This window comes from Adelges cooleyi, unplaced genomic scaffold (assembly GCF_023614345.1).
Source record: "Adelges cooleyi isolate 19-005CV unplaced genomic scaffold, UGA_ACOO_1.1 ACOO_flye_CR_arks_rails_tigmint_CR_PRNA_651, whole genome shotgun sequence".
Taxonomy (NCBI): Eukaryota; Metazoa; Arthropoda; class Insecta; order Hemiptera; family Adelgidae; genus Adelges; species Adelges cooleyi.
This window is the reverse complement of record NW_026096352.1, coordinates 1,066,389-1,131,218: the sequence shown is the minus strand read 5'-3', so window position 1 is coordinate 1,131,218 and position 64,830 is coordinate 1,066,389. Positions and strand designations below refer to the sequence as shown.

Here is a 64,830-nt window from a genome sequence, read left to right as displayed (position 1 = left end):
CGTGTGTGCTTATTCTACTGTTATGAAAACAACATAAGTTCTATAAAGGACATATTTTGCGTCGACTTTATGATGGGTTCTTGTGCAATGTGTAGTAAGTTTACAACGTGCAAATAAATGTTACACAACTCTATACATTCGTCCCAACGCTTTTACATTTTCAGTTAATATTTTACAACATTTAAAGTCAAATAAAAATACACAGTTTTTTTCAAACTCGATGTATATTAACTAAAAGTATAATGTATCTATCCAAATAACTAGGCCGAGGGCATTTGGTAATTTTACAAAATTATAAAAAATGAAATTATATTATTGGCTTATTTGTCAAACTTTTACACTTATTGACCATGTAAATACATTTAATACCTAGGCCTAACAAATTGTATATTATCTAAATTTAAAAAAGCGGTAGATTACTCAAAATAAAAGTTCTAAATGATCTAAGAAGTTTATGTAATATATTTACTATTATCCTTATACATATAAAAAATGTTTGTTAGCGATGAACTCCGAAACTACTTAACTGATCTTGATGAAACTTTTTACAATGTGTGTAATTTGGCCCATTTTGAAAAATAGGATAGGTTAGATATGAAAAATTAGAAAAGGTGCCCGGAAAATTGGAGAATTTAAGATTTTAACGAAAGTTTATTCCAATAGATGGCGCTACATGCACAAATATCACGGTTGGCAGCTGTTCATATTTATTCATAGTTTCTGGCCCATAAGACATGGTTTCACATTTTACATTTTATAGTTGCCCATTTTAGTCTTCGATGGGTTACCACCTTGACACCTTGATTTATTAACCCGAGCGAAGCCGAGTACACGGGCAGCTAGTATATATATATATACCAATATTGATAAATTTGTTTGTTTTTTTAAACGCGATGCTAGCTGTATTTTATTCTGTCACCGCTCTTTTATGTTTCATAACGGCAACTGCGTACAATCATTCACAAGGAGAAGATTTCGGGAACAAGCCTGCTTTTAATTATCCCGTTGAAACCGCCGGTGGATTCGAATACATTGTGGGACTCGAATGGTCCAATGGCAGCAAGAGCGTTCTCTGTACGGGGACGCTGGTTTCTGCGACGTTTGTACTGTCTTCAGCGTTCTGTACGTCGAGTTTTGTCATCAGCAAAGTATGGTAACAGCGCAGTTACACTTGACAGCGTTTGGAATAGTAGATAATATTATAACTATATTCCGTGCGATCAGGTGCAAGCGTTCATGAACAAACCCAACAACAAAACCGAGTACCGTCAGGTGTCCACCATTTATGTTCATCCGTCGTATGAAAGTGAAAAACGCTTGGGAGACGTTTCGCTAATCAAGGTAGGTATTTGCGGCATCAACCCCTAACGTCTCACCCGACATTCTATTTCGTTCTCATATTATACTAACAGCTAGTCAAACCCTTCAGTCAGAACAGTAAGTTTGTCAAAATCTACGTGGGATCCACGAAATCGTTCGACAGCGACGCCGAGCTGCAATGCGTCGTCATGGGAATAGGCGATTCCAACGACCAGAATTATAAAGTTCCGGTTCTGGTGAAGTACGGCCGGAGCGCTTGTCAAGTGCCGGAATCAATGTGAGCATAATGTATAGAATCACCGTTATCAATAGATGTACGTTTTTTTCAAATCAATCAAACACCCGCAAACCTGGAGAGCTGGAACACCCCTCCTAAACTGTGCCTTTCGTGGAACATTCTTTCCTTATGGTTGGGTACTTGAGGAGGGAGGGAGAGGTGAAGATGGGACGGTTCTCCAGATTCCCTTCACTCCCACCCATACACCGACTCTGTTAGATTTAGGTTTCCAATTTCGCCCAATTGATTAGGTGTTCTGATCTGAAAAATACATATATCTGCTGACTACCGTTGTCGGCCTGAGCTGTTATAAATTAAATTATTGTTTATGGTGTATAGGTATTATCATTTCGTTTTTCAGGGGCCTATTCAAGTTTTTTATTGCCGACACTTGGAGCAATTACCTTTGCTCCAGGCTCGTCAGTTCGTTGGGTTTTCCTTGTGACCGAGGCGATCCTCTCATATGTCGCGGTCGGCAGTTTGGCATCACCAGTTACGGATACAGCACGAAGACGTTCGCTGGAATCGAAGAAACCAACTGCGGTAATCCCGACATTCAAATCAGACATTTGTTCATCTTGGACTATGTAAAGTGGATAGCCGAGACAACCGCCAATTTCAGCAACGAAGAGTCCATCACGACCACTACTTCCAAGGCCTCTACACAAAATATATCTATTCAAAAAGTTCCGGATAATCCCAACGACTATCCGTACTTGGTGTACTTAAAAGGCAATGTCGGCGAACCCATTTGCGGTGGATCTTTGATTTCACCATTCCATGTATTGACTTCGGCTTATTGCATAACCAAATTAACCAACATAACCGTGAGCCAAGACAAATCTAAATTAGATTTTCGACATTATTCGACACGATTAGATAAAACCAGATAGTGCACTCCCTATTGGAACAATGTAAACAAAGTACCAAAACCGTCCTGGACTCTAAAACAACCACTGCACTGATATAATTGTTTCAAAACTTAATTGATTGATTGTTATTACAGTTATTAGATAAAAACGATTTGGCAGAAACATATAAAATACTTGGTACAATAATTGAATTTCTAGAATGTGGTCACACTGAGTTAAGGAGATTTTCAGTTGTCAGTAAATGGCAAAGTGCACCCTATCTGGTTTTATCTAATTTGTGCCAATACCGTTGCCGGTTTTAACATACCAATTGACAGGTACATCTGGCAATAGATGAAAACCAAACCAGACCGAGTCAAGTGTTCGTCCACCCGGATTACAAGGAAGGCAACACGGACGCGGACATCAGCATTGTATATGTAAAGTATAAATCGTTTTTTTCGAAACGTGAACGACATTATTACAGCGCGTTGTACAAAATAATTGTCCAAATAGATTTCCATGCCATTTAACATAGATAACCACCCGAGACTTGCAGAATTCAATGCTCGGTCGGCTAACAAAAAGATAATGGTCTTTTTTTGTGTGATCGCCGTGAAGAGACCGTCGAAACCGCATTACTTTATTCCGGTTAAGGTGAAGTATGGTCCCAAAGCATGTAGAAGCAAATCTGAAAAGTATACACCGTCGTTAGCTGTTTGTTTAAATAGAAAAAAAAAATCATCGACAGCTGATAATAATTATTGTGTCCTTTTAGTTTGAAAAAAAACCACGAGACGTCATATGTTCATAACTGGGATGAGTTTTTCTGCGGACAACCCGACGACAGTTATCTGCTGAGCGATGTAATAGGAGATCCGTTGATCTGTGACGGAAAGCAATTCGGCATCGTTAGCCACCACCATTCGTCGTCGCCAATCAACAAAGCAGAAAAGAAACAGTTGCATTTTCTTCGGGTGAACAATTATAAAACGTGGATTGACACAGTCGCACAACTCAGTAGCCTATCTGGATCGGCTGTTCGCCATTTCGTTTCGTCCAGCACGGCGTTGTCGATGATAATTTGTTTTATTTCATATTATTATTATTATCCGTCTGTCTAACTGGCGGCAAACGTGCCGCCAAAAGAGGAAATAAAACGTTGTAAAAGTAGCAGCTTTGCAAAATATGTCTGGGTTGTCACTGTTTATCCTTAGACTTTCAGGTTAGAAACAACCTGACGTCGTTCAGTTTATAATATATACATTTTACACATAATTGCCTAAAAAGCATACCTAACATAATGGTCATTTGGTAATTAGTATTAGCTTAGCATATAGTTAAGATGAATGAATAGAACTTATAAGGATTTTTTTTTTTTATCTAAAAGAAATTTCAAACAAAGGGTAAATGACTATTCAGTTTATGTATTTATGTTGTTTTTAGATGTATTTGTATATAATTTATAGCTCATGCTGCAGGATAAAAAATACTACTTTAGTAAGCCTATATTAGGAAGCCATGGGAATTTGGTGGCAACGTCCATTATTGACATTTTTATGTCTTTGCTATGGTACACACACGGGAAATCGACACCGACACCGGTTATCATAATGACACTGCTTATCATAACGAAAAATAACAGCTGATTTATCTGAGAGAAATAGGGGTTGAGAGATAGGGGGTGAGAGTTAGAGATGAAGGATGGGGTGGAAATGGGGTTGGGGTGGGGTGGTTATAAGGATAAGAATGGGGAGGGGATGTTAAATTTTTTTAATTATGTGTTGTTTTTACAACGAACAAACTTAAATTAATGGTTAATGAATTGATTCAAAATAACTAGCCAAGTGAACGTTTTGCCAATAAATCGATTAATGCCAATTATTAAAAAACTACTAAAAAACTTTTGGCCACAACATAAAACGTATCATCACTTACCATTCGAGTACCGTGGTTACCATTGTCACAAACCAAGTGTTTATTTTGAGTTAGCAACGAAAAATATTTCAAATGGTATCAAGGCTTCGGAATCGAGGCGGGACAAAAAGAGCGGACGGCGCTCCGCAGAACGAAGCACTGAAGATCAAACTGACGAAAACAGACCGACGGAAAATAATCAGACCCCTAGAGATAATCAAAACACCTTGCTCGGAGACGTTCAAGAGGTATTAACGAGTATAAACAATGTCCGTAGATCTGTTATCAACCTACAGCGCCGCTACGAAAACCCGGCTATCTACTTTGCCATTCCGACAAGCGTTTTTAGGAGAGTTAGCAAGCATTGAAAACAATATTGCCATATTTTTGTGCTACTAGGGTTATAGTTTACTAGATAATTGAGATGTATAAATTGATTTAATAAACACGAATTAATACTTAAATTAAAAAAAATAAAACTATAATTTAAAAATATTTGAACAACTATATGATAATTTGAAATAATTAAATTTCACAAAACGCCATTGACCGTGCACCACGAACGACGTGGGGAAACTATAGCTATACATATTCTGTAGCTTGTAAAACATAAGTCATATTTCAAAATTGCTCAATACAATATATTTTAATGTACTAAATTTTTGGTTTTTCAAATTGAAACTATTTTAACTATAATTTCAAAGGACTTTTTACATTTATATTTATTATAATGACTGTCTACGCCACCCGTTTCTTTTCCATTATCCATTGTTACTATTATTTTTGTTATCTAATATAAAATTGTATCCCCGACGTTTCGGCGATAATAAAGCGGCGGTTTCCGTCACAGAACACTAGTCCTACCTGACAAAGTTCGGTACAGAACACGAGTCCGTCACTTTATTATCGCCGAAAGGTCGGGTATAAAAGGCTGAGTGACCGATGGTCAATCATCCAGTCGTTTACTTGCCTTGTAGCAAGACCCACCCGCGGCAGACTTGCGCGATTTTACTTTTATGATTCACACCTAGAATGAAAATAAGCCTGTACAGTAGAGACGGAGAGGTCACAGGCATACAGGAATTATAATTAATACAATTCATAAAACCATTTTCAAATAAATACATTGATGCTAATTTGTAAACACTGCTCCTCACTTTAATACTTTCTTACTTTGCTGGTTTAGGTATACTGTGTCATCACTAAGTTTTCAATTTACTCAGCAGAATTTATTGTTAACTCACATGTTTTAAGTATAAAAATAGCTGAAGCTTTAAGGATTAATTGTTGAAAATTAGACCGAAAGTAAATCTAGAGGCACTATTATCTGTTGTTAACTTTTTTTTTTTTTGTTAAAGAATATGAGAAAGAAAAATATGAGAGGGAATGAAAATTGTTCAAGAACCCTGGAGCTACAAGTTTGATGACAGCATTTTATGTTACTTCTGTTAACATTTTTAAACATAATAAAAAATATGATTCAATTTTTTATAAGTTCTATTATATACTTTAAGTATCCGCTTTAGACCTACTCCATGCTGTGAACCACAAGTTGAAAAAGCGATCGGATAAGTGGTTTTGAGTCAACCCGTTACAAAGATTGTATTTTTACAATTTATATATTTACAAAGATTAATTACAGTGCAATATGTTAATATTTTTTATTTTAGTAACTAGAAATTTGGCCCTACTCTGAATCAAAATCCTAGCTACATCAATTATTTTAATTTAAGTGAAAAAAACCCGAGGGGCACTGGGCTTCCATTACACCAGTAAATTGTTTCACATAATCATTATGAATGATGAATCATTTTTTTGGGGGTTTTGAGATTTGTAATACGTTTGATATACTACATACTGTATGTACATTTTTAAATTATCACAAAGTAACCATTTTTTGAAAAATACACTCGTGTAAATTGATTTTTAATATCTATGTGTTATAAAATATTGTGAACAAAATAATATATCTGCACACATAGCTAAATTTACAAACAATACTATACAACATTTTACGGATGTTGTTTATCAAGAACAAGTGTTTTTTTAGCGTATTTTGTTTTGTTGTAAGAGTGGGTATCTATTCAAATGTTTGAACTATGTTCTTTTGTGTCCGTATAATTCTGGTGTTTCAATAATTATAGCGAATAATTATTTTGTACATCATAATACAATATTACTTTTTTCCATACGTAGGTGAAACAAGATTTGTCTAAGTATTATTGTTGGTTTGGTTTTATCATTTTTATTTATAGTAATTCCTGTGGTCCTCTGACCTCTCTGTTTCCTCTAGGCTTTGATTACATTATGCCTATACTCTACTGTAGAAGTCCTCTCGGATAAAATCACTTTCAAATTAACGCTTTGATGCTTATTTGTAAATACAGCACCACAATTTAATACTTTCTAACTTTGCTGGTTTACACTTACAACCCAATCAATTATTGGGGTAGGGGCATCGTAAGGGTAGAGTATAGTGGAGACGAAGAGGTCACGGGTTTTCAAGTGTTATTATATCAGAAATAGATAAAGTAATTTTCAAATAAACACTTCCATGCGAATCTGTGGACAGTAAATTTAAACCAGTACGTTTCAAACCAAGCACAGTATACCTAAACCAGCAAAGTAAGAAAGTATTAAAGTGAGGAGCAGTGTTTACAAATTAGCATCAATGTATTTATTTGAAAATGGTTTTATGAATTGTATTAATTATAATTCCTGTAGGCCTGTGACCTCTCCGTCTCCACTGTACAGGCTTATTTTTATTCTAGGTATGAATCATAAAAACAGATTTGGTTTTTTTTTTCATATTATAGCTTATGGCTTAGTTTAGACGGTATATTATACGTTTTAAAGTAAAATAATAATTTGTTTTTTGTTCATTATTTCTTCTTTTTTATGATACATAGGCTGTAGGTAGTTGCTCAAGAAATTGTTTACGAAACTAATGCAATATGGTCACAACAGATGTTCTTGTAGTATTTATTTTCAGATTTTAGTTCTGTATTTCACACAAAACAACGAAATAAAGATAAAACAAAATAAAAAGAACTCCTTCTAGGGTTATAATAAATAATAGTAATAATAATGAACAATCCATTAATTTAAATATGTATTTTCAGTACTAGGGTCAATACGATCAAGGTGGACCGTCTGTCTGTAATAATGTATTGCTGTAGTTACCCATGCATAGCAAATAAAAATATAATGAAAACATTTTCAAATACATGTTAAATGACTCACACAAGCCACCTAGAAACGGACCTCAGTCAAAGTGTAATATTTACGTTTTTTTAGTTTTTCCTTAGTGCAATTTTTGAGAGTAAAAAGGCCCAAAAATAAACCTTTCGGATCCGATTTTATGCCTTTAAAGGTACTACACTACGAAAACGGTTTAGCGATTTAAAAAAATCGTGTGCCCGAACAAAAAAACAATTTAAAAACACCTAATTGCGATAATAATATCTTCCAGCTCCGCATCGAAGCTAAAAATTAGATAATAATACTACACTCATATAACATAACATTGAGGTGCCCTTATACAAATTAAAAGAGGCGAAAATGCGTGAAAATTTAGAAAGAACATATATAATGGCAGCCAGGACTTTAGAGTTCAAATCCCACCGCCCTCGTGAGCTGTAAGTCGTTTTACTTGTTTTTTTTAAATTCTATTATTTTAATAAACGCTTGAAAACTGCTCCATAATATGCTCTATAAGTTGGAAAACTCAGTATGTCGATCGTATAAGTGGTTCCTGGGCCAACCTGTTACAAACGTTCTGTAATCACACTTATGTAATTATATATTTATATACATATTTTTCAGTTTTATCTGTAAACTTAATTTTATAACAACTAATAATTATTTGTCGTTCCGATTAGTGTTATTTAAACTTTACTTATTTTTTCCACAAATACATACTATGCTCGTATCCACCCACTTAATTATTTAACTACTTACCAAACAGATGATTACCTATCAACGCACTATCCGCGTGGTTTATTATCTTATTTAAATGACGTGGACATGAATCCTCAAAACAAAAAAGCTACTGCTTTTGCTTATTTTATATTTTTTCAGAGACTTAACACTATTATTTTTTAAACGTTTAATGTGTTGTGTCTAACCCTTTAATATCTTAACTTGCTTCTAATTCACTCCCCGGAAATCCACCTCGCAGACTCCGAAGACATTGGTGTCGAGATCTGTTAATACAATAATTCAAATTAATCTAATTAAAAATAATTAGAACAAAAATCACGTTGGGTTCTATTACTGGATAGCCTCCCTCCTCATATCAAATCACCGTTTCTATTTGTTTATTTTTTTTTCCCTCTCTCTGTATATATAACAATGTAACTATTTGCTTATTATGCCTTGCAGCATAGATTGTAAATACTCTTTAATAAATAAAAAAAATTTAAAAAAATGTGTTGTGACGGATAAATAGAGTTTGATATTTTATTAAAATTCTTTATTTTTGAACTGATTATTACAAGGGGGCCATAATTTAATTTTAACAAAAACGCGTGTATTATTGTTTTATTGTTGCTATTTTCTTTAAATTAAAAGAGACTCAGTCACGTCAAAAATAGTCTAAAACGATAATAAATAATAGAATAATATTAATATTTTAATGTGATTATTTTTTGTAGTTTAATTTGTAGTTAGGTTGTCTACCCAAAATTGATTAGGCGTAAAATATTTACTATCGGCTTCTTCGAGTGTTTTTTTTTTGTCGTTTTTGTATACACTTCTACATTTAGTTGTATTACATGCTTATAAAAACATATTAGCCACACTCAACGTACTAAATCTGAGACTCATGAAATAGATAAAGTTATTTATGCCGCATTGGAATTAACGGTTAGGTTAGCATAGACAACACAAAACATTACACTATGTTTTGCATTTGCACATTACAACAATATATTATTTTATAAATACAGAAAAGTAAAATATGAACTAAATACATTAAAAATACACGTCATTGTAAAAAAAATATCTTCCAGCTCCGCATCGAAGCTAAAAATAAGATAATAATATTACACATATTATATGACATAACAGCGAGGTGTGCTTACAAATTTAAAGAGGCAAAATTGCGTGGCAAATATTCTAAAAGGAAAATAAATAATAAAATAATATTAATATTTTAATGTGATTATTTATAGTAGTTAAATTTGCAGTAATAACATGATTAACAAATGGGTTTTTATAATAATAATATTGTTTTAAATTTTTAAATTATTAATAATATGAGTTACTATGGTAATATTAGACTACAAGAAATCAAAATCTAACCTCGCCATATCGTTTTCCAGCTTTATTTCATCAATATAATCAATGAGTAATTGAATGAGGGTAAAATTAACACTACTGAACGTACGACCGAGTTGAGCAAAAAACCCTTTAGAATTTTCCAAACTGTTATACTCAGCCGGCACATGGGTAATTTTATTTACCAAACTTATTGTATTAGCATTCGACGAACTTGCTTCAGATGTCTTAGATTCTTTACTGTCTTCATTGAATAGTTCGTCAGCCTCGCACCCGACAGAATGACAAAGCGATGCTAGTATTGAATATACATCCCTAACGACACTGTCTATTTTCTCTGTTCCATTAGAGAGATTATTAATGGCAGATAGCAAGTTCTTTACGTGTAAATCTTTCGTTAAGCCTAACATATTACCAAAATGTTCGACCTCCTTATACCATTGAGGAAACTCGTATTTTGAATAGTATTGTAGATATTTTAGGTGTTTGAACGTCATCCGGAACATGATGACTTTTAGAAATGAATAGTACAGCGTATAGTATGACTTTATATTTTGAAGGTTGTCAGTAGACCAATCCAGTGTATGCGCGTCATGATAATATTTTTCCAATCGTAGTATGGCTATATCTCGCCAGCTCGCTTGTCGTCTTCTGCTTAAATAAATTAAATCACTCTTTTGTAAAAAAAGATTTTTCATTTGTAACTTCTCTACAAACATTTTATTAGATAAATCCTCTAATATATTGTTACTTTTCAGCAGTTCCTTGGCCTCAAAATTATTTTTGCGCACCCGACTTTCCAACTCCATTTTTAGCGGATAAGGGTTTGATTGAATCATATCATAGAACATATCATACGAATTATCTTTAGGGCATCCGTCTAGATCCTTAAGCAGGTTATTGATGACATACTTGTGTGTTTCTTTAAGTTTCTTATAGCTTGTCGGTATATTGTTTGAATTTTTAGTGAAACCCGGTACTAAACCCGTGTACAAAAGTAGTAGCCACAGGGATCGCATATTCCGTATTCCTAAACTGTACAAAGAAGCTATTTGGTATCCAACCGTACTTTTATAATTAACATCAATACTGGCCGCCAGTGTTGTTGGCGTATTATATCGAAGGTCAATTAAAATCCGAGTTAGCAGCATGTGTTTTAATCCACTGAACAAATATGTGCATTTAAAACAATCAGACTGACTATAATTTTCGGTATGATCATTGCTCTGATATTTGTATCTGATATCCATTAATTCTACTGCTTGACAAAAGAACGGCATAAGACAATAAATAATTTTCTTGAGTATTGAGGAGTGCTTCATAGTTCAAAATTCAATAACTACTGTGTCGAAAAAAGTTTTCTATACTTGATGCTTCTTGTAGTAAAGAAATATTGCTACTGAAGAAATATGAATTGATCGTATAATAATGTATTCGTTTTTCGATAATTTAGCGATTGGACAACAAACGATTATGTTGCTGTTGCGTTACTTCAAATAATCCATTTTTTAGTTTATATTTTTTCAGACCATATTTTTTTATTTCAACAATATATAAGCTTTGTGTATTGCAAAACGTAAATAAACTATTAGATAAAATATGTTTGTTAATGTACATTTTTTTTCAAAAATAAAATAGGTTTTTATGATCAACCAACAAAAACCTTAATTATAGTAAAATATTTATTATTTTGTTTTTAACCGGTATTTAGTACGTAGGTACACGAATGATTATTGTCATAACATAATTCGATTTTGGGTATCATTCGCTTTAATTATATTTTGCCATAAAAGCACTGTGATTACTCTGGATTATACTGTAAAACCAAAGTACTTATATGATTAAACAAAAATCTGATTAGTTTCCATCTATCTAATAATGAAATTTGGTTTTAACTAAACAGATCATTTAAGTCCAACGTTTAAAAAGAAGAGGTTTTTTCATTGTTTCTGGGCGTTGTATTAAAACCGGATTGTGATTTGAAAACTTAATTTTTGATACTAAAATAAATTAAGTTTGAAAATTTGTCATTATTAAAATGCATGTTGTTTGTATTAAAAAAATTGAAAAATCCGTGTCCAACATAACAAAGTAAAGTAGCCAAAAATCCCTTTACAGAATTGAAATCGGACTAGCCAAAGTAGTCAAAATTCTAATTGGCCATTTTCAGTATAAGATTTAAACATTTTAGAAACTTTTAAATATGTTGTTTCGTTATAGTATAAATTTGTACACTTGGCTAATATTTTCAACATTGATTGGTGATTGGTTAAATATAACATTAGGAGTAATTGATCAAAACTAGTCGTTAACCTAACCATAATTTATGTTGGACCAACTATATATTTTTTCTGTGTAGATGGGGTGGTATACAAATCAAAAGTATAAATATATTAAATATATGTTTTATGTATACATACATATGATTCAATAATGATAATACATTTTTTTTTTAATAATACTACTTTTTAGTTTTCCTTTAAAATTACATTCACAGTTATTACATTTGGAAACTTCATTGTCATAAAAATATTCAAAAAAATATGAAATACATTATTGAACAAATGTTATTCAAACTTTAAAAAACTGATTTACTAAAGTATGACGCAAATGGCAATGTTATTTGGAAAATAATAACAGTGTTCCTAAAAAAACACGTAAGCCGCATAAAACATTTCGTTGGCAATAAACAGCTTTAGTTAGCATTGCATAAATTAATTGTCTAGTATTTTAAATATTCTTGATATTTTTCTAGCAAAATATAACAAATTGTTAAATATATAATCATCCCGAGATTATAATTATATAGACACAAATATAAAGCCTACATTATAGTAAAACCAACACCTTCTACTCTTTGCATCGAAGTTATTAAACATCGTTTAATTTTTGTGCTTTTGCATGAGTATCGGAATGAAAAGTTCATGTATATAAAAAAGTATTTGATAAAGGTTTTTACTTTTTATTGCTTTAGAACTAATTTTTAAAATGTCAAGAGCGGAGGGTTAGATAAACACCGAACAAATTCAGAGGCATTATAGCTCTCCCGGGTTAGTCGTAGATATAATATTAGCGGGATGAAATATTACTAGATAACCTTAAACAAAAGTTACCATATGTCAAAAAATATGTGCGAGATATCCGCCTAAATTGTACCTTTTCCTTTTTAAAAAATTAATTTTTCCACCAAAAAATTGAATCGAATTTAAATTATTTGATAACTAGGTAAAAGTAGCTCATATCCGAATCTAATTATCAACACTTTTTGAAATTTTGAAAAAAAATTGTTCATTTCTAAAACAACTACGGGTACATCTTTAGGGGAAAACCTACAATTTTTTGTAATTGACAATTGTTCTACCTATACTTAATGCTATTTTTTCAACTACGTTTAAAGAAAGTGTAAAAACTTTTTATATTTTATATTTTACTCTGTAAAACAATATGTAAATGCAAATTTGAAAAAAAATTCGTAGTAGAGTGAGATAAAAATATCCACTAAATAATAAAATTAAAAAAACCTATTTTAGGTACAAGACAAACCTTAAATTTTTTCGTTTTGGAGGTTCTAGTCTATTGATCTAAAATCTAAATATTAATGCCTAATGGAACACTAACATTATGTGACATTGGGCTTTGTGGGCATCTTTAATATAATTTTTTTTTTTAACAATAATTTAACTTCTGCAAGGTATTAAAATCGGAAACTGTATAGTTATGTACATAAAATTAAAATGACATTGCTTATTGAGTACATTATATATTAATATATTATACATTAATTTTTAGCTATTAGTCTTAAGACCTTAACCTAGTCATGGTAGCCTTAAATAGCGGTCTGATGATTTAACAGAATTTATTATAGCAACATCTACTTTAAAAAATTGCATGTTTTCAATACAGAAGATATATTTCATTTCATTTTCTTGGCATTTATTTTCTTTGAAATAAGTTGGGGTGTAGATGTGACCCCATCTGTGTTCAATACACTTGCTATGACCCCTTTTTATTTTTAAAGTTAAAACACTTAATTAAACTGAAATGAAACGATATCGCCAGTGTTTCTCGAATTGTCTATACTATGCCCCTGTCATGTTTATAGAATGTTCTCAGTTTTTCAAAAGTTTTTTTTATTATATTGCCTTGCTACATAAATAACGGTCTGTTAAGGACAGCTGGTTGCACGTGCGTTGTTATGTTATCATAACAAACACCGGCGGGGCAACCGGACATAAATACGTAGACAACTGTTTTTATTTAAAATGTGCACAGTTGTACAAATTAAAAAAAAACCTAAAACAGTAATTTTTACAATGGTCTACACATATTATAAAGTAATATAATAATATTTAAAATCTATTAGGTGATATCTGTTGGGAATATGTTTTTACGTTTGTAGTATTTTTCAGTTACAAATCAGTCGTAGGAAGAAAACAACCGATACACATACCTATTATAAAGTACATACCTACTTTAAAAACAATTAAGCATAAAGAATATCGCCATGAACACAAGAATACACTTCGTAATTGCATTGCTGTTTCTAATGCATTTTTCAGCAACCATGGTAATTTGTATAAATCAACGAAACTAAAATTATAAATAAATTCTACGTCATTAATCAACTGGCAATATTATCGCATATAACCGATGAGTGGCCGGCATGTGACTAAAACCAACATATGGCATGCGACACATCATTTAATATAAATTATTTTAAGGACACTACTGAACTGAGAATAAAATTCTAACCCAAAATTATGTGTCACATATCATATGTTGGTTTTGGTCACATGCCGGCCACTCAGTGGCCACTCGGTGGACGTGAGTGTGGCCAGATACCAAAAAAATCATGTTTTACATATCAATTAAGCAAGATTTTTTCTCCCAATTTCAAATCTGAAATTATTTTTTTCGTAAGACAATTTTTTAATGAGATACGAGTTCTTTTTTAAATATTTTTTAAATTAAAAAAAAAATGTAATACCATTTATTGTACCCATAGAGCAACCTGAATGTCTCATTTGAAGCTCGGTAGAACTTAACATTACATCCTGTATATAAGAAAATTTCGGAGTGCGCATCTTTCGGGTCTATTCAATACAAGTGTGCTACCGGTTTTTAATAACAAGACTTTAACTGTCTCGTAGGTACCTTCGAGTCGAGTAAATATTATAGGCAGGTATCCTGATAAGAGAGCCGCTGGTATTGTAATTTCAGTCATGAACTACTAATAATAACAGATATAAGACTGAAACGAACTCATCGTCGGCACTGTAGAACAGCCTCCTATCATACTTCAGTGTTTGTACCAATTTAGGCAAGTGACGTTGTGGCTATTTGAATATAAATTGAGTTTTAATCTTTACGCATCACATACTTTTTCTACTCACTCAACGCCGAATCACACAACACTGAGGCAAACACCTCTGACAAAAATATGGTATTTTAGATGTATGAGTTCGTTTGCTTGTGTCGTATACAAGTAATAGTGGTTGTATCCTTACCTTTTGATACATAATACTATCTTAAAAAAATAATAATCATAAAAATTAGCAATACAATCTGTATTGAAAAGTTTAACTAAGTACAACATATTTGAAGTTCGGGAGCCAATTTTATTAAATTGAAGTTTTGTATGTCTTGTCACATAATATGGTTTGAACCATCAATAATCTAAGTGTAATAATTTTAGGTGAATCAAAAAACAACATTCAATGAATCACTAAATAAAAATATTTTTAAAACAATTCCACATTAATTATTTTTCATTACATTTTACAATGATTACGATAAACAATATTTGCTATAGCCTATAACTTATCCAGCTATCAACTTTTTCAAAAAAATTAAACAAGTCTCTTTGTTTTTAATTTATCCGATCATTTTTAACGTGAAAACGTCTCAATAACAGTTTCCCCAGAAATGTTTAAGGGTTTCATATATTCACTTAAACCTAAAACGACTACTATGTATTATAAAATTCGTTATAAATTTATTTTATAATTTTTTGTCGTTTAACGAGAACGCTCACAAGAATATTTTCGAATAATGTTTTTGCTGAATTCTATTTTTTTTTCAGGTGATTTAACATAAGGTGTTAATAGTAATCTGTTAGTCTATGCATTCTGTTAGCATAGCTTTAGAGTTTAGAGGTACGAAAACTTATATGTTGTTTGATGTTAGTTTTAATTAAAGATTCTTCTTTGCATAACTGGTTTTTAAATTTTTCGAAACAATACTCTTCCATTATTTTAATTTGGGAAATGTGTTTTTTGTTTGTTTATAAAAAATTAAAAATACATAAAATCAGAGACTTAAATCAAATCTTTTCGTCTAATAACGGGAGTGGGTCAAGATTTATTTCTATTTTTTTTTTTTATTAAAAAACATTTTTTTCAGATTTTGGAAAAAAAAAATGTTATTTCCGTTTTCTTATTTAAAAAAAAATAAAATATGTCTTGGTAAATTTTGATTTTTTGCATATTTTGGGAGTAAACAGTAAGCAATGTTCCTTATGAATAACATTAAAAATAATACAGGAGCATAGTGTGGGCGCAGTGGACACCTCAGCTGCTACGCGGCATCTGAGGTTAAGCTGTGCTCGTTGCTGCTTGATCCAGGATGGGTGACCACTGGGATTTTTAGCGGCGACCCATGTCATGTCCCCACCACACGTCTCTATAAGCGTCTTCGAAAAATAGTGTTTTTTTAAATAAATTTTCGAATAATAATTAAAGCTACTAATTAAATTTAATTGTAATTTTTTTTTAAATCATGGATCAGATGTTAAAATACACATCTGATAAAAGCCACATCAAATTGTCTGAATTGAATATACTTAAAAATGTTTCTGAATACAGCACTAACTTTAAATAGCAATAACTTATGAACTATATAGTATTAAAAAGTGTTGAAAAGTTAAGTTTTTTACTGTTTTATATTAGACCCGCCCTCCCCCTTGAATCCATAACAGTTGAAATTATTTATTTTTCTAAAATTGGGTATCGTGTATGGACACTCTCCGTTTATTATAACATTTTATGAATATCAGTTTTTATAGAATAGTTATGTAATACTTTTGGCGAATTTTATATTGATTGGCAATACTATGGAATAATAATATTCGATGAGATAGTTGAATAAAGTTCTACAAAAATATGTGTGTATAAAATTGTACTTTCTTCAAATGTTGCGTGTTTACATAAAAAATATATCATAGTATACAAAAAATACTAACGTTTGTCGGTATGCTTTGATTAAACTTAGGTTGTGGTATTATTGAAAATGCGAGTACATTATTTGGTTTTTATTGTTTTTCCCGTTGTGACTAAAATGCCAAGGTAGTTGTTTTTCCAACAAAAAAAAACGTTCAAATCAACTCAACAAGTACGGCCTTTAAAAATTCTTAGTTTCGAGTACACAAAAATAGTATTTAATTTTCATGTATATTGTCAATTGTGTTGCGTTTGAAATATTTTCTTTTTCCTTTGTGCTACATCTAAAATAGCTCTATTGGAAGATTAAATCGTTCGAATCATATTATATGAATATATTCTTATTAAAGGTATCTAACTTAACCATTCTGTGATCAAATGACATAGTATATAATTTAACCATATCATATGGTACAAATTTATCAGTATCTCCATTCTTAAGATTACATAGACTTAATCTATGGGCCTCATGTGTAGGGTTTGGTAATGAGACCAAAGGACTGATGAAAAAATAATAATGAAATATTAGTAAATTATTCATATTATTTAAGGACATTTAATCAAAAATATCAATTAGTCAATATATTTTAATTTTGCCTCTTTGTAACGTAAATAAGATTAAAAATAGAACTTTTTGAAACAGGTAATTTCCAACTGTACGGTTTTGAAAAAATGTTTAATGATTTATTGAAATGATTATTAATTATTATTTAAAAATAATAATCAATTTCGGCCCTTTTAATATATCTACGCGCGGCACGTCCTAGTATATCAAATTTGCCAAACCCTACACTTAGGTCACGAATGATGATTTTAGTGTAAAAAAATTTTAATTGAAAAAAAAATTACTTATTATTTATATATAAAAAAATACCTTAATCATTTTTATCTTTTATAACCACATATTTTTGTACAGTCTTTTTTATTTATCTTATTTACATTTATTCTTATTTTTAGTCAGTTCGGTATAAAATTGTACTGTACTGCCAACTGATAAATAAGCAACTATGATCATATTTACTTAAACATTAGGCGCACTGTAGAATTACAATCTAGTTCAATTAATAAGTACCAAATCCATTAATTTTACTGGCTAATTGATATACATAAAACAAAATATTTGTTAGCTTAAATTTGAACAATAGAGGTAAATTCCCAAACAATTTACTGTTCTAAAGTATTTTAAATATTTGTTACTGCATTTAAAGCACCCTCACAGAACCATAGGAAATTTGTAACAATTTTTAAGAATGTAAGAAGGGAAAAATAATACTCAAACATAATATTACTCATTACCATTTATTTTATTACAAGGAAATAACATTGTTTCTTAAATTTAAATAACTACACCAAATAATAGTTTCACAAACGCACAATAACTTTTTTCGCAGAATAAAAAACAAAATATAAGACATGGTGGTGTACGTACTTTATACAACATACACCTCCATTTGTATTATTACAAAGAAGAACTTGATGTTAACATTGTTTCCTAAATTTTAATTACAACACCAATAATTAATTTCATCTTACACCGCAAAAACTATTTTGCTAAAAATCTATGCACCACATATAACTAGACCTAAATAATGAGAAAAATAGTTTTCAACTAGAAAAATGTATTTAAAGTAAACGATATTACAATTATGTTGTCGAGAAACCATTAGCAAATTCTTGGCGAACTAGCAAAATTATATTAACTAAATCTTGAATTATTACTAATCGACTTCTAGTTTCCTAAAGGAGCCTTCGATTGAGTTTTCAATATAATCTAAGTTGTTATTGGAACTTTTTGGGCGTTTACTATTATCTGCCACAATTGATGATTGAGTTATAAACCATTCTCGGTGCCTTATCAATTCATCATGCCAGTCATCTGCAATTAAAATATAAATATTATTCTACAAGTCAGATTATTACACATTGAATAATTAATGAAATTCAGGTATATTAGAACATATAGTGTATGAGTTTTAACTAGGTGTAATTTTTGTAAATTATATAAATAATTATTCATTTTTAACAAGCGGCTTTAACATATATAAATATTAATATTAAGAAAAAAACTTTACACTAAGAACTTACTGTATAAAACATATTTATGAATAATACTCAATGTGTCCTTCAAAACAGCTCAACATATATCCTTAAGAAAACTCAAATCTATGCTAGTGATTTCGTTTATATTTGATACCCAACTGTTAGTCAATGTGTTATGTTTGAACCTCTTTACCCCTAGACTTTGATGTAACTATTCTGACCATTTTTCGAATTTCTGCGTCCTAATTTCTTATCTAATCGCTCGTACATTGTGATCAGAATCATTGCCTAATATTGTTCAACATTCTTCGTTCGTATTCTTGGATTCGATCGATAAGTAGATGGCCGACGTTAATATTGAGCAAAGTAAGACATATATTTGGATGTTATAGGGACATCTTCTATAAAACACATAATATTCCCTAGCCCCTTAATTTTAGACTATGTTGATGAGGAGTCACACTACTTTACGAACGATTGTGTCCACTGTATCCAAAAAAGCTTGGTACAAGTGAGCTATCGGCGTTGTTTGAAGGGTGTAAACAAATTTTTGAAAAAAATATTGTTTAAGGATATTTAGCTTTTGGTCAATCAAGAATAAAAGCGAGGTGATCAATCGTCTTAGTCTTTTTCCAAGTCTATAAGGAACGCTATTTTGTCACAGATAGATTTTAGTGGCTCAACTTAAGGCCTGATACTATAGTAGCTACTCTGTTGTCTTTGACACCCGCCCGTTCCCATATTTATATTGTAATCAATATTATGAGTTAAATAACAAAATTTATATCGTTTTACTTATATTAAATGTAATTAAATATACAAACTATAGGTATTTATTTGTTAATTGTACATTATAATACTTTTAAAATACTACCGAGCGGATTCATTCTACTAATGATGTACTCTCCTAGATGCTTGATATCCTAAATTTAATCAATAAAAAGTAAAACTAAACAATTATTAGTAGACTAAGTGATCCACATGAAAATAGATAACGAGAAACTCATATTTAAATGATACAAAAAACCATGCGTAGCAATAGCACTTAAGATTACTTGACGGCTTTTCTATACAGAAAATATAATTTCTATATTTACTGGATTCCTACATAAAATTATAATAAATCTATTACAAATCCCTTCCTACAAGTTATCAATTAAAAATAAAACGGTACAATTTTTTGAAATAATTATGACTGGCTACCAACCTGTTATTTCGTCCGATGTCTTTGGAAAAGTTCCTCCATAGTTAAGTGGAAGAATACTAGGATCAATGTAATTTTTCAGTTCTTCTATGGATTTGTGATAATTCACCTTTAATATAAATATTTCATTGTAATATTTGTAAATAACTTTTAAATCATGAATGATTTACCCTGCAAGAAATTTTAGTACTCAGAAAACTTGTTACTATATTTAAAATTGGTTGCATGAAACTTTTTGTATTAATTAGGTGAGCTTCATGTAGCCGATATGGGTACGCCTAAACGAAATAATAATTATACATATATTAATTATATGATTCTACCCTTTCCAAAGAAATGAGTTTTTAATATATTGCATTTAATTTGTAGTTGTTTTTAGTTATGTTCCTAATAATTATGTTTGGATCTTGAATAACAGATATATCATCTACGACAATTAGAGTAATAACAATTTTAATATTAAATAAACACTTACAAGTGTACTTTCAAACATTTTCTTAATATTCGGCATACATGCTGTTACGTGACTCATGGAAAAATTGTTCAAATCAATAATGAATATATCCTTATTATAGATGTCCAACTTTGCTATTCTGAGATCATGTGCCATTAAACATAATTTAAAAAAATCATGACATACAAATGTATGGAGATCTTTATTTCTTAAATAACAGAGGCTTACTCTGTGGCCCTCGTGTGTAGGTTTTGGTAAGGGGACGAAAGAACTGAAAAAAATTAAGATTAAAATATTAGTAAATTAGTAATATTATTTAAGGACAATAAAAACAAAAATTGTATCAATTTATAGTTGTAATAGTCAGTATTTAATCTTGCTCATTTGTAATTTAAATAAATTAAAACATGTTTATTACAATTATTAACAGTTCTATAAATAGGGGCGACTAAGTATATATATATATATATATATATATATATAGATATGTAGATACTGACGATAGTTTCATTGATTGAATATTTTCTGGTAAAGACGGATCCCATTTAGACAAGTATTCTGGTACTAAGAGCTTTATAGTGTAATGCTGGTCCAACATTACTTTGGTTTTCTCCAAACTATTCTTGCACGTGATCAAAAACATTTTGATTCGCTTTTCATCAATTATCTTTCCATCATCTAATAAATAATATTATAGTTTGGTGTGGAATATTAATAGCATAATATTGTTACGAGAATAAATGTTTTTTTGAAAAAAATTATATCTAAAAATAAGTTATATTTTACCGTTTGGATTCGGAAGGTGAGGCTGTTTTCGCATCCATTCTTTGAGAAGTGTCACGTCAAGATCTATTTTTATCTGAGAAGTACCCAACTTGCTATAGATTTTACTGATTGTGCTCGGTGTTGGAAGTATTAACGAATTAGTTTCCATTGCTATTGAAGCACTGGTAATTTACACGAAATCTTTAAGCGATATTTGAAAACAAGCAAGTTAAAATTTTCTATTTATTGCATAAACAAACACGTTACTCGGTAGACTAAGAATGGTATAACTAGTATAACATAGACTATTTCTTTAACGACGCCACACTGGGGCAAAAGGCCTCCAAAACTGGCAAAAAAAATTCAGCAGTATGTAACATTACCTTATTATATAATTTTTGTTTATACGATAACACGGTCAAATAGGTCACGTTATTTTAGTACCGTAGTTAATTTATTGCTTGCGACCAAAATATATAGCTCTTTTTCCCGCTCCTTTCACCAGGTTATTAATATTATTCCTTTTTGTTTTTATTTTGAGATATTATTTAAAAAACATATTTTTAAACTATGGAACATTTGACGTCAGGTATTTAATATTTCATTAGCTATTTTTAGTTTGAGATGATTTATATAATAAAAAGATAGATCATATAAACATTTAAAAAAATTTAGTTATGTTCCCAAGTAGATCGCGTGCCGAATGTTTTTTTATTATTAATTATTATGAATGAGTTACAAAAGCAAAAAAAAAACATTTTGCTACTTTCTGCTACTTTGTTAGTTATGTCCACATTTTGTCCAAATTTGCTTAATAGTATCGTAATTAGGGGTTTTCGTAGCTTACGCATACATCTCATCATATGTTTCTATGTTTCTGTGTATACTTGTCATATTCTATTTAATATACTTGTTAATACTTATTTATGCTTACTAAATAATATCCCTAATAAATAGTTTAAATAAATAATAAAATAATATTAAAAAAATTAAATAAATAATAATTTGATTAGTTTATAAAAAGATTAGCATTTTATTATATTTTATTTTTTGTCAATTTTGGAGGCTTCTTGCCCCACTATGCGACGTTCCATTTTTTTAGAAGTTTTAATGTTAGAATAATTTTATGAGTTTTTTTTTGTTTTTACGTGAAATTTTTATTTTAATTATGGTTAAATAGTGATTATTTAATTTAAACTTAAAACGCGCAATATTAGACTATTTTTAGTAATATATAAAAAAAATCATAGTCGTTTTCTTAAAAATTCAACTAACAAACAAAATAATGAGTTTTTTTTCTTGGCTTAATGTACGTCAGTCATGACCTTCACCGCAACCACCGCGCCTCTCTTTGACTTTAGCTAATTCTTCACCGTTAAATGGCTTAGCATTTGCTATTAACGACAAGTAATATTAATATAAAGAGCTCATCTCTTTACAGTACTTAATTATGAAGTATTTCATTAGCACGTTGATTACTTCTTAAAAAAAGATCGCATGCATTCCCCGTAAAAGCAATATTATAGCTGGTATAAACTGAAGCTAAATTATTTTTACAAGGGTCGGATACCTACTATCTTGTTATCAGTTGACAGTATCACATAATTATTTTAAATAGTGCATTTTTTTAAGAATAATATTATCTATCTAAAAGCGTAATTATTTATAGGGGTGGCCATTTGGAAATCAAAAGATTGTGTCGACTTTTCAAGGAAGGGGGAAAACGGCTGTAATCATGGCAGACTTTCCTAAAATTAAAACATATAATATTTTATTTATTAATGAGCTGCTTATCATAAAACTCACTAAAACTAAAAAAAAATCAGATTAGTAAATATAAAAAAAAAACATAACAGAGATGAAGATATTAAATAGTGAGTATACTGAAAAATCCAAACAAATAAGCTAACAAAAAAGTTTGGAAGATTCTGCGACTGTTCAAATGAGATATTTGAAAATTAGCATGTTGAGTTGTATCACTTTTTAACTGGGTGTGTGATGTATATATATACATAAAATCGTTTTTAAATATTACATATAAGTAATACAAATTTTTCTTTAAAACTTGTAGGGTGAAGGAAGGTATTTTCGTGGCATAATCAATTTCGTGTTATAGTTTGTTGATCGTATCGCGTAATTCCCTATTAGAAAATTGTCTTGAAAATCACACTGAATCTTAAAACACAGTTATTTTAACAATCAGTGTAATTTTCAAGACAATTTTCTAATAAGGAATTACGCGATACGATCAACAAACTATATCACGAAATTGATTATGCCACGAAAATACCTTCCTTCACCCTAATTATAAAAACTAGAATACAAAAGAAAAACATATTACAATTTTATTTTTTACTAATTTATATTGTTGTTGTTACGATACATAATTTAATTATACCAAAAAACGTGCAGCTATAAAGTTATGAAATTCTAAATTATTCTTATTAGATTTTATTATTCATCAATGCAAAGTTATTACGATTATAAAAAATAACATTATATCATCTGTCAGACACTTACGTCAATAAAAAAAATATGCGCAACAAAATAAAAAACCCGAAATTGGTATGCAAAATGATAAAACAATGTCGTGGGTGCTTTAGAGTGTAATTAAAATGCATGAACTTTTATTCACTGTTCGTGAGAATTAAAATAATTAGTAATAAATGTAAAACTATATTGTAAGTGTAGGAAAAAAAACCTACGCAGTCCAACATTCAAATGGAACCCGCTAAGGCAGTTAATAACGGCAGAGATAACAATTACATTGAAGAATTATTACATCTTTACAATGTATTAGTCATGCCTAATTTGTCGATTAAAGGCTACTACTAATAGTTCTTAAAAAGAAAAATCATACTTATTAATCATTTGTGTTATAACGATATTCTTGTCTTCTAACAAAGCCAATTTTCTTACTGTGTAATATTATTGTTTTTTAAGCCTATATACCTGAATCTAGAAATAATTTAGAATTATCACACCATCATCATTATATTGGTTTTTATTTTTAATAAAACATTGTGTCTTGAAAAAAATAATATTTTTAAAAAATACATTATTATTGTTCCGTAACAAATACCTTCAACATTACTTATTGTAAGCAAAATGACTATGTTGGAAAACAAATTAAAATATCTATCTAACGTATTTATATTTATTATACATACAACATATTTATTTAATTTCCATTTTTTAATTTTTTTATATTTTGTAGTTATCACGTATTGTGTTCAGTTAAAATTGAAAAAAACATGTCAACAAACTTAATTTAACCGAGTGAAACACAAAAAAATCAAACAACATATTGCTAATACAAACGGTAAAGCATAAAAGTAATATTTTGACCATATAATTTTGTGCTAAATGAAAAATAATATAGGATAACAAGTTTTGTCAAAGTCACAGTTACAGATACAGGGTGGTTGGTTAAGTATGGCACAACTAGAATTAATTATGCTAACTGTTGTAATTAGCGTGATCCTTATTTTTCAGATCTGTAATTATTTCTATTCTTTTTAAATAGAAATAAATTCATTTAATTTTTTTTCGATGGACATGTAATTAATTATTATTATAACTTTTAATTGTACGTCTTTTATTATGACGTTAAAACTAGCAATAAATAGGTTAGAGCAAAGTCTGTAAATTGATGTATGCTTTCTACATAAAGCATCGCAACTAGGTCATAATAAGATTGTATTCATCCTCTTTAAAAGCCCAAGTAGTTAGAATAAAACCTTAGGTTTTTATTGAGCAGGTTAGGTGGGTTAAGTTTATCGTGTTTCGTTGCTTGTAAATTATGTGTGTAACTAAAATACTTCAACAGAAACCCGAATCAAAAGTCTGTACACCAATATCATACTCAAAAATGTATACAGTATTTATGATAAATGTAATGTATATGTATACAAGCTGTACTCAAGATGGACAAGCTGCAAAGAACTTAGAAAACTTCAGCCGCAGACATTACCTGAAGTACACAATTGTTTATACAATTTGCAATTGCATTTCAATTACACAATTAATTTTTATAAGACAATCGGGTACACAACTTCAGATGGCATAAATACATTTGTCAAACAAAAGAGACGATGACCGTGTACAAGTCTGCCATAAAATGAGCAGTATGAAATTGATTTAGTATTACATTTAGTTTGAATGTATAGAATATGTACGATAGTAATATTTTCTCTAATGTAATGTATAAAGGAGGAGTGGCCGAGTGGGTAAGGCGGCAGTGTGTTAATTTACATGATTAGTTTTTATTGCAATGTATAGAATGAAGATGGATTATGATAAATATTTGATAGAAATTGAATTAATGTAAAAAATAGTTGTGTACTTAAAAGTAGAATCAACGAATACCCTGATGTGTTTTTATTCTTGTGCCTGGAACCACGATATTTTCTAAGCCGCTGAACCGACTTCTTCTTATAGCAAGTCTATTGATCAGAAATCGTACCCAAAAGGAATCGTTTCTTAAGCGAGCCAAAAAATAAAGTGTTCACCCCTTTCCCTTAAAAATCGAGAAAACCATCCAAAGAGTTTTTTTAATTTTTCAACTTTCAATTACTGCGTTTTATAAATTTTTTTTTTTTAATAGTCGAAATAGTGTTTTTTGAAATATTCTTTAGAATTTGCTTTCTTTGCTTCCATTAAGCGTATACAAACCGAAAAAAATTCAAAATTCTGAGAGGCTGAAGTCCCTCGGCTCTCTTTCCGCCCTACGACTATGTGCGTAGAAGACTAGCATTAACCGTTTTGGCAATAATATTTACGCTTTTACAAAAACACCTAAAACAACTACAAATACGCTGTCGAATCGTGAATACTATTTGTTTTTAATTTTTGTCTTTCGCTATTTTGTGAAAATATAATATGTTATGACGGTGTTATTATGTTCTTCAATTCAAGACGTTGCTTACGGTAGACGAGTCGAAGAAGCCAAAGCTTAGTAAAGGTTTATTTGTGCGACCGAGTTGACTTTGGTAGTTCCTAAAATATTGAAAACTATAAGCTTATAGTCAGTTTAGAATAAATAATCGTTTCCGATGAATCACCGCGGTTTGCTGTTGTCGACATTGCTGTTATGCGTTTACACTCTGAACGTGTACGCGGCTTTTGAACCGGTTTGCAAAGGACAATCGCTTCAGGATGACTACGACGACTTTTGGTATACTTGGACCTGGGATACAACAATCCCAATCCGAGCACCAGTCAAAATCTAGCCAACACAGTGAAAGAGATCCAGAAAAATACACTGTGCGGAATTTAAACGATATGTGTATCGAAAATTCTGTTTATTCACAGACCCAAAGATCGATGAGTAAACTCCAAATATCGGCTACAGCAATATATTGCTGCTGACGGCCGCCATCTTGGAGGCATGTTTTAAGAACCATAACTTAAGAAACGTGATTTCACACTGGTTTTATTAAAACAAATACATTTTTTTTAAGTTCTACTAATCGTTTCAAAACTCGTCAGTCGGCTCCGCCCCACCCTGTACTTTACAACATCAATGCCGATTTACAACAGGGCCGTCTATTCACTATGGCTGTTCTTTTTGTACGTTGAATTTATTCCAATCAACTGACGGAAACCTCCCAATTTGCATAATCGACAGACATATTGTTTGAATTCCGCACAGTGTATTTTTCTGGATCTCTTTCACTGTGTTGGCTAGATTCTGACTGGTGCTTAGATTGGGATTGTTGTATCCCAGGTCCAAGTATACCAAGAAGTCGTCGTAGTCATCCTGAAGCGATTGTCCTTTGCAAACCGGTTCAAACGCCGCGTACACGTTCAGAGTGTAAACGCATAACAGCAATGTCGACAATAGCAAACCGCGGTGATCCATCGGAAACAATTATTTATTCTAAACTGACGAAAAGCTTATAGCTTTCAATATTTTAGGAACTACCAAAGTCAACTCGGTCGCACAAACAAACCGTTACGATCAATTTATTAAAAAAAATTCTAAAAACCGTGTGACGCCCGAAATTATATTTTATTTTTATTTGGGTTACGTTGCTTATGGTTAGGTTATTAATGGTGGGAGAGTCTTTCAGCTAATCGGAAAACAAAAACATCTCGATATTTTTGTTTATTTAAAATGCTCTAGAAATAAATCTACTTTACCGGACACCCTTTTATTTCGTTTTTTTTTTAATCTATAGTATTTTGTATGCTGATTACGAATAAGTAAAAATGTTTACTCGCACTTAGTTTGAAAGTTACATACTTTTAAAGTTCACCGATATCGACAAGTGTCAAGGAATTGTTGTAAAATTACCTTATTTTTACAGTAAATAGAGTTCTTAATCTGTTGTTAAGCGTTTTTAAATTTTCAATAATTCATTTCACTAAATGTCTGTACAAATTTAGTGAATTTAGCATTAAATCACCGTATGTATTCGCGCAAATCCTGTTTTTAAATTACAAGGCAGTAGCGCCTTATTAAGATTAATTTTCACGATTCTATTTTACTTTTAGAGATTTAGAAATCTATCAGACTATTTCGCTTGTGTGTTTTTTCAGTAGCTTAACATTCGTTTATACTTCTCAACCATTCCTTTTGGAAAGATGTAGATATATATATATATATATATATATATATATATATATATATATATATATATATATATATATATATATATATATCATTAGTAATTATAAAGAACATATTATGTTCTTTAATGTTCATAAACATGAATTAACTTAAAAATGGTCTAGCGTTTTATGGTACCAAATTCAATGTTAGACGTGTAATAGACATGCACATCGGTCAACATTTTTTCCAACAAAGCCATTCTTTTAAACAACAGTTTTATACATCGTATATTTATTATTTATATCAGAGTGAAAATGCACCTTGTAATTAATGGACTTGCGCTCTCGCAACACAAACGAGTCTCATCTAAATCTAACAAGATTTGCATATCTACGATATTACAGTGTAGATATTAGTGCTATGTTAAAATTAGATCACTTGGTCTTCCGTTGAGTTTGATCATAAGTACACTATAATTATTGAAACACACATTATTCTTTAAAGGCACTGCTAATATAGTATTAAACTGCTATGCGTAAGAGCTGTATAAAGCTAGCCATTTTTACGGGTTGTATTTAATTATTTATCAATTAGCATAAATTAAATTTAAGTAAATGTGTAAAATTTATTGTTATTGTTAAATCTTTACATTGGACCATAAAAAGACAAATTAAGTGCGATTAACTCTAGGTACCTATAATCAAAGTATTCATTCTGACTATGATAATACAAATGTTGGACACGTATGATTGTTATTTGTAGGTTTTTGTGTTGCAATTGAGTCCTAAAGTCCTAACTAATTCTAATTAGAACATTAAAATTACAGTCATTCGACTTATTTAAACGATATTTTATTAGATTATATTATTTAAATTACATTTAAAGCACATACTGAAACAACAAGACCAATGTACCTAACAAGAATCTTAACTTATTACTACAGGAGCAAACACTGGCAAAAGCGAACGGTTTTTATAATACTATATGATGTAGACAACTCATAATACAACAACCAAAATTATGATTATACTAACACATTACATACAGAACATTATAACCCTATAATTATAACGTAATATTCCAAAAATACCTATTTCTATAAAATTCTATGACCAAATTTCATTTTTTTTTTTAAAGGGCAAATCATTGTAAGACTTACACCTACCATCCCCTCAGCTCTGTATCAAAGCTACAATATGAAAACTTTTTTTGATGTTTAATTTATTTATTTTGCCAGGTAGATATCATTATACTTTGTATTTATACATTTGCAAGGCTAACATCGTGACAAATTTATTTATGTATTAATAACAAATGACAGCTCTGTTGTGGTTTGTTAATACCAATAAAATATATTACAATTTTTGTGTTGAAGACATTTTCAATGTTGAGTGTTGAGGGGTTGGGTGTTAACTACAAATTACTAATAATTAAAAATATTATGTTACATAATTTTATTTATGAATATAAATAATATTTATAATCATGTAAAATTGAAATAATTTAATTACAGGTAAATATACTTTTATATTTGTTATAAAATCAGTCACTAGTTATCATTGCAACTGTCAACTTGTTTATCCTCTTCATTCATACATAACTTTTTTTCTAAGATTTTTCGTTTGCAAAAGTTCGGATAATATCTTCGAAGTCTAATGAGTTTAAAAATTCACTCTCGATATCAAGATTTTAGTATTTCAGTTTGGAGGTTATATTTTATTAATCTAAATATTAATGCAACACTATCATTATGTGGCATTAGGCATTGTTGGCAACTTTAATATGATTTTTATCTTTTTAACAATACTTTATTTTCTGCAAAGGTGTTAAAGTCGGAAACTGAATAGATATATACATACAACTGGAATGCCATTATTTAAGCCCTTAACCTAGTCATGATAGCCTTAAATACCGGTCCAGTGATTTGAACAGAATTTAATAAAGCAACATTTATTTTTGAAAATTGCATGTTTTCAACAAAGAAGTCAAATTTGAAAATCATTTTCTTCGATTTTTTTTGCATTAAATAACTTGAGGCGGAGACCCATCTATGTCCAATACACTTGTTATGGCACTTTTTTTTATTTTTATAGTTTTGTTCAGTTGAATACTATCAACACTAACTATAAAAAAAATATTCTGTATCTTCTATTACTGTGATCTCCAATGTAGCTCTTGTTTTGATACCAAATTAATCATGAAATTTCTATTCAATAGTTGGTACAAAAATAGAGGATTTTTTTAGATATATATTAAGATATTTTTATTAAAAATGATGTATTATATTATGTAGTATGACAATTAAATCGATAGCAATAATTAATATTTCATAATATAAAATATTGGCTAAATTGTAACGGACTATGCTCTCCGAGCCCATGCGTGATTGACCTTCTGAGGTACTTGAGCTCGTGAGATCTATTATTTTTAGATATTCTAACCAAAACGGCCTTTTTATGAATTTAGAGGGATTTAATTGTTTAATCATCCGACTCGATGTTAGGATGATATATGCCAGTGGATACAAACTAATAAGGCAAGGAAGCCTATATTTTATAATAATAACATAATTATTATTATATAGAATTTCTGTAACAGAGTCCGCCGCCCACAATATTTAGATTATTAAGTAATGGCTATCAGTCCTCTGGTATCAAAACTTAACAGTATCATACTACATAGATCTAAAAAAACTTATGTAATGATTTGATACATTTTTTTTAAGGTTTTAGGTGTTTTTGTTAAAATATACGAAATCTGTGAAAAACACAGTTTTTCGGCATTTAAAGAAAAACTGTAGGGCCAAATTTATTCTTCGTTTAATATATTATAGACACATATGAGTTGTTATAAGAACTTGTACCCCCTCTAGGGGGGTGGAAAATGGGTATAATTTAAATTTCATACAACTGACGTGTGCGGGCATACCAAATAAATATTCCTTATAAATTTCAACTAGATCCGACTCTTTTTCTCGAAATTATAGCCAGTAAAAGTTCTAACATAAAAACTCGTATGGTTTTTTAAACATTTAACCATGAGGCATTAAGTAAACTTTTTCAACTTTTACCCCCCCCCTCCCTAAGTATCAACTAGATAAAACGTGTGATTTATAGAGTTTCCATTCAAAGGAATTTGTCCAGTATTAAAAATGTTACAGTGTATACAGACGCAAAAAAAGTCCACATCATAGTAAAACCAATACCTTCTCCGCTTTGCATCGAAGCTAAAAATGAAATTATTAAACATTTTTATGAGTATCGGAATAAAAGGTTCATGTAACAAAACAGTATTTGATAAAGATCTTATGGATTTAAAACTAATTTTTAAAATCTCAGAAGCGAAGGGTTAGATAAACACTGAACAAATTCAGAGGCATTGTAGCTCTCCCAGGTTAGTCGTAGAAATAATATTAGCGGGATGAAAATATATTACTGGATAATCTTAAACAAAAGTTACCATATATCAAAAATGACGGATGAGATCTTTATCCGCCTAAACTGTACATTTTCCTTTTCGACAAACTAAATTTTCCACCAAAAATTAAATCGAATTCAAATTTTTTGATGAATTAAGTACATGTAGCTCATGTCCGAATCTAGTTATCAACACTTCTTGAAATTTTTGGGAAAAACTTCCAATTATTTGTAATTGACAATTGTTCTACCTATACTTAATGCTATTTTTTCAACTATGTTCAAAATTTAAAACTTTAAGCCAAGTGGAAATAATTTAGAAAACATTTTCTATCAACTTGGTATCAACAATAATTTAGTATTTTTCGTTATTAGAGTACAATAGTTTCTAACTTTAATATTAAAATAACCTCTATGAAAACCGCTGTGTTAATAATCTGTACAGATTACGGTTGGAGCAGACATAAAACCATCATCTATTCTGTGATAAAACGGAGACGATCGATGACCATCGACAGTTAATTGTAAAATCGTTGCAAGGGCAATTCAAATTGTATGAGATATATGTCCTTGTCATTACTCATTTGTATATACATTATATATGCATATGGGGAAACTAGTTGTTGAAATTATTCGGGTGCTGCGGTGTGTGTGGCATAGCTGCGGTACGTAGACAAAGCGTTAAAAAGTAAACAACAACAATTGTGTTTGTTATTAAGACATGGGTTTTAGTTTTTTCATGCATTAAAAAAAGTATAGAGCGACGGCAGCCTTATTCGAATGCATCATTTAATATTGTTGAATATTATAATAATCCTACCATATTATAATACCAACATAAAATTAAAATGACATTGCTTATTGAGTACATGTAGGTATCATTTATATATTAATTTTTAGCTATTAGTCTTAAGACCTTAACCTAGTCATGGTAGCCTTAAATAGCGGTCTGATGATTTAACAGAATTTATTATAGCAACATCTACTTTAAAAAATTGCATGTTTTCAATACAGAAGATATATTTAATTTCATTTTCTTGGCATTTATTTTCTTTGAAATAAGTTGGGGTGTAGATGTGACCCCATCTGTGTTCAATACACTTGCTATGGCCCCTTTTTTATTTTTAAAGTTAAAACACTTAATTAAACTGGCATGAAACGATATCGCCTGTGTTTCTCGAATTGCCTATACTATGCCCCTGTCATGTTTATAGAATGTTCTCAGTTCTTCACAAGTGTTTGTATTATATTGCCTTGCTACATAAATAACGGTCTGATAAGAACAGCTGGTGCACGTGCGTTGTTATGTTATCATAACAAACACAGACGGGGCAACCGGTCATAAATGCGTAGGTACCTACGCTCGACAATTGTTTTTTTATTTAAAATGTGCACAGTTGTACAAATTAAAAAAAAAACCTTAAACAGTAATTTTAACAATGGTCTCACATAATATGTGTCTACACATATTATAAAGTAATATAATAATATTTAAAATCTATTAGGTGATTTCTGTTGGGAGTATGTTTTTACGTTAGTAGTATTTTTCAGTTTCTAATCAGTCGTAGGAAGAAAACAACCGACACACATATCTATTTAAAAGTACATACCTACTTTAAAAACAATTAAGCATAAAGAATATCGCCATGAATACAAGAATACACTTCGTAATTGCATTGCTGTTTCTAATGCATTTTTCAGCAACCAAGGTAATTTGTATTTTGTATAAATCAACGAAACTAAAATTGATTAATAAATTCTACGTTCTAGTTGCTCATTGCCCATAATGGTATTGAACGGATAACGAATTTCTTATCTAGATAGGATGAAAAGATAATTTAAAATATATTGATTTAGATAATTTATTAGGATTAATAAGATATCACAATAATAATTGGGCTAAAACAATAAAGAATAACTAAACATAATAAAACGCCTGTTATTCTGTTGTACACTTGCCTACGATTGACCACGTGAAGTACGTACTGTACAACTATAACTCGATGATGTTATACATTTTGTATTTTATGCGAATTATTAAAAATATAGTATGTGCAACATATTTTATCATGTCCTACATTATTTTTGCAGACATTCATCCTGGACCATACATGGCAGGGAGGAAGTGAAGAATTCCTTCTATTGTTAAATGAGTTCGAAACGTTTGAAAAAAATAAGATCCATTTCGACGAGGACGATGTGAGACGATTAAGAGGAGATGATACACCCGGGTCACAAAGTCCAGTCGACAACGAACAGCTGCATAATATGGCCTTGCTTAAGTATAAAAAAAAATGTGACGCGCTAAAATGCGTCAACAGTATGATCTTGCTGTACGTTTTACACGGTGTCAAAAACGCGATGGTAAATCACGAGACAATAGAAAATTATCACGTTCTCAGAAGCTACAAGACCTATGTAGCTCGCATGCTGTCCGTGCTGTACTATTTCCGTTTATCCGCTACCAGTTCGGACGTGATGGCGTACATTCAGCTGATCGTCGCGGTAAACATGGCAGCCTATAGACAGTCCATCAGCGATGAATTTTTCGACAACAAGGCTATCCACGATTATTTCGGTCACTGTCAAGTGTCTGAACTGCTGACAAGATTTCAGAGCAAATACGTTACGAACGAGTATTACTTCCAAAGAAGCACGATCATCGACGAACTCGTGAAACAGTTTTACGATAACGACCAACTGCAAGAGGCCTACAAGTATGAACATTTGTTTACGCCGGAAAATATGACACTCTCGCGCTTGTTTGAAAAACAACACGTGCTCTTTGAAAAAAACAATCTGGTGAACTTCAGCTTGGCCGGCATGCAAACGTCGTTGAATACATATGCAGCCGAACTCAGTCGTTTGTATTACACTCATCAATGGCCGTTTAACGTGACGAAATACATGCATTTCTATTCAGTGGTCCTACAAATTGCATACACTACTGTTCTGTATCATGCGTGGTTGCATATCAAATTAATGCAGTTTACAATCCTTGATTGTCTCGCAGGCAAAGTTTCCACTTCGACCGGATGCGATTATTTGGACACATACTCGTCTCTTATTGCTGATCCGTTGGAGAAAGCAGTGGACTTATTGGTTATTGACGAAAATAATTTAATTTTACCAATGATGCATTTGTTAGAGCTTGGGATAGTTGGCCAACAATTGAATTACTTTGAGCTAAAATTGAGACGAGTCCTACTATTTTGTTTAAAGACAATACACGTAGACAATGCCGATACAATTGATATTACCCTAAAAAGATTAAAAAATCTGAAAAAGGAAAAATTCATCCAATTAATTGAAGAAAACTCTGAAGCGTTAAACAAATATGTTAGCGATATTACAATCGCAATACAACCAATCGATAATTTCTTTTTTTTGAAATTTATTTCCGAAAATGTTTTTGCAGAAAACAGTTTTAGGTTATATGATAGTATAAAGTATACATTATAGATATTTAATCTTAAATGATACGATCATTTTTTTATTCGGAATACGTTTCTACTATGAATGTATTCTAAAGATAGTTTGTTTTTATTTTTTGTTTATTTCAATACCTTAAAAAAATGCCGGTGAATTTACAATTGTAATGTGTAATTTTACAATCTTTATATTATAATAAAAATCTATAAAATATTCATTACTCATAAAAATATTTTATTATTAAAATTACCAAACTCTTTATGTGATATTTATTAAAATACATTTAAAAAATATTTAGTAGTATTAAATAATACATATAATATAATACATATTATTATAATACATATTAAAAATATAAGTGAAAAGTTATTTATTCTGTGCAATATTTTAATTATATAGTCAATTAACAATATCATGTAATTGTTAGACCAATAAAGAATAATATTTGGCAAAATGAATGTACAAATATAGAAAAATAATCTTTAAATTTTAAACAAATTATTATTAAATACTAAAAAATAATCAGATAGCAACTAAATTATAAATATTGTTAACGTTCTGTAAACTATTAACGGCATCAAATATTAACTGGTTTGAATTAAAAACATGATTTTTAAGTTTTTAAAACAACTTTGTTAGCTTAATCAGTTAAAGCATGCAAAAACAAAAAAAAATAATTCAAAATGTTTGATAATTGTGTCTATGCGTTGATATTTAATTAGAATTTATTTTAATGTATTTATTTTACGATTACCATCGGAAATTTATTTGTGTTTGTAGCAAAGCAGTTTATTTTTATACTTGTATAGCAAACCAGATATACCTACTTTAATAACTTCACACACTTTATGTATTATAAAATAAATACTAATAAGCGACAAGAAAATCACAGTTTCCAATTTTACGGTTCAGCTTTTTTAAAAATTGAGTTTCATATATTTAGTCACTATAAATAATAGCTCATATTAAAGAACTGTCCCTGTCCTAAATTATAAAACATAGTAACTTTAATATAATTATCCCAAACAGGTTAGAGATCCGTCAAAATTATTTACAAATGTTGATTAGAATGTATATACGTTATCATTTAAGTTTTAAATGTTGTTAGAGATCTGGAAAAAATAGAAAATTGTATTATTATCAAACTTTTAATATACGCCTACCTAGTGTTTTTATTTCTGGTATTTTATCTTCTGGGCTTCACAATAATATATTAAATTATTATATTTGGTTAAAATATCGTTTTAATTTCAAATTTGTTTGTTATATGGCAATAATAATATTTCTTTATTGTCAAATTAATTTTTATGCTGACTTTTTTTGAGTTTTTGGTTTTTTTCGCTTTTCTCAATGCTTTGTTAACGTTTTCTAGTGTCTACATCTATATTATAATTGTACTTGCGGTAAGTATGCATTTTCTTTCTTGGCAGATTATCTTATCATAGTATCTGAACTACCATGTACATGTGAGAGTCATACATTGGATATATACATTGGGAGAGCAATAGAGACACCCGATAGAAAACACGGGTATCGACTACATAAGAATAGACAAATCTGCAGTACCCCAAAATGCATATAACAGCGGATATATTATCAATTAGTTTGACAAGGTAAAAAATACTCAACAAATAAGCTAACTTAGGAATGGTGCAATAAAGAAGCAATAAAAAATGAAAAATGCCCAAAAATGTTGAATAGAGAAGATGGTTGTAAAATTGAAAATAAAATGGAAATCAATTAGCATTGGAAATCAACGGATAATTTACATAAAATCAATTATTCAACTGAAATAAAAAAGAAACAAATTAAACCAACTAATCAATGCCAAAAAACAAAAGCGGCCATTATCGAAATAAATGAAATTTGCAGATGCAGGAAAGCAAGATCAATATGTATAGAATATCCAAAAACACACAACATACAAAGTAAGCTGTAAGCCGCAAGACACATGACGACATGGTATGACATGGCAGAACACGTTTCAAGGTCGCGAAACGCAAAAAAAAAGCGTAAGATATCAACCGAGCCATTCAGTCAAGGAAGCTATATAGTCCAGTCAAGGAAGGAATAATAAATGCAAAAAATCGTGTAGCCTGGGTTATTGTATTAATTTATAGGGTGACCCCTAAGTATGACATACTAAAAGTCCCGGTCGGGGGCTGCGAGCTTTAGACAGGAAAGGGGAGAAGGTTTCAAATACTTCGAAAACTAAGCGTTTTAATAAAATAAATTGTTATACAAAATGAAAATTAATTTAATTTCCTACAAAAAGAATCTGTTTATTTTTTCGCTAGAAGCATTACTAATGGAGGTGCGGGGGGAAGTCAAAAAGTCTGAAAAACCATGTTATTGCCGTTGAAATGTAGTGTTTATTGATCAATACACCTAGAAATAACGGAAAAATTAAACGTACATTGATTCACGGTCATAACATGACGCCAGGATGGGGGAGGGATGACAAAGGTGGAGGGGTCAAATTCGGCTAGGCGAAATTCATTCTGTATAAAATGAAAGTAAATTTAATATTCTACAAAAAATTCTATTGTTTTCGCTAGGTCCTTATTTTGAAATTATACGCTTATTCACAAAATATCTTAAATATTTGGATAAATTTTAATAATAAGGGGTCCAATATTTTCCACAATGTGATTTTTTCGGCGAAAAGTAAATATAGATATTTCATTTTTCGTTGGGTAAGTTCCATTAGCAATTTGCACTGCCTGTTCCAACTTGCCTGATAAATCAAGCAATAAATTAAGTGAATAGACATATTTAACAAACACAAACTACTTATTTGCCTAAATAACCCTTTTACAAATCCCTTTTTTAATCATAAACTGTAATTTAACGTAGAACACCATTTTTCTCTAAAAATAATTATAATTTTATAGTTTTTCTTTTTAGACTCGTTTTAGTTAATACTAAACTACAATATTAGAAAATATTAAAATTTGTACGTTAATGGTAAATTACACCTCAATCAACTCAACAAAAGTTTTATTGGTAACGTATATATGTCGCTAACCTTTTAAATTAAACATAATTTACATAATGTTTTAGCTGGTCAATAACTAGGATTGAATAAGTATTTTTAAAGTTATTATACTTAACAATTTAGGTTTCAAAAGTTGATAGAGCACTTAAATTTACGAAAAATAAAATAAAAAACAGAATATCATTAAAATATTTATTATTATTTATTTATTAGGTATTTCATCTCATTTTATAAAACATAGAATATGTTCTTAGGAAAACATCTTTAAATGCATTAAGCTACAAAATAGAGAATATGTAAAAAGGGGAGAACAAATTTTGAAGAAAAAAAATGGATACTTCTTTGTTTTGACATTGCAAATGCCATTTAAACATTAGTTTATGTATATGTTATAATAGATCTTAATTTTTATTAAAATTTAATAATATATAAGAATATTGTAAAATATTACAAATATAAGCAATTTAATTATAAATAAGAACGTGATAATGAAATACCAAAAAATTTTTTTACACTACTTTTGTATGTTTTATAGTAAGGTGAAATGCTCATTTCATTGTTTTCTAAAATTCTTCTGGAAATAAATTTAATAAAAAACAAATTGTCGATTGGATATAGAGCTTTTTCAATATCACTAGTGTATTTTTTAAACGCTTCGATGTTTTTTTCAATTGACCGCTCTGTATTTTTTCTTCCCGGGTTAGAAACAGTCAGAATACTTTTGGCCTTTCTTACGCCTAGTGCTTCGAAACTTTCCAAAAGAACACGTCTCACTGATTGTTCAAAAAAATTCAAATCACTACGAGTAATAACTGTACCATCCCTAGAAATCGTGTTCATTATCTCTAATGTTAAATTGTCATCGATATTGAAAAATTCCACAGCTTTCTTTAACGGATCGGCAATCAATGGCCAATAATTTTGAGATGAGCTACTTTCAGGACTATCTACCGATGATGTTACTTTTGGTAAAATACCATATTTGAGATGTCGTTTGATTATAAATTTGCAGTGTTTTAAATGAACCCACAAATGATACATGACACTGGTGTGGGTGATTTGCACGACCCAAAAATGGTAATGCATGTGTTTAACCATAAAGAAAGGCCATTGGTGAGTGTTATAAAGGTTACCGAGATCATCCAAGTCGAGGCTCGATCCCCTTTGTGGGTTTATCCAACTGACTTGAGTGTACAGAAGTGACATCTGATTGAAAATGTGTGCTAGTGTTATATGTTCCGGAGTAAACAAATCGGCATACTTGTAGGTATATTGCAGATCGTCGTTGTAATAAAACTGTGCGATGATTTCATCGATATTGATACTTTTGATATAGTCATCCACCGAAACGTCTTGCTCTTGTTTGCGAATTAGTTTTATATCTAGACACCGTTTGAAAGACGCGTGAATATCTTCATCGGAGAATAGGTCTTCCTTAATATACTCTTCATAGGTTTCTGGATTTATCGCCACTATCAGTTGAGTGTACACCGTCACGTTCCAATGCGGCGGATCCAAACGCAAATAGTATAGCACGGATAGCATGCGAGCTACGTGGGTTTTATAGGTTTCAAAATCTTTTTTGTTTTCTAATTTCGGTATTCGGTCACTAAGCATCGAGCTCTTGATGTTGTGCACAATGTGCAACAGCATCAAGTTGTTAACGCAATGTAGTGCTGCACATTTGTTGTCGTATTTTTTGAGTGCTTTTGTTTTTATTTCGTCCATTTTATCTAGGTGAAAATCGAAAGGCTCTTTCAGCGACTTCACATCGTCATAGTCAAATTGAATTTCATCTTCTTCGAACGTTTTGAAATAATTGTTAAATAGCATAATATTGTTTTCCTCAAACCCCATCCATATACGGTCCAAGACGAACGGCTGCAAAGGAAGTTCGTACAAGATCAATCGAAATGTAATGTAAATAATATAATTGTTTAAAACAAATACTGAATTAATAATAATTTCCAAGACTTAAATTTTACCGATTTTCTTATTAGGATCGGATAATCGCAGATCTATGGGAAATATTTTAACTTAATATGATAAAATAATTTTCAGATAAATGCTTCGATGTAAATTTGTAAATGATAGGAATAAAAATATAGTAAGATCAGGGGGGCTTGGTATACTAAAAACAGTAAAACTTAAAATTAATGCTCTTAAAAATGGCTACATTTATTTTTTTCGTGACAGATTTGTTTAAATAAAAATAAATGTAGCACTAATTTTATGTTTTGGGGTTTGTAGAAAAAACAAAAAAAAAAACCATACGAGTTTTTAAGTTAGACCTTTTAATGGCTATAATTTCGAGAGAAAGAGTCAGATCAAAGGAATTGATGCAGTATTATAAAAGTTATCGGGGTGCAAGCTTTTTTGGGGTGTTTTAGCCGTAGTTTTAAGATCTTCAAGTTGAAAAATTGTCAGTAGTTAGAACTCATTGGTATCCATAACGTATTAAACGAGGAAAAAATTCGGCACTACAGTTTTTCTTTAATTTCCGAAAAACTGTGTTTTCGCAGATTTCGTATATTTTAACAAAACCACTTAAAATCTTAAAAAAATATTATTAAATTAATACAGCAGTTTTATGTAGATCTATGCAGAATGATACTATTAAGTTTTGATACTCAAGTACCACTTTTAGCTTTTAATTTAATTTTTTTTTTTTTTGACTTAAGTTTTTTTTGGTTCATTTAAATTGATATTAAACCTGTTTTAACCGAGGCAATATTGATTTGATTTAATTTAAAACTGAATGTATAGGAAAACAATTTTTTTTATACCACTTTATTTAAATACGAATTTGCACAAGTATATTATAATTTACGAACAGTCTTTGATTATGTTGAACGTTATCTTACAAGATATAACGCAAACGGTTTCATTGAAAGTATGTATTATGTTGAAATCATTTTAAAGCCGCTAAAAAAAATTGTTAAATAATAAATCATTATGAGGGTATTGGGATTCATTCATCTGATATAAACGGATAAAAATACCTTTACAATAATTCATTAAGTGTAAGTGAACAAATTACTTTTTGTCAAATTTGATAGTTATATACTTAGTTACTTATTCTGTGTGAAAACTAAATTTGATAGACTCAAATTAAATACAAATGTTGAGTACAAGAAATTAGAATCACTGCAAAAACTAGCAATTAATTTATGAAGTTTTTTGTGGCTAGTGTAAATTTTAAATTTGTGACTTGTGTCGTTTTTGAAATGACCGATTCAATTGACGTGCTGTATTTACAAATAAGCATCAAAGCGTTAATTTTAAAGTGATTTTATCCGAGAGGACTAGTACAGTAGTTAGCTACTCGATCAACGAAAATATGTTCAAAGGGATTTCGGTTTTTGGCGTTTCCAATTTAACTTGTTTATCGATCACCGGTGGCCAAAGTAGGTAGAATACGGTGGAACTTATCTACTGGTATACAAACATAAAAGTTCACCCATTTTAAACGCATAATTTATTTCGAGGCCGGTAAATCGGAGCCGAAGCTACACGATGTGCAACGATAGACGGTAATTATATAGAAACAATAAAAAAATACAATCGCGAGCAACATCATATAATAGTATGTGGTACCGATTGTGTGACGAAAACAATTATAAATACAAAAAATGAAACCTAAAATGTAATCCGAAAGCTGCAACTATTTATAGTGCTGATTGCATCAAACCGTATACGATTGTGTTGTGCTTGGTTTACCACCGACAACCATCGTCTCTCTTGCTAGTTGCTACGACATTTGTGCCGGCGAAAATCGTTGACTTAATGAAGAAATAACTCTGTCGAGTGCTGGAGATGATGATTTGGCGAGGAAAATATTTCATCGAACTTAACCGTAATATTTGGGTCGGGTCAATTAGCTTATGTTTTTTTTGTTACTAAGTTACATTCGTTGGTACCAACTAGAAACCATAGCGATGAACAGTCTGATGAACAGATATTTAATTATTTTTTAAAGTAAAATAATAGGTTTTAGAATGTATAAAAAAACTTGGGAACTATTAAAAAGCTGTAGTGAGTCTGGTGCATATACTAGACTCACTTCGGCCCCGATCGACAGCCGTCGGACCACTTGCAACCTGCAGCTTACCCTGTTCCACAGAATGTATTTATTGGCCAGTTCTTTCTGCGTATATTGTTCTCGTGCAGTATGGGCCGCCACCTATTTTTGGGCGTGTAGCAAGTTGTCTCCCAACTTCAGCACTTGTTCCTTAATCGACTTTCAAGTAATTCGTAAGTTCTTAACATCAGAAACCAATTAGTTTATTCGTAATTTGTATTTTACATAATATGTATATATTTTTTATATTAACTAAACAATTTGTAATTGCACAAGCATTAATGCGTCAACTAATATTAATTGTTTTTGATTTAGTCGCTTATAGCTAAAAAGATATAATGTATAATTCTGAAAATACTAAGTATTGTAAAAACTAAAGAAATGAACAAAATGTTAAATGTTGAATTTTTTTTTATGATATCAAAAAACTAGCCTAGACTGCGTGCGCCACATAAGTTGATTATTATTAAATTAACAATTTAATTTTTTTCTTAAATTAAATGTTATTACTATTAACATATATATTATAAAGATGGTTTAAATAAATGTTTTGTAAATATTTTGCTCTTTTGCACCCTTTAATTGTTATTTATATTATAAAAGTAGGTAAAAAAAAAATATATTTTTGACCTATTCCAAGCTAATTTACTATTCGATAGATGGTAGAATTATAGATAATGAAATAGTATATTAACAAACTAGTATCTAAGGTGGCTAGTAAACATATCAAGTTTCTGGCTTACATTTTAGTGATTTCATAATATCTGGCCTTAAACAATTCGTAGGAAATACAACATTTCTCCCACACCTATCTCCCACCCCTCATCTCCTACCTCCTATCTCCCACCTTTTATCTCCCAATCCCCATCTTCCACCTCCTATCTCCTACCTCATTTCCTACCCCTATCTCCTACCCCCTGTAACGCTTTTGTAACGAACGCTTTTTTCGGTTATGTGCCAGAGCTAAGACATGAAAATGTCAATAACATTTACTGTAGGCTGATCAAAAAACCTAACATAGGAAATATATTTCTGTAACATTAAAAATTACTTAACCACTAAAGAGCACAACAAAATATTAAAAAATGTATACATTGTGTATAAAAGACAAGGGATGAAGAGGTGATTGCGGAATTGCGTTAGTGCGTACTGTCACTTGTGGGACACTCCGTCACTATTACCAATTCCTTATTTATTATTATGTATTGTCATTTATCTCTAACCCCTCATCTCTTATTTAAAATCGTAATGACCGTACACATTTTTTAACGGTCCGATTATGCGGACGTTTTAATAGTTTCCAAGTTTTTTTAAACATTAAAAACCTATTTTTTTTTACTTTAAAAATTAATTTAACATCTCTGTTTAATATAGACTGTCGCTATGGTTTCTAGTTGGTACCAACGAATGTAACTTAGTAACAAAAAAAACATAAGCTAATTGACCCGACCCAAATATCACGGTTAAGTTCGATGAAATATTTTCCTCGCCAAATCATCATGTCCAGCACTCGGCAGAGTTACTTCTTTATTAAGACAATGCTTTTCGCCGGCACAAATGTCGTAGCGAGAGTGACGACGGGTGTAGGTGGTACCCGAGGATTTTCGTTGCTCTGCTTTTGGATATTATTGGTGACCTTCCCTTCGAGCACTGTCGAGGTGTCCGTTGCCGATACCGATACCGTTACTGATGCCAGCGTCGCCAGCGCCTCCGACCAAGTGGTGTACCAAGCACCGCGAGCCGCTTGCGACGTGACCGAATGTACCTCAGGTTGTTCCAGCAGATGTCCGACCACGTGCTGCACACCGTGTCCGACGCCTTCTTGTAAGACGGTGGAGCTTCAAAACCGCGTGAAGCAGCTCACCCTGGACTTTAACAGCGCGCTGGCCGCTCTTAAAGTGGAAACGCTTCGGGAGGAAAGGCTGGCGGTCGTGCTGTGCGAGAAAGAAAAGTACATATCTCTCACGAGTAAGCAATTATTATATTTCACATGAATAACAGCAACGTTCTGCACACAAAGTTATGTCAAAATGGCGTCGGAACAAGTGCTGAAGTCGGGAGACAACTTGCATCACGCCAAACTAGGTGTGGCGGCCCGTACCGCACTGGAACAATGCACGCATAAAGAACTGGCCTATAAATACATTCTGTGGAACAGGGTAAGCCGCAGGTTGCAAGTGGTCCGACGGCTGTTGGTCGGGGCCGAAGTGAGTCTGGTGCATATGGAGACAAGGAAAAAGCTCATGTACGATTGCTGTAAGCCGTCCACAGACTGCTGTTCGCTATAGATCAACACAATCACATACGGTTTGATGCAATCAGCACTATAAATAGTTGCAGCTTTCGGATTACATTTTTGGTTTCTTTTTTTGTATTTATAATTGTTTTCGTCACACAATCGGTACCACATAATATTATATGATGTTGCTCGCGATTGTATTTTTGTATTGTTTCCATATAACTACCGTCCATCGTTGCACATCGTGTAGCTTCGGCTCCGATTTACCGACCTCGAAATAATTAATGCGTTTAAAATGGGTGAACTTTTATGTTTGTATACCCGTAGTACGTTCCGCCGTATTCTACCTACGTTGGCCACCGGTGATCGATGAACGAGTTAAATTGGAAACGCCAAAAACCGAAATCCCTTTGAACATATTTTCGTTGATCGAGTAGCTAACTACTGTACTAGTCGTCTCGGATAAAATCACTTTAAAATTAACGCTATGATGCTTGTTTGTAAATACAGCACGTCAATTGAATCGGTCATTTCAAAAACGACACAAGTCACAAACTTGAAATTTACACTAGCCGCAAAAAACTTCATAACTAGTTTTTGCAGTGATTCTAATGATTCTTGTACTCAACATTTGTATTAAATATGAGTTGTAATTAATTCATTTTCACATAGCAATCTAAAAATGTACTACAGTCAAAATTAATTTTCCCTTTTTGTTGGGTTATCCTTAATTAAAAAATGTTTGACTATGAATTGTACATGTAATAGGCCTGCTTAGATCGACCATGAGTCTAATTTTCCTAGTCTTAAAACTAAAATGATTTATTCTATGACTCTTTTTCACGAGAATCCCGAATTATGGTCTATCTGTTTTTAAAAATGTTGACCCCTTGGTGACATTGGCGGGATGTGTAGGGTCGTCAATTTACGGTGTAGTCATAAGGTATTCGGTGAGTCTAAACCCCAGGCACAACAAAATGGAATAGAAACATAAAAATGTAAAATCTTATTTTGAATTACCTTATTTTTCGGAGCAGATTCAACGGCTATTACTAGAAATAACATTACAATGAAAAACTGTTTTCTTGATTCCATAGCGGAATTCCCGAAAATACGATATTATCTAAACGATTATTTTAAGGTATAACTTTTTGTTTATAATTTTATGTGTGCATGTTACAAGAGTTATTTACCTACTACAGTTGAACTGTTATTTACCACTGGTAGTACTGCAAACGTAAGCAGCACATCACACCTTTATACATCATATTCAATTCCACATACTACCGTTTCGAAGGTATAGTTTTAGTATAGTATATAATCACAATGGAAATGGAAACAAATATCTACACGCTAGAAATGTATTTTGTACTTTTGTCGTAACAACATCGATGATACTTATATAATATTCTGATTTTATTCGTTTATGTTAGAATCTAGTAGTTAAAGTACATTTTCTTTCTGTCCATGCGGCGGCTAATGTAATTTAACATATTATATGTTAAAAACCCAACGGGAAATTAAAATGGTTGTTTTTAAATTGGTAAAATTCTACTAGAATAGGTACGTGCGATTCTGGGATAATCATTTAAAAAACCTTTAACTGGGAAAATACAACATTTAAAGCTTTGTTCGTAACGTGGTATTACATCAAGGCGTGTTATTTAAATTATTTTCGATCATTCTGAAAAACCTAGAGTATAAATTGTATGCAAACAATAAAATAAAACGTTATAAAAAAGAGACCAAAGTTCTCTCTAGAGTGTACAGCGTGCAAAAGAAACATAATCTGTCGCATTCTACGTACAATTATAATATAATACTTTTGAGATACAGCAAATTTTTTATGTTTTATGGTAACCTTATAATGTTTTTAGCGAAAAATGTCTGCTTAGGATTGCCGTCAAGCGTTTTTACGCTTAAACACTCGCAGCTGTGTAGACGGCACAGCCTATTTCGAATTTATTTACAGGTGCTTTGCGCATGTTTGATAAAAACAACATTAATTGGTAATTTTATTTTATTTTGTGTTTTTTTTTATAAAACGTATAACTTAAAACTAGGTTATAATATTTTTGGCGATTTTGAATGGGTAAGGGTGAACTTTTTAAAATGTTTGGCCCGCCAAGTCCGCTTCCATGTATGATTTCTGATGTATAAAACAGTTTGGCGGTTGAAAAAGATTATATCATGAGTGCTGACAAAAAAAAAAAAAGTAAAATTAAAAACATCATTGTAAAAACAACACCTTCTCAGGCGGCATCGAATATACAGCAAACAAACTACTCAAAATCGAAAAAACACATGTGTGTAATGTAAGTTGCTATTTCTACAACAACCGTAATTGGCGGTCGACACTGTTTACAGTCGTTTTAATTATTTTTTGTCTCTTAACCTCGTTTTTACTATTATTTTATTATTGTTTTTTATTTTTTACATTTTTTTACAATGCCTTTGTGGCGTTTACTGTTGGTCGTTGGCACCGCGAGCGTAGCCGTACAGTTTTATCCGTTAGACCCGTTGCGACCGTTGTTGGACCCGTTGTTGGACCCGTTGAAGACTAACAGAAGTAAACGTATGGTGGGTGACAACACCAAAGAAGTTTCCGCTGAAGACCGTGGGAAAAAATATCCTTACATAGTCGGTATACATTCGACGCTAGACGACGGCAAGGACGGTTCAGAGACGGTCATATGCGCCGGAACGATCTTGAGTCTTCACATCATTATTACTTCGGCTCAATGCGTGTTAAACCCATTTGAAATTAAAGTAAACGGTTTATACATAATGATTTTTTTTTTTCGTAATTAAAAACTAGAATCGATAGAATTTGATAAGATTTTAAAATTCTCTATTCGCACTGAATCGGACATCGAGAAATGTTTGTTATAGTTTATGAATAGAACGTGAAAATTCCAGTACATTAGAGACGGACCATCCCGGTACCGGAGAGGTCGGAGATTGTAAGGAATAATTCCTAATAGTGCTCAAAATCCCAAAAATGTAATAGCAGATTTTGCTACCATAGCAATAGCGAGAAGGTATTAGTTTGTCAAAATGTGGTTTTTTTTCTTGTATCTAAAGTCACGATAATATTTATCTCTGTGAACCCATTTACTCGAGTGTAGAGGCTCTATCGATCTGTAAGGTTACGGTAAGAAAATGTAACTGAAGGTATAACTAGTTTGTAGGGCTATAACAATTTTTTTAAAAGTCTATACCTATTCAAACTTTTTTTTTAACCCAAAAACAAATGTAGCACAGTCTAAACCAGCTAGTTCTAAACCAAGCATAATCCAAACCAGCACAGTAAGAAATTTCCAAAGTGGTATTCAAATTGTGGTAACTATACTTCTCAACCAGATTGTCTCTAATGGTGGTCCGACTCTATTATACTAATTTGTTATTATGTTAGTTTGTGAACGAACCACGAGATTAGAGATAGTACCTATTTATAAAACCTCACATAGAATTAGCTTAGGTATATTATTCAGTTCTTTCAGACCTGTGATTTAGAGATGTGAATCTGTGAATACTTCAGTGATTTATCACTTTGCTAGCTTGGACTGTACTTGGTTTGGACTGTAGTAGTTTAAACTTTCTTAATATTATTTTTTTCCTGTAGGTACTCCTTTTCGTATTATGTGTCTGGAGCATGTGCTCGGCTATCACAGGACAATAACTCTATACAAAATATGGTAAATGCGTTTTGTCGTCTTCAGGTGTTCTTGGAGAATTTTAACCCTTATTCTAACGATGGCGTGATCATCGTAAAACTGCAGCTGGACGACGAGTCCACCGAAATGCCAAATCCTATCTACTATGGTCAGCGGGTGTTGCAGAACTACTCGTGGCTAAACGAGTACACCACGCCCTTCGGGAGAACCCGGGCGAATGTCAAACATAATTTGGCGCTTCTGTATTTCGAAGATCCGCTACCGGTGAAGAGCAATTTCTCGTTTCCGGAAGTCGACGGCAACTCGAGAATTTTCAAAAACCCAAACAACACGGCTAACACAAAGGCCGAAATGTTCGGTTGGTGTCATCCTCACAACAAGTCTTCCGAGGAAAAGGGAAATCCCAAGTTGATGAAGGCGGACATAGCTTCGTTGAGGAGCTGTCCCACCGACCGCGCGTGTGTACTCATTTTCAGTTTGTTCTTAACTCCAGTCCGTCTATATTCTCTAGTCACCCACAGCCACCCACATAATGTCTCGCAATCGAAATTTTTGCAATTCTGTGATTACAGATTGTATTTCTTTTTGTGTGCAAACGAAACTGATTTAGTGACGTGCAAAGGAGACGAGGGTGGTCCGGTGTTTTTTTCAGATCTTTCTCAGCGGACTCCTCCGATGCCTACACGTAAGCTTTGATATTCATTCTTCACATTATATTATAATGCTGTCAAAACCGTAAAATCTTATAACGGGTGTTGAATACTATACAGAAATTTGGTCCCCAAACTAATTGAACGGCTTCCTACAACAACCAGACAATTACATTATGATAAAAATTTCATTCATGGAAATGTTATTTAAAAGTTGATGCAACAAACTGTAAAATTCAGACTATGCAAATGGGATAAATATTTTTATTTTGATTATCCTAAGAATATTTTAAATGTGGTTTTATCTGATTGTTGCTCCAAGTCCTTCATCCGAACAACGTTGCGCTGATGCATTAATGGCAACGATCAATATTTTATAGAAATCTATCTTCTTCTTTCGTGTCAGTCAACTGTTTTGCATACATTTGTTAATTCTATAGTCTGTCAGTTTAATATTATTTAAACTTATATTTGTAAAAATATATTTTCCTGATTGTGCCCGAGTCACTTATTCGTAGACATAACTAGTAATTGTAATCAAAAGAAAGTGATATTAATTATCCATATTTTAAATTATATATAATATACCTACTATACTATAATATACAACATAACTATTAATACGTTATAATGTAATTCAAAATATTTATTACAATAGGAGCACGTCTCAAAATCGATTTTTTTTTCAAAACTCATTACTTAGTAGACATAATAAATTAGTATGTTGGTTTTCGATGGGTTTGAATTTAAGTATAATTTTGATGGTTTGTTAATAAGTCAGTTTAAATGATAATTTACAATATCATTGACTAAAAATATATTTTCCAATAATCTCATTTTCTTAAAATACCGTTTTTGTAAGTGTACCGTTTTTCTTGACTTAACTTTCCTGATATCGAAAATATTAAAAGCATTATTTTTGTTATTATTCGACTGAATTTATTTATATCAAATTTCATTGAATATTTTTAAAATAGTAAGTTATTGTGGGAGATTATAAAATAGTATAAATTATTGTCTTTACTCAGTTGAAAAAGTTACTATTTAATAATATTAACGTTACATTCAATATATATAGCAAATATCATAGTATAAATAAATTATACCAAAATTATCAGAAGATACCTCTGACTCTATCTTATTGTTAATAATTCACTTATTAGTGATAAGTGAAATTCGCTATACCCTGCGCCTCTTGGTCTTATGTTTTCCTTATCTCCCATTTTATTTTAAAGCCTTGTTAGTTATGTCTTCATTCAAAGGTTGGTAGGTTTTTTCAGTTGGCTTTTGTTTGTGTAGGCCAACCTGAGATTAAGCATCGACGGGCGCAGATTAACTTCCGAGGGTCATTCGAGACACACCACACCAAGCTACTCAATTCAGTTCTATGACTTCTTTATACTTTATACTTTTATTATTCTCTATTTTTATTCTGGTTACACTACTTTTCCCTTCTATAATTTTTACTCTCCCATTTTTTGTTTTCTTTCTATCCTGAAGATACTTGTGGCATTCGTGGCCCAAGTACATACTACACAACGATATTTCAATCGTAGTAAACCTACACAGCATTCCCTAAACCGCTTAAAATAAACTTTATAATTATTGATAAATGAAAAGATGTTCAATTTTGTGAGTGTTCACCACCCGATAAACGTTCAGAGAGGGTGCATGTGATAACTGATGTGAAAAAATATTGTCATAATATATAATTATACCTAATTTTGCTTTCTTTGTTGAATTAGTGCCTCCACCAGTAGTTAACGCAACCGGTAACGGTACTCTGAATGGCACCACTGGTAGTTCGAATACGACCGCCAGAGGTATTGACGGGAAAAATGCCACCACCGCTAAGGGCGCCAAACCGACGACAATTGCTCCTACCTCCGCACCAGATGCGAAGGAGGGTACGACTGAGCAGGGTAAGAATCCTGATACGGGCAAGGATACGTCTAAGAACACGAATTCGAGTTCGAGTACGAATTCGTCGAGTAAAGCATTAGAACCGGGTCCCATGTTGTCGGCAATCGTCAGTACTGTGACCGGCCGCAGTAGGAAACTGACATACCTGTGGCCGTACCGGTAACATACTTATTCTATATTACCTGCTGGCGCGGCGGTCGCCGATACGTAAAATATTATGAAGTAAGCGAAAAGGCTGCAGTGTGACCAGAACAATGAAATTACATTTCTCTGTTACATATTTTTAATTTCTTCCGCTACTGCAGCCGTGCAATACAAAGCATATGACTCATCGGTGTTTAACAACCTTTAAAAAATTACTTATTTTCATTTAAAGTGGTCACACTGTCGCTCGTTTTCCCGATTACTTTATTTCTGAGTACAGGGTGTTATGTTAGAGCTCTATATCGTTTTATTCTATAATTACCTGGGACTCAGGGAGCTATAATTGTTATGTTGCAAAAGCCTGTCAGCCAAAAGACAGGACAAATTATATTTTCGTCGTACAATTGTGTGATCATAATTTCCCCAACCCAATAATGTTGCTTGTTGAAAAAACCCGGCTTTCAATAGTATACCAGATATAGGAATCAAACGGCTCTTAAAGCACGGCCAAATAAAGTTTCTAAGCATTGTATCTATAAATTAAAACTAATGTAACAAAATCAACTAACGTTGAATTCATTAATAGATGTAGGAGTAAGGATCAATAGTATGTAATATTCAGAAATTTTCATAGTTAATTTTACCAACATAAATATTACATATTATTAGTCCTATTACATTCAATGGGTATTCGTACATTCATTTTTGTTTTATACTTAGTTATACTTTATACCAAGTTACCTATACAGAGTTATCCAAATTGCATGTTACATTATTATTTTCTATGACATTAAGGTTTTAACTCGAAAATTTAAAATAAACTACTTATTCTATTTAATGATCAAATATTATATTTAATCTTCAAGTAATTTGTTTTTTAATGGCAATATTAAGGGTTGACTTTCAAAAAACATACGGTAGCATATTATATTATAATAATATGCGTATTAAGAGCAGAATAAAATTTTGCTAAGATAACAATCATTAGCTATGTTACACCGTTTGCCATTTGGTCTAAATTTATCGCTTAGTTTCATAAATCGGATTATCTCGCTCCTTTGACAATGTGTAATACCGAGAAACTTTATTTGAACATGTTTTTAGAATGTCTCGGTGCTCATGTCTGTTGTATACGATACACGAATTTACTAATTTACAAAGGCGAAACGATAGTTTAGTAAATTAAATTATTATTAATTAATAATTATAATTTATATAATTTTAATTATTATTGCTGTGGATAAGCAAAGGGCGATAATACAATGAATTGTAAGAAAACAATAACGTAACGTTATAACATAACGACGGAATTCTATGGATAGTAAGGGTCTAATGCTTAACAAAGTAATGTGAGAGGCAAAAATGAAAATGTTAAATATTTCGAGAAGAAGTAATTTCTATAGGTTTTTAAGAATTGTGTTTCAAGAATGTGTTTGTTATATAAAACAAATAAGTCACTTAATGAAAGTTTGGGAAAGATTGAAGGACGGTATTGAAAAATAAATTTTGTTTTATGTCAAATAAAGGTTTGGTCCTAATGTTTCACGTGAGTTGTAAAGTATAGGAAAACAAATGATAATTTGTTTTTTAAAATTCAAAACAAATAACACGGTGCTAAGAAAATACCGTGAGCGGTTTTGTGTAAGAAACGTGTCCAAAATATTACAATTGTATACTCGAAGAGTAGAGTTAAGAATAAATTAGTAAAGCGAGTATAGAGTAGAATGTGACCGAATCGAAATTTGTTGTTAGTTCGCTATGGAAGAAGTTTTCCTGATGGTTTAAGTCAATGCGTCACCAATATACAGGTACTGGATAGCAAGCGTACTCCAAATGGCCGATATGACAACTATAGGGACTGTGACTTGCCCTACAACTCCTCAAAACTCGACCAAAGGAAAACGGACGAGCACGGCTATTCCGATGACCAGACCGGAAAACTACTACGATACCGGCGATTACAATGCCTTGTTGAGATTCCCGTACACGTGCGGTGCGATCTCTACGTTGAAAGGTTACTGGGCAAAGCATCTCCTGGTCGTCTCTGTCGCAGTAATAGTGAATCCTCCGTGTCTCTTGAACTGGCCCGACATCGCCAAACAAATAAACAAATAAACGCAAACGTCTGTGTTTTTACACGCACAGTGGAATATCAGCGCAGCCACAGGCAGCAGTGGTACATTTGAGTTAAAGAAAATATGCGCAATTAATGTTTTAATCGATTTTATTTTATTAAATGATTATATTTTGAAACATGAGTTCATCTATCTCGACGTGCTCCAAGTAGGTTCCCCTCGTTTAATAGTATAACAAAATCTACTGGAGAAATAATATATATATATATATATATATATATTGTAATATATCAATATCAAGTATCTCATAAGATTGTATACACTTAATAACATATCTACACACAATCACTTACACTACAAAGACTGGTCCTCGAGTCGCTTTACACACTTCTCACTTACTTCTTGTCGTATACAGTCGTCGGCCACACTTCATTTGTAACTCACTAGTTGGGGCAAGTACTTTTGGTTACTGATTCTTTTAGTATTTTCTTAAGCTTAACTCAATGTAAATGTAAATATTTCATTAACGTAACCAAGACAGTTTTCAATTATTCTTTTAATTGAATAATATTAACTCTCTTATTTCTCATTTCAATAGTCCAATAAGAATTATCCAGATACGACTCCTTGGGAAGCTATAAACGCAACCCTGGGATCTCAACGACCACGTTGAGCACACTTGATACTGTTGGATATTTTGCGATAGGTAAGTAATTATAGTAAAGTATCTACAAGGAAAGCTTGTTTGCGCAGTCATTGTATGCGACGTAAAGTTGAAGTCTGTGTGACGAGGGATAGCCATTAACTGAAGTATTAGTGCACAAGCGATTGTTTATAATACACATATTATACTGAGTTTGACTTCATTTTAAAATACATAGTATTTATCAACATATTCAGTACCTTAAAAGGATTTCTCTAGAAGAATCGAAGTAATAAATTAACTTAATCTACAAAGAACTACTACTCCGAGATCGTCGCTGGACCAGAAAAAAGGTACGTGGAAAATATCTTATTACAATAATGTAAGAGTAATAATAAGATTAAAATGATTCAAGATAGTTTAGAACACACCTACACATAAATCGATAATACATTCATCAGTTCCTATCCTGCCTACCTCTTTTTATTATTATTATTATTACAATATATATATCCAGTGCCTCAAAGAAAGGACTGGTATAGAGTAAACATATGTGTATTTCTATAAAAACTTAAGTAGTGAATAAAATTAGCTAACGAGAAACTACTACTCCAATATCGTCGCTAGACTAATAAAAAGTACATGGATATTATTTATTATAATTATACTCAAGTAATAGGATAAATTATATTTAAAGGATGAAACACATTTAACAATGGAAAAACACCTCCATCACGTAATCACCATAGTGTATCATCACACAACCATTTTCTTTAAATTTATTCTAATACACAATCTACATCATTATTAACTCTTCATATTTTGTTGTATGTAGTAGACATCTGTAGTGTCTATATAAGTGAAAACAATAAAATAGGTATACATTAAACGAGACACTCTTTTTAAATAAATTGTATTTATTATTTATTTTAAACGAAATAAACAAAAATGTATTATTTATTATTATTTTTATTATATAATAATTATTATACACAAGTAAGTAATACATTATATCCATTACATCTAAATTCTATAATAACATCCCCATAAAAGTTGTATTTAGAGTATTTATAAAATAATAAGTTAAATTTTTAGTATTTTCGAAGTCTGACAAATTTAAGTTCACGTAAGTAACTCAAAAGTAAGTATCTAAGCTGTATGAGTTCTTTTCAAAAACAAAGATATTCATATTTGTAGTTTTTTCATTTTTATATGTTGTTTTTCAAAAAATTAATAAGAGTAATTCAGAAGATACCGAGAAAAAACACCAAAATTGCGAATGTACCAATTACATAATTTATATATAGGTAGTAGATTACACATATGTTAACACTATAAATTTATAGGCATTTATGACTATTATTAAATTACTAGTTTTACTAAATAAATAATTTCTAGTCATGACAAAAAGTTGCTTACATGTTATGTATACGATGAACTCATAGGATAAGCTCTATAGTAAGGTAAAAAAGCGAGGTATTTATCTTTTAACAATTCCAGCCAAACGAACTTGATAAAAAACATATTGTCCATTGGTTTTATTAAATCCTTAATAGTTCTGATGTATTTTCCCATAGCCTCGATATTATCTTCCATTTCTTTGATGTTCACGCTTGCCGATTTTTTTTTTACCCTAAAATGGGTAAACATACTCATTGTGGGTGTGTATATTTCTGTTAAACTTGTATATAGAACGACAGACATGTTAACCACGAGGTGGTTTAACATGTTTTTTGAAATAGTTTTCGTCTGAGTCGAAGTTTCAATCGCTTTCTGCAGTGTTGGCAAGAATACATTATCGTCGATATCTAATATTTCAATGGCCTCGTGCAATGGTGCGATGACGCGAGACCATAGTTCATTTAGACGTTGTTTTAGCCCAGGCCTTGTCTTGTCGTACCAAGGAGGCAAGTGAGTCCTACCGTACTCGTACGATGCTAGATGAAACCACGAGTAGTACAATACAGTCGCGTAGACAATTCGTTGGAAAACCGAGGGGTACACCATGCACTGGTTCATAAAGAAGGGCCATCGATGAGTGTTGTACAAATTCATTTGAGTGATGCTAAGTTCATGCATTCTCATTCGCGTACCTTCCCAGGTGAATTGCTCGATCACGGGGTTTTGTTCGAACAGAACATCTTGGCGGCCGGTCAAGTGCGCCAAAGTGATATTTTCCTCGGTGAACAGACTCGCGTACTTGTAGGCTTCATTTAGTTTCTGGTTGCCGTACAGCTCTTTGGCGAACTGTTCGACGTTCAAGGTTTCCACGGTTATTTTGGAAATTATATTTTTATACTTGCAATTGTCGCGGTATGTGTAAACGCCGTCGGGACAGGAGGCGTTTTCTTCGATGAACTTCCAGTAGCTGCCCGGGTCGGTGGCAATGACTAATTTCGAGTAAGCCAAAATGATCCATACGGGCGGGATAACACGACCGTAGTACAGCACAGACAGCATACGGGCAACGTAAGTTTTGTAATTTCCGAATTCGGTTTTGTCCCCTTCGCCGAGGGCTTTGATGTTATCCAAAATCCATGCCAAGATCAAACTGTTGGCGCAGTGAAGTGCTTCGAATTTTTTATGATATTTCTCCAACGCTTCAGACTTTTTGGCAGTTGATAAACAATTTTTGCTCGACAATAAGGCTATATCGTTTTCGCCAAAGTTAATCTTCATCTCGTCGTCTTCCAACGTTTTGAAATCGTTCAGTAAGTCAACGAAAACTCTACTAATAACATTTTCGCGAAAACGCTCCAAATTGAAAAACTACAAATAAAAAAAAAACACGGTTCACTATTAACAAAACTTTAACTTCTTTACTTAAAAATAGGTCGTATTTAACCCCTAAAGTCATAATTTTATTTTTACGGTACACTAAAAAAAAACTATCAGAAAAAAGTACCATAAAACACATATTTTTCCCAAGCAATTTTGACAGGTGTAAACTTTTGGGTATAAGTTCAGCAGACTCTAAGCTACAAAACCATCAAAATTTTAGCTCAAACTAAAGAGTAGGAAAACAGTTATGCATTGATTTGTGCACAAGTGTCCAAATCCTATTTAAACTTCAACCCTTGTGGTTATCGACCAGTCAAAATATTTAATACATTATTTTCACTTTTAAAAGCCAATGAAATGTAGGTATGTGTAACCATTGTGCAAGTTTCAAAAGTTGATATAAAAATAATTAGTTAGGTAGGGGAGAAGGAACAAAAAAATGTGTAAAAATTGTGATCATATTGTATAAAAACAATACCCTATAAGATTTATTTTACCTTATAAGATATTGAGTGGTTCACGATAAAATGATCACCTTGTATTAACCCTTAAAGTTACATTGTATATTTTAAGATACATCTATTTTATTTATAACTTTTCATGGCCAATCTAAAAAGTACTATTATTTTGATTATTTTTTATATTTAAAAATTGACCCTTGCTATAAGTAAAGGGTTAAGCTTGTAAAGGTGAAGTATTAAACTTATTGTAATTTTATAATACTCTTTCTGAGTTGATACATTATCAATTTAAAAAAAACACTAGTTAAGTATCAACTGAAATATTTTTCTCGTTAATAATAATAATAAAATAAAATAACTATTTTTAGAAATCTTGTAAATGTTAATTGTATTGATCTAATGGTAAGCCCATAATGATTTTCTGACAATATTGTCAGTATGGGAAAAAATCAGTTAAATGGTGATCAATAATTGAAAAAAACATTATTAAAAATGAATAAGATTCTTAAATTAATAATACAAACAAATTATATTACATCTGCGTTCCATCTGGCGGTAATCCTAGTGAACATTAACAAATAGACCGATGTGAACAATAATGTTTGTCTATATTCACCCATGGTGAAATAATTGATAGTAATAATATTTATTTAATGTTTTTCAATATTAAATGTGTGTTAAAAACTTATAAACAAGCCACAAACTGAAAATTGTATATTTTAAAGTAATTTGTTATAAACTGTTCCACTCAAAATTTGGTATTTAGTGTATACTCTTATGTACTAAAAGTTGTTTTCTTAAAACTGTTGTTATTTATTTATTTAAAAAACACAATAGTTAAATATTTTTTACTTACACAGCGATGACGTTATTGTATGTGTAATGTTTGCATTTGATTTTTTGCACGTTAAAATGCTAAAATTTTTATTATGCTAAACATATTAAAATAATAAACATTGTGATTTAAAAGAATCGTATATTTATTATTCGCCGATGAAGGTTTAACAATTGAAAATAATGTAGGTTGTTACACTGATATTTTTTTTGCAATAGTCTAAAAAGACTGACTAAATGCATGTTAAGTAGGGCACCGTTTACTTAGCATCACAACAACCAAAGGTTATTGGTGACGTACATATACTATTTCTTCATTCAGTCATTCAGTTCATTTGTTATGTTATTGTCTTTGCATTTCCAACGATAAAATAAGATTGTGGATATTGAAAGGTTGATATACAGGTGTGACCGTATAGATTGAATCTGATTGTATAATAGTAAATAAGAAGAAAATGCAAATAGAACCTTTGCAAGTTTGAATAATGTTAATTAATAATAATACAATGAATGACCACGGAGAACTCAAATAGCAATTTCTTTTCGCTGTGGTAGAATCACAGTCAATCCCAACGATTTGAATGTCAGTTGAGCTCTCTAGTGTCCACAGATTAGATTCGAGTTATTTGGCTGCTTTACTATTTTAAGTAGGAAGCCGATTTTATTTAAAAAGTTCAGTTTCTTGTGAAAGAACTAAATTAAATTTGCAATTTTTTCAATATTAAAACTAAATTTGTTTGCATTAAAATAGCAAAAAAATCAATAATATGCTTCCTATATAACCTAGTAAAGTTTCCAAAGAACTTTTATGTCTTTACAAAATTAAAACCGTTTCATCTTAAGTAGTCGGAATTCGTTTTGGCTGTTTGGTCTAAAACGTCAATACATCAGACCACATGCAATCCTCTTAGGTAATGAATAATGTTAACAGCTCAAATACAATCTACTATCTAGTCTCTCTCTTACGTTTAACGTCCGTTATTCCCGCCAATCGGGGCTTAGACGGTTGAGATTTGGCATTTTTGGGCTTTAAGAGAGGTGCAGGTGGCCGTTTTTTCCCCCAGACAGTTGCCCGCCCGGTGGAACAAACCGCCAGTGGCCGAGATTCGAATCCGGCGACCGTGCGTTGATACATTGCCGCCCTATCTGACTCCACCACGCGCCTGCACTAATCTACTATCTAGTCTAATAAATGAATAGTTTACTAATGAACCAGTAATGATTTTTATTTATCTTATTTTTTTATTAATTTTACTATTACTATTATTAATGTTTATTATTTATTTATGAATGTTATTGAACCATGAATTGTAGGCATCTACTTAAAAAACTATAACATTGACGTTTGAAATGTATACTATGTCACTATAAGCAAACCGTTTGACAAGTAGTTTGCTTTGTTTTCTTAAAAATGCTGATATAGCACAGTACTCGTTTCATACTCCTTATATTTAGGCAAAAAAGAAAGTCTCTTTTCTTTTAAAATTTTGCTCCAAATGAACTTGATAAAAAAAATATTGTCAATTGGTTTGATTACATCTTTAATATTACTGATGTATTGTCTTAGTGCTTCGGCGTTATGTTTAATTTCTTCTACGTCTGCACTGCCTATTGGTTGTTTAGTCTTAAAATAATTAACTATACTTTTGGATGTTTTACTTTCTTCGGCTTGCGCTCTGTCTTTTTGTTTCTTATGCCAAAAATGATTAAATATACTTCCCAGGTTTAACACTGACGTTTCCTTTAAACATTTGGCCAGAACGACCGACGCGTTCATCTCGAGCTCCAGCAACTTACTGATTCTGATTTTCTTCCCGGAAGTTCTGATCACGTTTGCCAGTATCGGCAACAGTGCACCGTCGTCGGCGTCTAAAAATTCGACCGCCTCTTTCAACGGTTCGATTATCAACGACCATTTCTTGGTCAGTTCCCTTATCGACTTGCAGCTGTGCTTGAACCGGGTCCTGTTGAACACGTACGATTCCAAATGGAACCACGCGTAGTACAACACGGTCGTGTAGACAATGTGTTGGAATTGCAAGTGGTAGTCAACGCAACCGGTCATCACGAACGGCCATCGGCGCGTGTTGTACGCTTTCATTTGGTAATACCTGTGCTTGTCCATGAGACGTTCGGCGTCTTGCCAACAGATTTTCATCTCGGGCTTTTCGTCGAACAAAACGTCTTGGCGGTCGAACAAACCCGCCAGTGTCAGAGTTTCTGCGGTGAACATACTCTCGTACTTGTAGGTCGTCCGCAGCTTGTCGTTCGCGTACAACACTATGGCCATGTCGTCCGCGTCCCTGTAGTACTCCGCGTCCGGTAGATCCCAATTCCGCGGGCGAATCATGTGCCTGGCCTTGCATTTGTTGCTGTACGCGTGGGCGTACTTGGAAAAAAAGGTGTTTTCCTCGACGAATTCCCCGTAGCCGGCCGGGTCGGCGCCGACGATCAACTTGGCGTAAGCCAAAACCATCCATTTAGCCGCGACGGTACGGCTGTAGTACAACACGGACAGCATGCGAGCACCGTAAGTCTTGTACATTTCGAATTGTCCCTGTTTGTCTTCGCGGGGCAGCCCGTCTTCGCCGAGCATTCCGTCGTTCTTGATTTGGTGCAGAAACGACAACACGATAAAACTGTTGGCGCATTGCAGCGCGTACATTTTTTTCCGATACTTTTTCATGGCCACCGACTTGACCCTTCTGCACTTCTTGGTCTTGCACGGTTCCGTCAACGTTTTGATATCTGCGTCGTCGAAGTAAACCGACACGCCAACGTCTTCGGACGTATCAAAATCGTTTAGTAGCTCGACAAATTCTCTGCTGAAGACAACGTCCCGGACGCGCACCAGATTGAACTGCAAATAAAAGAATAATTAAAAAAAAAAAAACAACGCCATACTTTGTAAGAAATAGCTTAACTCCCCACCCCTGCCCCCAACACTGTCAATTGTCAATCGAGATTAGGAGAGACTTTGGATACTTGATAGAATACTGATGATAAGTTGAGGTATAATAATAAAATGTATAGTCTACTTGGTTATTTTCGCCATTTGTTTTTTTATTCTCTATGCGGTACAATTGGTATATTATCTCACTGTAGTGGTTGGGCTGAGTACAAGTCTACTTAGATTTATTATTTTGTATAAATTTTTTTTTTAGCTAAGCAATAGTAGTTATAATTTAGCGTTAATCCTATACACATATATATTTTTAATAATACAGTTATTGCGTTTCGCCAAATCATAAAAAATGCTATTTTTCAAAAAAAAAATTAACACCAAAATCATAATTTACATTTATTTGCCTAATCACAGCAAAATTGTGATACTTTTATATAACTATTTGATTGCGATTTATAAAAACAATTTTGAAATAAAACATTCATTAGTGTGCCGTTAAATCGTTATAAATAAAAAATTGAATTTTGACAACAAAAATCGATAAACCTTTTTTGCTTTAAAATAAAGAAATCTTAAGGAAAACTAGCATGTATTTTAATTTTATAATTTTTGTTTGATTTAAAACAAAAAATATTAAATGCACTACAATAATTATTAGTATTAGAATAATAAGTATAACACATTTTTACCTTTGTGCCAACCGTAGCCACTGTAAAAAAAACTAAAAAAATGAATGCCGTTAAAAAAATTGTTTGTCTATATGAACCCATTGCGAAATTTATATTTAATATCTTTTGAAATTAATGATTTTATTTATTTTTATAAGAATATACGTGTAACTCATTTAACGTGTATCAATTATCACTATTAACGTTTTTTTTCTGTACGTGTATCATGTATGGATTTTGTATAACAACTGTAACTGTGAATTTTTGTGTTTTTTATTTACTTTAGGCATAAACGTCTTTGGTTATTTACCTACAATATTATATTGGTGATGTTAAAACCAATTTTTTGAGTTCATTGAAGTTTACTTTAACATTAAACCTATTCTTACTTTACAGTTATTTTATAAATTTTAGCATCGAAGCTAAAATAAACCTGTGGAATTTAGAATTTTACAAGACTTGCCGAATGTATGATTTATTCAAAGACGTATTTACATTTTTGGCGCCTTGGGGCACTGTTTATTTAGCGCCCTTGCATAAGAACAAAAGTGTTCAAATAATTAAAATGTTCCAAAATAATTACCAAACTTGTAGATGTGATGAATCCAATAATAAAGCAATATTATTCAAATAGGTAATAATCTGTACTGCAAACAGGACCACCACTCCCTTTGGCCAAAAACTTAAATAAACATGATATATATATTATTATATTACAATAATAACTATATAATATTAATTGAAGTGTGGTGGTTGTCGTCGATAGTAGTGGCTGCAGCTGTGAATCATGATATATTTTTTTTGATTTGTTTATTCATTTAGCGCCCTGGCATAAGAACAAATGTGTTCTAACAAATGCGGTATTAAAAAAAAGTGGTTATATTTTGAATACAAATGTATATTGTACTTAACTTAAAATATAATGACAATGAATATAATAAATATGTATATAATGAAAATGAAAATTTAATATAAATGTATTAAAATATAATTTTAACAATTTAAAACATATAGTGAAATATTACATTTAAATACTTACTTAATTAAATTTTTCGGAGCAAATTTTGCTTTGCACATATATTAATAATTTCATCATAATTTATATCTATGGTAATTTTAGATTTAATAACCTATAAAAACGGTTATCAGACATTCTTGATCCGATATAAGATTTAACTCTCTTCAGTGCAGACAACGATTTCTAGGCTGAACAATTTAAATTTTGACAGTATAGATACACAGTTAATGTTTTTTTGTAATTGTTAATTAATAATTGTTTTGTAAAACTCTGATGGTGAAAGCTTTATAGTTTGAAATAAGAAATATATAGTTAATAGTTAATAAAGTATTAACTATTATGACTATGAAGATTTTCTTATAAAAATATTTTTGTACATCATATATGGTATGACTACATATCATTGTAATTTCAAAGAAGGCCTTTAATTAGGTAGTATCATACAAATTTATTTCATGTGTGTATACTGTATATAGGATTTAAAATAAAAAACTAAATACGCCTTTGGATATTTGTTAAAACTTGTTTTGTAATTAATATTCATATTCAATATAGTAAGGTAAGAATGAGCCATTGAAATCATAAATGATACCACTGGAAATAAACTTCATAAAAAACATGTTAATATGAATAGTATTTTTTAAAATACTAATAAATGTTGTTAACTTGTTTACATTTTCGTTCATCTGTTTAACATGAAGACTTTCAATTTTCTTTTTCCTACTTTGAAAGATCTCTAATATATTGTGTGAATCATCCGCATGAATGACGTTTAAGCAGATAGTCAACACTGCACTCACTTTTTGGACTAAGTCACTTAAGTCATCACTATGTACTTTTTTGCCGTTCTTAAACATGTTTAATACTGTGATGAATAAACTGTCGTTGATATCTAGTATTTCGGTTGCTTCCTCCAACGGTTTGGTTATAAGAGACCAATATTTCATTGGTTCTTTAAAATATTTCCTAATTACTTTTATAATAGATTTTCCGGTAAACAACAACTGATAAGATTTTAAATGAAACCAAACTTGATACAAAACATTGGTGTAGACAATGTGCTGAAACTTTAGATAACAATGCATGTTTTCATATACGATAAAATGCCATTGATGGGTTTGAGAAAGATCCCTAAGATTGTCCACGTGGTTAATCATAGTATTAAGCTTCTCCGGACCAATAAATTTAACCAAGACCATTTTGTCGAAAATAGCATCTCGTTGGGCAAACAAATTCGATAGCTGTAAATGTATAATGGTAAAGAGACTGGAGAATTTGTAGGCGGTTTTTGTCAAATTCGCGTTGTCGTACAATTGCTCTGCGATTTTATCGATATCAACAGTTTCTATGTAAGCGTCTAGTGAATCGTGAGCATTTTGCAATGGGATCAATTCAACGGTCTGACAGAACTTTAAATATTCCAACATCTGGCCATATGAGAAAATATCTCTGGGCCACTCAAACGTGCCCGAGTCCACTGCGGTGACCAGTTGAATATACACCATAATGTTCCAGCTAGCTGCGAGGAAACGACCGTAGTACAACATGGACAGCATACGAGCCGAATGGATTTTGAATTTTTCCATCATTTTTTTAACCTCGTTGCTGGGTTTTTCCTTATTGAGGTTCGCATTGCTGAGCTTATGCACAATGTTCAACAGAATCAAAGCGTTAACGCAGTTGAGTGCGGTGACTTTCTTGTTGTACTTCTGAATCGCTTGAGTTTTGTCGGTTACACATTGCGGTGTGCTGCATATCTCCGTCATTGTCAATAATTTCACATCGTATATTTCAAAGCGAATCTTGTTTTTTTCGATAGTTTCTAAACTGTCTAGCATAATAATCACGTCTATGCTGTAAATTTTCTGCTTGACGGGTTGCAGTGTAAATTTCTGCAAAAAAAAAAAATGTTAATCGGTAAGAAAATCAGATTCCAAACAATCAAACCACAGAAAATATAAAAGCAAAATGGTTGATTTCAATGTAAACAAAAACATTCGGCCATTTTGCCATTAATTGGTTATGTTTATAATAAATCACATCTTAACACAACTAATAATAATGTATAACATTATAATGATTCACAAACGAGAAAATGGCCGCTGCGATGTTGTGTGATAAACATTATTACCGAGTTGATTTTTATCAGTGTCCAGGACTTAAACTCGATGCCAAAGCCAGTACCAATTACTCTATTAGAGTTTTGATTATTTTTATTTTGTTTTGTATACAAATATTATTGTTTACGGGTTTTATCGATTTCGAACGAAAAAGAATGAGTTACTATTCAATAATTAACATTTTCAATAATGCTTATAATCATTTTAATATAATTTATATTTACTCTTGTTGTAATTTCGATAATTTTTTTTGTAATCTATTTAAAATTTGACACCTATTATTTGCGTTAACGACAGTAACTAAAAGTTAAAAATGCGAATTAGACATTTTTGTTACGTTTAATGTATATGGACAATCGCTATAAGATCCTGGATAACTTTGTTGAAAATCTATCATGTTTGGGCCATTAAGGAATGATTTCTTACAAAGGAACAAGGAACTAAAAGACTAAAAGTTAAATTTTAAATTTTTATATCACTTTGCGAATTATAATTTTAACTCAGCCACGTTTTAGTAAGCATGTTTATATTGAAAAAAAATAATTTTAACGGATTAAAAATTACACTGCGACCGTTATTCAATTATATAGGATGTTTCACAAAGATATGACAATTAAAATAACTTTTGTACTAGTGAATATTTTTAAGATTTTTTTTGTACTTATTTTCGCTATAAGCACCACGATTTTTATTGTTCTTTTTGTCATTTGTGTTTTGGATTTTTGATTTTTTTGTTTCGGCTGGTCAAAAACCAATTTTAGATAATTACTTTTAAAGTTATATGAGATAAAAGCTCATGTAGTAAGTGCGTAGAGTTATTTTTTGCCTGTGCGCATTGCTCTACAGCACTCCACCTCCCATCCTCAGCTTTAAGTTTAGATAAC

At 31.4% G+C, this 64,830-nt stretch overlaps 6 protein-coding genes across 8 annotated transcripts; 2 read left to right on the top strand and 4 right to left on the bottom strand.

Annotated features, from left to right (window-relative positions):
- Nucleotides 1-18,221: 18,221 nt before the first annotated feature.
- On the bottom strand, nucleotides 18,222-21,599 carry LOC126844639 (clavesin-2-like). 2 transcript variants are annotated; one of them, XM_050582958.1, is made up of 6 exons: nucleotides 21,347-21,599; nucleotides 21,061-21,238; nucleotides 20,582-20,831; nucleotides 20,277-20,384; nucleotides 20,110-20,215; nucleotides 18,222-18,738 (listed from the first exon to the last, which is right to left on the bottom strand). In XM_050582958.1, the coding sequence occupies exons 1-6, from the start codon at nucleotides 21,492-21,494 to the stop codon at nucleotides 18,581-18,583; spliced, it is 948 nt and encodes a 315-aa protein (XP_050438915.1). In that variant the 5' UTR covers nucleotides 21,495-21,599; the 3' UTR covers nucleotides 18,222-18,580. The 2 variants fall into 2 exon arrangements, with proteins under 2 accessions (XP_050438915.1, XP_050438916.1); XM_050582959.1 differs by lacking the exon at nucleotides 20,277-20,384.
- Nucleotides 21,600-32,747: 11,148 nt separating this feature from the next.
- Nucleotides 32,748-34,966, top strand: LOC126844473 (uncharacterized). 2 transcript variants are annotated; one of them, XM_050582702.1, is made up of 3 exons: nucleotides 32,748-33,006; nucleotides 33,068-33,275; nucleotides 33,389-34,966. In XM_050582702.1, exon 3 carries the CDS (start codon nucleotides 33,566-33,568, stop codon nucleotides 34,757-34,759), a length of 1,194 nt encoding a protein of 397 aa, XP_050438659.1. In that variant the 5' UTR covers nucleotides 32,748-33,006; nucleotides 33,068-33,275; nucleotides 33,389-33,565; the 3' UTR covers nucleotides 34,760-34,966. The 2 variants fall into 2 exon arrangements, with proteins under 2 accessions (XP_050438659.1, XP_050438658.1); XM_050582701.1 differs by lacking the exon at nucleotides 33,068-33,275 and having other exon boundaries at nucleotides 32,749-33,006; nucleotides 33,389-34,964.
- A 3,229-nt stretch (nucleotides 34,967-38,195) lies between these two features.
- On the bottom strand, nucleotides 38,196-45,259 carry LOC126844714 (uncharacterized). Its single transcript, XM_050583094.1, has 2 exons — nucleotides 45,068-45,259; nucleotides 38,196-39,608 (listed from the first exon to the last, which is right to left on the bottom strand). The coding sequence occupies exons 1-2, from the start codon at nucleotides 45,140-45,142 to the stop codon at nucleotides 38,196-38,198; spliced, it is 1,488 nt and encodes a 495-aa protein (XP_050439051.1). The 5' UTR covers nucleotides 45,143-45,259.
- A 1,219-nt stretch (nucleotides 45,260-46,478) lies between these two features.
- Nucleotides 46,479-52,627, top strand: LOC126844713 (uncharacterized). The gene is made up of 5 exons (XM_050583092.1): nucleotides 46,479-46,816; nucleotides 47,770-48,182; nucleotides 48,297-48,409; nucleotides 50,120-50,296; nucleotides 52,194-52,627. Exons 1-5 carry the CDS (start codon nucleotides 46,496-46,498, stop codon nucleotides 52,625-52,627), a joined length of 1,458 nt encoding a protein of 485 aa, XP_050439049.1. The 5' UTR covers nucleotides 46,479-46,495.
- A 1,758-nt stretch (nucleotides 52,628-54,385) lies between these two features.
- LOC126844624 (uncharacterized) lies at nucleotides 54,386-57,135 on the bottom strand. Its single transcript, XM_050582935.1, has 2 exons — nucleotides 56,938-57,135; nucleotides 54,386-55,928 (listed from the first exon to the last, which is right to left on the bottom strand). The coding sequence occupies exons 1-2, from the start codon at nucleotides 57,019-57,021 to the stop codon at nucleotides 54,582-54,584; spliced, it is 1,431 nt and encodes a 476-aa protein (XP_050438892.1). The 5' UTR covers nucleotides 57,022-57,135; the 3' UTR covers nucleotides 54,386-54,581.
- A 1,408-nt stretch (nucleotides 57,136-58,543) lies between these two features.
- LOC126844712 (uncharacterized) lies at nucleotides 58,544-63,592 on the bottom strand. Its single transcript, XM_050583091.1, has 3 exons — nucleotides 62,627-63,592; nucleotides 60,830-60,931; nucleotides 58,544-60,095 (listed from the first exon to the last, which is right to left on the bottom strand). Exons 1-3 carry the CDS (start codon nucleotides 63,590-63,592, stop codon nucleotides 58,641-58,643), a joined length of 2,523 nt encoding a protein of 840 aa, XP_050439048.1. The 3' UTR covers nucleotides 58,544-58,640.
- Nucleotides 63,593-64,830: the final 1,238 nt, after the last annotated feature.

What these genes read in the sequence shown, in the direction of transcription:
- LOC126844639 (XM_050582958.1), bottom strand. Translation starts at nt 21,494, where the DNA reads ATGGAAACTAATTCGTTAATACTTCCAACACCGAGCACAATCAGTAAA. An exon ending in ATTCAATCAATGAAACTATC is followed by an intron (nt 20,832 to 21,060) that starts GTCAGTATCTAC and finishes AATTTTTTTCAG; the next exon opens with TTCTTTCGTCCCCTTACCAA. An exon ending in AAATGTTTGAAAGTACACTT is followed by an intron (nt 20,385 to 20,581) that starts GTAAGTGTTTAT and finishes TATTTCGTTTAG; the next exon opens with GCGTACCCATATCGGCTACA.
- LOC126844712 (XM_050583091.1), bottom strand. Translation starts at nt 63,592, where the DNA reads ATGACGGAGATATGCAGCACACCGCAATGTGTAACCGACAAAACTCAA. An exon ending in TAAGTGACTTAGTCCAAAAA is followed by an intron (nt 60,932 to 62,626) that starts GTGAGTGCAGTG and finishes TAATTTCAAAAG; the next exon opens with ATATTAAATATAAATTTCGC. An exon ending in TGGCTACGGTTGGCACAAAG is followed by an intron (nt 60,096 to 60,829) that starts GTAAAAATGTGT and finishes TTTTATTTGCAG; the next exon opens with TTCAATCTGGTGCGCGTCCG.
- LOC126844714 (XM_050583094.1), bottom strand. Translation starts at nt 45,142, where the DNA reads ATGGAATCAAGAAAACAGTTTTTCATTGTAATGTTATTTCTAGTAATA. An exon ending in AATCTGCTCCGAAAAATAAG is followed by an intron (nt 39,609 to 45,067) that starts GTAATTCAAAAT and finishes CTTCCTTTGCAG; the next exon opens with CCGTTCGTCTTGGACCGTAT.
- LOC126844473 (XM_050582701.1), top strand. Translation starts at nt 32,944, where the DNA reads ATGAATACAAGAATACACTTCGTAATTGCATTGCTGTTTCTAATGCAT. An exon ending in TGCATTTTTCAGCAACCAAG is followed by an intron (nt 33,007 to 33,388) that starts GTAATTTGTATT and finishes TTATTTTTGCAG; the next exon opens with ACATTCATCCTGGACCATAC.
- LOC126844713 (XM_050583092.1), top strand. Translation starts at nt 46,496, where the DNA reads ATGCCTTTGTGGCGTTTACTGTTGGTCGTTGGCACCGCGAGCGTAGCC. An exon ending in TAAACCCATTTGAAATTAAA is followed by an intron (nt 46,817 to 47,769) that starts GTAAACGGTTTA and finishes TGTCGTCTTCAG; the next exon opens with GTGTTCTTGGAGAATTTTAA. An exon ending in GGAGGGTACGACTGAGCAGG is followed by an intron (nt 50,297 to 52,193) that starts GTAAGAATCCTG and finishes ATTTGTTGTTAG; the next exon opens with TTCGCTATGGAAGAAGTTTT.
- LOC126844624 (XM_050582935.1), bottom strand. Translation starts at nt 57,021, where the DNA reads ATGGGTGAATATAGACAAACATTATTGTTCACATCGGTCTATTTGTTA. An exon ending in CCGCCAGATGGAACGCAGAT is followed by an intron (nt 55,929 to 56,937) that starts GTAATATAATTT and finishes TTTTATTTGTAG; the next exon opens with TTTTTCAATTTGGAGCGTTT.